Source organism: Strongylocentrotus purpuratus, unplaced genomic scaffold, assembly GCF_000002235.5.
Source record: "Strongylocentrotus purpuratus isolate Spur 01 unplaced genomic scaffold, Spur_5.0 spur5_scaffold_3, whole genome shotgun sequence".
Taxonomy (NCBI): Eukaryota; Metazoa; Echinodermata; class Echinoidea; order Camarodonta; family Strongylocentrotidae; genus Strongylocentrotus; species Strongylocentrotus purpuratus.
The window spans coordinates 33,798,843-33,864,439 of NW_022145609.1; the positions used below are offsets into that span (position 1 = coordinate 33,798,843).

At 36.6% G+C, this 65,597-nt stretch overlaps 3 protein-coding genes across 3 annotated transcripts; 2 read left to right on the forward strand and 1 right to left on the reverse strand.

Moving 5' to 3' along the window:
- Positions 1-10,742: 10,742 nt before the first annotated feature.
- On the forward strand, positions 10,743-17,446 carry LOC585796. The gene is made up of 4 exons (XM_030996488.1): positions 10,743-11,160; positions 13,509-13,628; positions 14,165-14,279; positions 15,761-17,446. The coding sequence occupies exons 1-4, from the start codon at positions 10,956-10,958 to the stop codon at positions 16,185-16,187; spliced, it is 867 nt and encodes a 288-aa protein (XP_030852348.1). The 5' UTR covers positions 10,743-10,955; the 3' UTR covers positions 16,188-17,446.
- A 1,117-nt stretch (positions 17,447-18,563) lies between these two features.
- On the reverse strand, positions 18,564-26,559 carry LOC100890619 (PHD finger protein 24). The gene is made up of 9 exons (XM_003731369.3): positions 26,226-26,559; positions 25,109-25,253; positions 24,180-24,365; positions 23,059-23,137; positions 22,504-22,577; positions 21,877-21,969; positions 21,107-21,246; positions 19,549-19,614; positions 18,564-18,974 (listed from the first exon to the last, which is right to left on the reverse strand). Exons 1-9 carry the CDS (start codon positions 26,456-26,458, stop codon positions 18,860-18,862), a joined length of 1,131 nt encoding a protein of 376 aa, XP_003731417.3. The 5' UTR covers positions 26,459-26,559; the 3' UTR covers positions 18,564-18,859.
- A 121-nt stretch (positions 26,560-26,680) lies between these two features.
- Positions 26,681-60,704, forward strand: LOC585028 (intraflagellar transport protein 74 homolog). The gene is made up of 20 exons (XM_030995947.1): positions 26,681-26,805; positions 33,389-33,503; positions 34,408-34,465; positions 35,303-35,380; positions 36,779-36,926; positions 37,400-37,460; positions 38,191-38,250; positions 39,169-39,230; positions 39,496-39,574; positions 50,056-50,178; positions 51,087-51,271; positions 52,107-52,186; positions 52,805-52,858; positions 53,495-53,535; positions 54,206-54,262; positions 54,856-54,976; positions 55,949-56,112; positions 56,787-56,841; positions 57,948-58,079; positions 59,464-60,704. Coding segments are annotated over exons 1-20 (1,794 nt in total). The 5' UTR covers positions 26,681-26,803; the 3' UTR covers positions 59,583-60,704.
- Positions 60,705-65,597: the final 4,893 nt, after the last annotated feature.

The window sequence follows — 65,597 nt, forward strand, 5'->3', positions numbered from 1 at the left end:
GTCCCCAACATAAAAAAATCTTCTGTGTGCCCATGCCTTGAGCCATAATGCATGACCGTCCAGAGGTTTTTTATGTTGGGGACCGGGGTAAAATGCAATAAATTATTGAAAATTTATTGCATTTCCTGTTTTTTTTTAAATTTATGGAAACTGCCCCCTACCCTAGCCCCCGCTGCGTACAGTCATGGTTCAGTGACAAAACAATGGCTTCAAACAAACAATACAAACGTACATATTTTTGTACATAAACTGAATATTAAAATGATTCACGAATAGTGATTCTAAATTTAGTTTAATCATCGCCGGTAATATAGATGTGACGACAGTACTTACAGAAGGAAGTGCTGTTCGATTCTTGCCGGCCTCTTTTCCTCTTGGCCTTATCTTGTGAGTATAAACTTTAAATCAGTTTTGATGTCTTTTATTTAGATGCTGTGATATTGTTATTTTCAAGGTTATATCTTAGGAGCTTGAGGAAAATAGTATATCAAGATTACATAATTGTTTGTATTGTTTTCACAAGATGTAGATGTCGATATATTCTAAATATATGTATTTCAACTGTATTTTTGTGGAAATATGTTCATGGGTGTCGATCCCGGGGGGATGGGGGGATATATCCCCCCCCCCCCAATATTTCAGGTGGGTGGGATGGCCTGTACAATCATCCCCCCCCCCCCAATAATTCACCCTAAAAAAAATAAAAATAAGAGAAAAAGTTAATGGTTATTACTCGCAAGATGACCATCAATATTCACATTTTGCTATCTCATTTTCATAATACATACATATATACGAAGTAAATGAGACAACCGTATATGAGACAAGAATAAATTGAATTCTCACTCATACGGCTTCATCAGGAATTAATGAATTTATTCAATTTGTTCAATCAACAGCATCATTGAAATGCACTGCGCCATTGCAAAGACGCAGCGTTAAAAAGCAACGAGATAAATGTTAAGCGCGAAGCGCAAAAGTAGCAATCTGCAATGCACATCAGATAATCCTGGACAGTGTAAACGTAGATGAACTCTGTGACGAATTCGTGATGAGATCGGAGACAAGGAGAAAGATTTTCGGACATTAGTGTGACTTATAAGATAGTTCACAAGTTGTAATGTCGTTTCCGTTCACCCTTTTTAAAATTCACGTCATTGTATCTTTATTTGTGTTTTTTTTCACTCATTTTATTTCCTGATATTTCCTAAAACATTTTTCATTTTTGGAGAAAGATTATATGTCACAACTTATTTTTGTTTCATTGAAAATCAGATGTAGGCCTACGTCACTGGCGTACTGGTGGGGAGGGGCTTGGGGCGCTAGCCCCCCCCCCCCCCATAAAATCCAACCATGACTTATTTTCAATTTCATACAAGTGATTTATAAAGAGTAATATACAATTCCTTTCCAGAAGCTATTGCGACGAGCAATGCCGGGAGATAACATGCTATCCACCACTCGGGCTGTGCATGCAAAGATTTGCGAACGAACGTTCCATACGTACATCATGTGGGGAAACTGAATTCAGACAAGGATGAATATAAAGAGCAGTAAAACGAATTGTCTTCTTTCTCTAATAATTTAGTGAAACGGCAAAGCTTAAGCGCGGGAGGGGGGGGGCAACCGAATTCAGACTAGGATTAAGAGTTATAATTAAATGAAACGTCAAAGTACACGATACAACGAATGCTCTTCTTTTCCTAATAATTTAATGAAACGTGAAAGCTTCCGCGCTACGCGCGGGATGAGCGAAAATTATTTCAGACGTGGATTAAGAATCAATCAAATGAAACGCCAAAGCTTCCGCGCTTCGCGCGGGAGGGGGGAAACTGAATTCAGACAAGGACACGATACAACGAATCGTCTTCCTTCTCTTATAATTTAATGAAACGGTAAAGCTTACGCGCTTAGCGCTGGATGGGCGAAAAGGAATACAAATAAGGACTAAGAGTAATAATTTATTGAAACGTCAAAGCTTCCGCGCTTCGCGCGGATGGGGGGAAACTGAATTTAGACAAGGATTAAGAGTCGAGAATGGTACATCGAATCGTCTTCTTTCTTTAATAATCTAATGAAGCGTCAGAGCTTCCGCGCTACGCGCGGAGGAGGGGGAACTTGATTCAAACTTTAAGGATTAAGAGTCGAGGATGGTACATCGAATCGTCTTCTTTCTTTAGTAATCTAATGGAACGTCAGAGCTTCCGCGCTACGCGCGGAGAAAGGGGAACTTGATTCAAACAAGGATTAAGAGTCGAGAACGGTCCAACGAATCGTCTTCTTTCTCTAATAATTTAATGAAACGTCAAAGCTTCCGCACTTCGCTGGGGAGGGGGGAAACTCTCCCCTCCCTGCACCCAACCCCTAGGCCTGTAAGTAGCTGTTAGTGATTCGCACGTTTTACGTGCTCATTACCGCCCCCTAAAATAAAATCCTGGCTACGCGCTTGGGGAGGGGGTGCAACCTGCCACACGCTTCTACCTCTTGGTTGCTTTGACCAATTGCCGACAATATTTTGGCACCTATCATCCCCCCCCCCAACCACGGATACAAATCGACACCCTTGAATATGTTGTATTTAGATATTGAATACTATACTAATGTATATTAATGTTTGCCAGGATTCCGTTAATTCTTCCCAGTTCCCTTCTTTCTTCGTTTTTAGGGAATGTCATTTTTCATGAATTCGTTGTTATATCAGTGCAACTGTAAATGTATCATAACATAGTTTATGAATAGAAATCCCTGTCATTTTGATGATATTCATACTGACATGGACGTTTACACAACTGATTTGGTATTACATGTCTATTTTGAGTAATATTCAAGACATGCTCTGTCACTTTTATATGGATGAGGTCTGTACTTGTAATAGACGTCCAACTACAAATCTGTTGATACATGTAGAAATGATTTTTTTTTTTTTTAAAGGGACTCGGTAACAATGTTCAGATGACAGAAAATGGTGGTAAAGTACAAGCTGCAATGCTATAGATGTACAATTAAAGATAATCTGAAAGTTTGAGTGAAAACAGATCATTATTAATGATAAACATTGGGAAAACCTGATCTGATCGATTTCTTAATTCTCCCAACTACTGATTACAATTTAATTGCATTTTAGGTGAATGTAAGTCCTCACAAAGCAATGCATTGGCTCTTTATACCATTCAATACATTCAGTGTTAAAAGATTATTAAAAGCCTGTCGTCTTATTTTCACTCAAAAAAGTTTGGGAAAATGTATTGTGCAATCACAGCGACGCCTTCAAAGAAAACCATAAATATCGTTGTGGTTTGAGATTTTTTCCCCCGGATTTGCCTGTTAGAGGGTTAGTACAGTAAAAGGAATATAATAAGTAACATTTCATACAAAAAAAAATCATCAATCTCTTTAAGTTAGTATGGACAAAATGATTGCGTCTACATTGGATCTTGGTATATCAAATGTGTAAATCATATCACGGATGACTATCACAGGTATATGACCACAATGTCACTGGTTATAGTGGATGATATACGGGTAATATAAACTACTTCCTATACATGTGTTATGTTGTTTCTTCTACGATTATTTCTTTCTAAACGTAGACTTAAGACCTATCTATTCAACACGAAGTAATTGTCCATCATCATACCGTATTTATAACCACATGTCCTATTTTCTTGTAATCTATTTATTGTCTAATGTACATAATTATTGCAGTTTCATTAATGACATTTAATTATTGTATTTACATTTTCATTTTTCATTATCATGTTATTGTTATACATTGTTAGTTAAGTAATTCGTCCAAATTAAGCGCATTGTTTATTTCACGTTTCTTGTTGATCCTAATCACATATTTAGTTTAACCGTACTTTTCATTTCACTTGTTTTGTAAAGCGCTTAGAAACTGTACTTGTATACCAGCGCTATATAAATCTTAAATATTATTTTATTATATTTTTAAAGCTTTCACGTAGCCGAAACAACCGATGACACAGTCCGAGGTATTGTCTTGGATGCAAAGCGCAATTAGAGTTCTGTCAGTTCTGAAATGCGCTATATAAAAATGTATTATTATTACTACTCATGGGACAAAATAGCTCGGATTTGCCCAATGTGTTCTTAATTTTCCAATCAAACCCCACTGTCCTACTTGTAGCTACTTGCTCCCTCTATATAGAAAACTTCCCCAATCGGTGCCTGTTGGTCCCCCATGATTCTCTATTTCTTATGTTATATGAGAGCTGAGTTGATGAGATAGCCACCTGTCAGTGACCTCGACGTGTGGTCTAATCCCTCCTAGCAACACTAGTACTGACGGTCTTTACACGATGTCATCCCGCATGCTGAGTCAAAGATCGCACCAGTCGTTGATACGTCAGGCAAATGCCATCTCGTTTGTAACGTGCATAAAAGCTAATATGACAACTTTCTTTTGAAACTAATAGATAAAGAGACCGATTAAGAATTGCCAAATAATAGCTATTCAATGTGGTTTTCTCATTTTGTTTGGTAAAATGAATTTTGTTTTGTAGATCGAAAATCGTCCCTTGCGGTTACTCCATACAGAAGAAAGAAAGAATTTCAAATGGTTCGGTGCATTTGGTTTTGTGGGTTCAAAGTCCAGCAGTTTTACCCCAAAAATAGGATTATTGCTTATTTGAAAAGAAGGTTAAACAAACAAGGAAGCAAATCAATCAACGTTGATCAGTATTTGTATTCGCTGTCACCGACAATTATCATTAGTATTATTTCATCCGTGAAACCAATAACAAAAGCCATTACTGTTTCAGAACGTATCAATTTCGGGAATAGAATCTGATTCACAGTCATCACGGTTGCTTTTATGTAAACTATAGTCATTATATTAGTTGGAAACTATAGTCATTATGTATAGTTGGAACCTATATTCATAATACATAGTTTGCAGAGTTTGCATTAACAGAGAAAAAAAAATTCATGGATTGTTCTAATCAGTAATCTTCTCCTTTGTGCTTCCCAGATATGTTAGCAGAGAGGAAAGATGTGGTTGACACTATTCATACTAGCTTTCGCAATTCCAGTATATTTTTCAATCTGCATCAATGGAGGTAATTTCTCTACTTATTTCAATATTCCCATTTACGTTCAAATCTGAATAGCATATCGATGTATTGTATTCCCTGAAAATTAAACGAAATCTCCCTCTTGGAACAAGTTTACTACAGGGTCATTGACCATTTTGACAGCTAGATGGAGGTTACTAGATAAAGTTACTAAGTTTGTGGAGAATGGTGAGGGAATTTGATTATTATCAATCAAGGGACATATCCCTGATTAATCTAAGTATTCTATTTTGTCTAGGCTTTTCCCACACTTAACTGATCACTAAACGAATGTTATCTTTCTTTTTTTTTTTATTCTTTCTTATTATTATTATCATCATCATTTCCATTATCAATATTATACATATTGTCGTTATTATTTATATTATTGGGCATCTTTTTTTTCTTCTTCTTTGTATTATTATCATTATTATTATTATTATTATTATTATTATTATTATTATTATTATTATCACTAGGCCTATCATCATTATGACCAATGTTCTCGTCATTATCATCATCAACATCTTCTTCGTCATCATTGTCACCAAGATCATCATCATCAGTATCACGAACAACATCATCTTCATTATCATCAAGGGAAGCAAAATAATAATGCATAAAGATGAATTGCATATCTATAATCTGAAAAATATCATAAGGAATGTCAAAGTTTAACACTAAGTTTAAGAAAACCGTCTGCATCGTATTTTGACTGCTCATTGTCCTACGACTTCCTTTTTTTTTTTTTAAGATTATAATAATTTTAAAAATTCCGCATTTCTTCAAATTTTCAGCTGAAATGTTCGTTGCTGATCCCGGGCGAGGTGCTATATATGTAGGTGCCTCTGATGACAGAGGATCCTTTGCTGGAGCAGGATTTAATGCCCTGCCTCTTCAAAACCTAATGCTGCCTTGGGCCGTCGCTTTTGATAACAGATCGAGGACAGTTTTCTGGACAGATGGTGACCTGGACGCCATTCTGAGAGCTAATATTGATGGTACAGAACAGAGAGTCATCGTTGATGGTTTGGGATGTAAGTGCATATAATTTGTATTTCTTTGATAGAGAGGGGGCACCCAGGATTGTCAGGTGAGGTTGTCTAAAGAAATCGATGCCCACTGGGTAGAGTGGTGTAGATAATAGTCCAGTAGACGGGAACATAGACCATGTACATGACCTGGAAAAGTTGGTAAGTACAAGGTTTTTTTGTTGATTCGTGTTCTAGATGGGTATTGACCTTTTGAAAGACTATACATTAATTCATTGGAAGATATTCCATGTAGATGTCGTATAATTTGCCCAATTAGCATATACACTGTATATGCAATATGTAATAATGTTGTTAATCTTAATCCAGGGAGACTGAAAACATGGATAATATGACTTTATGATTTAGTTGTGACACCATTTTTTAGTTTTAAGTAATGCAATTAGCTTAATATGTCATTATTGTACTAATAAGCTTAATTAGCATATATGTAAAATATTAATTATTTAGGACTCTATTTAGCTTCACAAATTGTATGTCCAACGTGGTGGTTATCTTGGTCGCAAGGCAATGTTGTCGAACCTCATAAAATGTCTAGGAAATAACGGGGTCATCATACGCATTGATGGTTGGGCTTCAGTCATTGTATTTAGAAAGACTGTCGAAAACACACTAAAGATGGTTAAAGCAGATGATAATGATGGAATCGATGATGTGGTGAGACATGTACGTACATAGGCCAGGGATGTTGAATACAGCAGTGCGAACTATGATCTGTCTATGTTTACCAAAGCCAGAACCATTGAGAGTACAAGCCCGACGTTGCTCAAGCTTGTGGCAGAATTCCTGGAAAAGTCATATTATCCATGTGTTCAGGCTTCCTGGATCAAGATTAGCAACATTATAACATATTGCACATATATGCTAATTAGGCTAATTATACTACATCTACATGAAATATCTTCTCATGAATAAATAATTAGTCTTTCAAAAGTGATTTACAATGTTGCATTGCACCATTTTTAGGCTTTATAGATAAACAATGACAATAAAGTCCATATATTATACACATGCTTATTAGCTTATTATGCTCATTGTGCTATTTAAGACAATTGCATTACTTGGATTAAAAAAACTGGTGTCATAAATGAATTCCTCGTCATAGAAAACCCCTGAAAAGTCATATTATCCATGTTTTCAGGCTTCCTGGATTAAGATTAGCAACATTATTACATATTGCACATATTATATGCTAATCAGATTATTAGGCTAATTAGGCTAATTATACTATATATACATGGAATATCTTCTCATGAATTAATGATTAATCTTTCAAAAGTGATTTACAATGTTGCATTGCACCATTTGTAGGCTTTATAGATAAACAATGACAACGAAGTCCATATATTGTACATACACTGTTGGTCATAATGGTGGAATAATTTTTGTTTACCCCGATTTATGGAAAGTTTTTAACAATGATTCATTCCTACTAGATCTAGATAATAGTATACATTCTCAGATTTTATTGAATAATAATGTGTGAGTGTTTGTTTTGCGTGACTGCTAAAGCATATGTATGCTATTATGCTAATCTACTAGGGGACCTACGTCCTTAAGTCATAACTGACAGTAATGAGAAATAATGCCTCATAAAAGGGCACTACTAAAGCATATCGACACGGTTTTTATCCTGGGGGCTCACAGTAAAGGGGCCATTAATTAGCCACTGAATCATGACTGTACGCAGCGGGGGCTAGGGTACGTCGCCGCCTCCACAAATACAACAAAACAAAGAAAATACAATAGATCTTCAATAATTCATCGCACTCATTCCCCCGGTCCCCAACATAAAAATTCCTCTGTAGGGCAATTCATTATGGGTTAAGGCATGCCCACATAGAAGATTTTTTTTTTATCTTAGGGGTCGGGGCAAAATGCAATGAATTATTGAAAAATTTAATGGATTTTCTTTGTTTTTTGTATTTGTGGGGGCGGTGACGTACCCTAGCCCCCGCTGCGTACAGTCATGATCCAGTGGCTAAGCAATGGCCTCGTTACGGTTTTCCAGGTCTGAAAAATTTCTACAGGACTATAAGGGGGAAATGATCATAGGGGGTCAATCATTCCTTAGCTTTCAATTAGTCCAAGAAAAAATGTTATAAAGAGGTACGTCATGTTTTCCTGAGGCCTAAAATTCAAGCTTTAAAAATATACTTGCTACAAAAGAAATAGATATAATATGATTCAAATGATTTTATTTCTCATGCAAAACACAATACAAGAATAATTATATGAACCGATAAATATAATGGGAAAAAACACGAGAAAAGAGGAACTAACTTGAAGCAGAGCTCGTTGAAGTGTTAGTTCCTTAGATGCTGTTTTACAATATAACATGAACAAAGTATGCTTCGAAATCAATAAATAGACAAATATGTAGCTAAGAAATTCTAAAAATTTTGGGGAATTTTTTTTTTTTAAAGAGGAAAAATGGAGGAAAAATAGTAAAAGGCAAAAAGAAAAGAAAGATACAAAAAAGGGGAAGGAATTATTGCAAAAGCTCTAGAAAAGGGAAATTAGATCAGTAGAATGAGGGAGAAAGAAATCGAGAAAGAAATTGATTCGAGAGTCAAACAAACCGAGATTCGATCATGCATATTTGTTTAAAAGTTTAATCTTTATATAACATCTTCATTGACAGCATGTGGGAGAGAGAGAGAGAGAGAGAGAGAGAGAGAGAGAGATAAAGAGGGGGGAGGGGAGGGGAGAGAGAGAAATTTAATAGAAACTTACTTTCTACATAATTTGTTAAAACCTAATATCAAATAATCGATGACTACTTTATCATACACAATACAATTTATGATTGTTTTCACATTGTCACATTACTTTTAGTAACTGATTATACACTCTCGCGTTGTTATGGTGATGAATCATACTAGAAATATCATAATGTATGTATGTTTCATGTTTCTCAGATCCAGCTGGTCTTGCAATTGACACAGCGAACAACAAGCTGTACTGGACAGACTATGAACTACATGAGATAGCATCATCAACCCTACAAGGCAAAGAACGAAAAGTCCTGGTTAAAACTGGGCTACAGAGACCTCGAGGTATTACGGTGTCCGCATGTTACTGGTGAGCAAGTCCCAAAGTAAGGGTGCATTGATTTTAAATAATGATTTAACTTGTATCATTGCAAAAGGGAAGGTTGGTTCGAACATTTTGATCTAAATTCCCCGCTAGAAAACATTCAAGAGAACAATTATTATCAATTATAACATATGAAGCCTATGATTGAAGTGAAGGCGTCATGGTATAGTTGTTCATTCACTTGAATCTTAATTGAAGGGTTGATGATTCGAATCCCAGCACGGTAGTAACAACCTTCTGCACGACATTCATCCACATTTGCTACTCTCCACTAAGATGTAAATGGCAATTGCTAATGAGGCTTCCGTGTGTAAACAAGTTATCATTATTTGTTCATTGACTTTTAATGCAAAGACATAAAAGTAAAATATAATTTTCATTTATAGCCTATAACACTAAGTTTATATTGCAGGAGGATTTGCAGTGCAAGGAAATGTAGTCAAATTTGCTTAAGTACAACTGTCTATAAAGGCCATAATTTCGTTTTCTCCATTAAATCCCTGCCCCCCCCCCCCCCCCCACCAAATGAGCAATAATGGGGCCTGTACATAAAGACCCCCGTCTGATAAAGACCGCTTTACTGCTCTCCCTCGTGTGGTATCTACAGGCACGTAGCCACGGGGGGGGGGGGGGGGCACGTGCCCCCAACAAATTTCCAAGATCGGTTGAACTTTTTTAGACCCCTTTTTTTTACCTCTATCGATTACGTGTAGGTGCCCCCCCCCCCCCCCCAACAACAAACTCTGACTACGTGCCTGGGTATCTAGGCCTATATTAGGCATGTTTACTGTCACCGGAGCTAGAGTCTCGTTTATAGGAGTATAACTATGCGGAAACAATTATAATTGATGTCATATTGTTTATTGTTTCCCCCACAGCCTCTTGTTCTGGGCTGACGAAAGTGCAAACACTATTGAACGTGTCAATACAGATGGAAGCAATCGTATGGTACTTGTATCGAGTGGGTTGGATTATCCAACTGCTGTAAGCCTCAATAACGAAGGTAATACATTTGTGTGTGCAGTAACCAGGAAGATCATTTTTTGAGCATGCAAATCCGGATACCAGACTGACTATCCCGATTACACATACGTGTAGTCTTCCCTTTTAATACTATTTATACCCTCATTATTAACAAAAAATAATTTCACTTTCGGATTTAGTTCTTTGCCGTGTTTAATGTAACGTGATATCAATAGCAACTGTCACAATTTGCTCACAAACAATTAAATGAAACGATTTCAGTAGTTAATAGAAACTGATTTGAATGTGAATTTCCCCTTTGGCCCCAATTTTGAATGTTGATAGCACTCGCCCATCTGCGATCCTCGATGTGTTTAATTTGTAAAGCAATGATGCACCAATCATGATGAAATGATGCCCTTCCAGCGACAATTATAATCGCAAAGTCTGTCGATAATTCCAATAACCTGTAGGATATCCTAGAAGTCGTGGTCGGATTACATAATACCGGATATACGTCCCTGTATTGTGCGCTCATGTCAGTACCTGAACAACAATGCTATTGGAATTGCTTCAAGTTGATGTTTTGGGAAGAAAACAAATGGCATTGCTATTGTGTCGACAGTACAGGTGTTGTTCAGATCCTACTCCTTGACAATGATTATATTGCACTTCCTATACAGAGAACCGTTTATATTGGGCGGATTTTGGACGAGGGCGTGTGGAATCGGTGGAAATAAACGGTGGCGATCGCAGAGCTCACGTTGAGATGGTCAGAGGTTTTACCTTCATCAAACCTTACGGACTCGCTCTTCTCGGGAAGGAAAATAAGATATTCTATTCGGATTACACTCAATCCGTCATCCTCGAAATTGACCAATCACAGGGCAGTGAGCGGGAACCGATAACGATTGAAGGCGCCACTGATCAATTCCAAGATCTGACACACATCTTTATTAGCGAATTTTCTGAAGGTCTGTCCGCCACATTACTTTATAATTTGTCTGTCTTCTTTTAGTTTGTTTGTTCTTTATTTTGTTTTGCTTTGTTTTGTTTTCTTGTATTTTTCATTTCTCACTTGCCCGATTCTAAGTGGGAAAATGTATAGGAAAGAATATAGCAACACACTGCGCTTTGGTTCAAATCATATTATTTAGGGGATCGACAACAAGTGACCCAATTCAAAGGAGCCAAGTCGCATCCATCAACCATCAAATTAGGCGTACCACCGTAGTTCAATTCTTGGTCCCCTTTTATTTTCAATATATTTTAATAGTCTACCTGAATGTACTCCTGAAGGTATCAAAGATATGTATGCTGACGATACGACACTTACCGTCAGTGCAAATGATGCAACTGTTGTGGAAGAAAAATTAACTGTTGCATTAAACAGAGTCATGGCATGAATTAAGGAAAATCGTCTTGTTCTTTACATTGAAAAAACTTGTGTCATGTTAATAGGCTCTTGTGCTAATCTCAAGAAAATTGAATCTTTCACCATTTCATTAAATGGCAATTTGATCAAAAGATTTCAATTCACCAAATGCTTAGGACTTTTGATAGATGAAGAGTTGTAATGGTCTAAACAAATCAAAAACGTAAGTAAACTTACCCAGAAAAACATTAGCATGATAAAGAGAGCAAAGAGTTTTTTGCCTCAAAAAAAATCCTTAAAGTTACTTTATAACAGTCTAGGTGTTCCCACGATTAGATTACTGCTCTGTTGTATGGTCGAACAGATTTCATTCTCATACAACTAAGCTGCACAAAATTCAAAAGAGGGCCGCAAGAATAATATTGAAGAAGACATAAATTATGACACACCGTCGGCTGATTTGTTCACAAGTCTGAAATGGATGACACTAGACAAGCGGTTTGAGTTAAGTCGCGTTATGATGATATATAAATGCGTTCATAACTTAGCACCTTCTTACCTTCAGGTAGGCTTAATCAATCCTAATGATGTACATGAGCATCATACAAGGCAAATAGACAGTGGATGTTTACGTGTGCCTAGATTTCACACTGATTGTTATAAATGTAGCCCAATTGTTTCTTCCATATTTGAATGGAATAAGCTAGATAATTCGTTGAGAACGACTTCCTCTGTCAAATCATTTAAGAGATTGTTTAAACAAAGTTGTAATTTGTGAATGGCTTAGCCGAACATACACTACGTGCATGTTCTGTAATATTAACATGACTTATTCACATAATTGCGACTTAATCAATATTTTCCTATTGACATTACTGTTTACTAGGTTTATGATATATGTTTATTTTGCAAACGAGTATTATGTTTGTAACTGTTCTGTATAAACGTTATAAACGATGTAAATATATGTTCATGTTTATTCAGGGCCCCATGGAAGACCACTACTTGTTGGTGAATGGGCTACCCTGTCAAAAGATTAGAAATAAATAAAATTTTAAAAATGCTACTTAATCACTTACATCGACTAAAAAAATAGTGTGGGCGATTCCGAATCCCGTACGAAATTTGTCGTGAAAAACTCGTTATACGACCATTTACTAATGGTTCATTCTGGTATTACTAACGTTATTAAATGTTCATATATACAGATTTCTCCAGACAAATGTCGTACGGAACGCATTGCACGAAATCGTCTATAGGTTATATTACAATTCAGTCTGAGAAGATAGGTGTAAAAATGCCTATGCTTCCCATGTAGCAACATTTTTCTTACATACATGTTAGACCTTTCCTATTTTACAAAATAATAGGCATAATTGCATTTGATTTCAAATACTTCCAGGTCTGCCAATTTATGTGTGTAGTACGTGCGTAAGTGTGTCTTAAAAATAACTTTGATTTCTGGTCATACAAGAACATAATTATGTGGAAGTGATTGGAAAAGTTTGATCATGTAGAAGAAAGTACTGGTGTATACCGTGAGGTTTTTTTTAATCATCAAAGTTAAGACTGCATAAGTTGGCCCAGTCTTGGTAAAAGCCACATGCACTGTCCATAGAATCTGCTTATATGGGACTATACGATCATGAGGCATGCTACTTAATTGTCACATTTTAAGTATGAAGGCATTTGAGACCATCCCTTTCAAGGGGGCTTAACTCGGCTTCTGCATGCGTCCAGCCATGTATGATCGAATCTCTCTGATCCCTTGGAGAGGACACCTTTTCTATGAAACACGTTCACACTATTAAACATGTAAATAATGAAAAGCATCACAAATTATTGTTTCACCTTTTCCTGAACTTAATCTTCCCCTAATGCTGCGTTTAATGTTGAATTAAGTTTAAAGAACTATCACTATCATCCTTCTTATACTCTCTACGATAGTAATTTGTGACCCTCTGCTCAAGCCTACACCTCAACAAGCACCATGTCCATCTACCACAACCATTTCCTCATCCACCTCTTCAACAGTAGCCGCAACTGCACCCGTCAACTCTACAACAGGTATGATCTACACACTTATTTACAGGCAGATGGCAAGCCTTTATTTGTAGATGTGTCGTAGTCGAGGGGTTAACGCACTTGACTGGAAATGCAAAGGTCGTGGGTTCGATGACCCTATTCCGGACACGGCACTAATGTCTCTTTGCAAGACGTTAATCTACAATTTTCACTTCATGCCCAGGGGTGAAATGGGAACCTGGGCAGCGTTTCTCGAAACCGTCATAAGTACAAGTTCACCGACATCCCATTGACACGCGTGTATTAAGTTTAACACGCGCTTCAATGGGATGTCGGGAAACTTGTAGTTATGACGGTTTCGAGAAACGCTGCCCTGGTAGGATGACGACAGTAGGGTTTAATCCATGCACCAACAAAAAAACTATTTCAAGAGGTAACGTACGAAGCTATTGGAATTGCCTTATTGGTTTTACGAAAGTAGTTGCGATCTATTATAAGCAAAAAAGAAGAATAAAGTGTCCTCCTAACAATGAGCAACTTAATATAATCCTTTTTAAAATTCTAAATTCCGTATACAGAAGGCCTTGCATCCCGTTTTCTGCCAACATCAACGCTGATTATCATTATTGCCGGATCTTCGGTCATTGGAATTCTTGCTATCATCCTGATGATAGCTCTAGGAATTAAAACAAGGTAAAAATATTATCCCCCCCCCCTTCCCTTCACTTCCATCGAGGGGTGAAGAAAAATGCTAGAAAAAGAGAAATAGGGTAGCCTAGTAAAATTGCAAAACAAAATTCTGAGTAAGACCAGTGCCTCCCCAATCGTCCCAGTGCCTATCAATGGGTAGACTCATGCTACACCATTTTTGTTTTTTTATTTTTTTCTACTGCATTCATGTATTAAAGTATACAGTTTTTCGATAACAATAATAATATAAAGTAAATTAAGTATTTTTCTGACAATGAATCATAAATAAGAAAATACATATATAAGCCTATATAAATTATTATTTTTTAAAAGCGAAATGATAAATTGTCATAAATACTAAATTTCATCAAACATTATAAAATTATTTACGGAATAAGGACTGCCATTGTAAGCTGATTGCTTGATAGTACGACAGCCCCAGACAAAACTCAAGAAATAAATTAAAACATTTATTAAGCATAAACGGATAGGTAATTGGAAATACAAATGTTGATGATGGTGATATTGACAATGCAGATGAGGATGATGATGATGATGGTGATGAAGATGGTGATGATGATGATGATGATGACAATGATTCGAATGAAAGAAGAGATGATATGATAAAGAAGGAAGAGTTGACACAGAAATTTTACCTTGAGTATTCTGATAATAACATCGTTTTAACTTTGGCCTTAAATGAGTAGAGGGGGCAACATGATTTAATATATTCTGGGAGAGAGTTCCCTAGGTCAGGACCATGGTGTATTATGGATCTATGGGCGATAAGTAATTTCGAGTTTACTAGATGAAAGTTTGAGGAATTACGGTTAGGGCTTTATTTATAGTGTAAAAGTTTAGAAATGAAAGAGGGAGCATATTATCTAAATACTTAAACATGATTAATAAAATTTGTAGTGAATTTATGTCGAATACTGTTAGGGTTTTCCGTTTGTAAAATATTTGACTTGTGTGAGATAAATAGGGTGAACCAGTACATATACGAAGGGCGGATCCAGGGGGCAGGGGGGAAGGGGGCCACCCCTGGCAAGAAAAGAAGTAAAAACACCTTTAAAACAATAATAAGACGGGGCCCCCCACCCCTGCCCCCCCCCCCCAAAAAAAAAAAAAAAAAAATGTTGAGTAAAACAAAAATTGTGCTCAACCCCCCATGCCTTTTCGGCGGCTGAATCGCCGCTAAATATTTTCTCACGAATTGCCCCCCCCCCCCCCTACCGTCGACTGGATCCGCTCCTGTGCTACGCCGCGGTCTGAATGTAATACCATTTAATGTGACTTAATCTAGTTAGTTCAGTTAATTTCAGTTTCAATAAACATGAAACTTGCAGGCCTTTACAGAGCCCCCCCCCCCCTCCCTCTCTCTCTCTCTCTCTCTCTCTCTTTCTCTTTTCTCCTTGTCGAACTTGTACCCATACGCCTACTGTTGGTTATGATTCTTTTTTCTTTTTCTTTTTCTTTTTCAGTCGAGCTAGAGCTTCATCAGTGGATAAAGGAACCACAGAGAGCAGCAATCACAATCAAGATTCTCTCCAGACTAATGATACCCCATCGCCACCATCCGATGTCGGTCTACCTGTACGTGTGCCTTCCTACCTGGAGCCAAATCAAGTACATCCGAACCGGTATTGCACTTTGGACACCAAAGATGCCCCTCATGAATATGAAGAGCCCGATGGCATCGACGCGGTTGGTGTTCCACACCGATTACAGCAGATCCTGCCTAACACGTTCGACGTACCCAGTGATGCTCCCCATGAATATGAAGAGCCCGATGGCATCGACATGAGTGAATATATGAATGTTGATCGCGACAAAGGAAGACCGGTGGTTGATGATGGCGAGTACGTGAAGATGCATGGGCTTGAATTACAGCACACTTACTCGAACTGAGGTGTTTAGGGTACCAGGGAGGGGGGAGGGGTCGGGATCGTCGATAACATTCAGGGCGATTATGCATTGATTTAAAAGAAAAGAAGAAGAAAAAACAAGGTCATAGGCGAATCAAAGAGGGGGAGCCAAACAAACGGCGTACATTTAAAGAAAGAAGACAAATATTAGCTACTGAAGTATAGGATTAAAACCATTATAATTGTGACCCCCCCCCCCCAACGAAGCCGCCATGATCCCTTCTAAGTTCTAAGGACCGTCAAGGTTGCTGAAATCCATGATTCGTTACTGTCAGAAAAATTCCTCCCCCCCCCCCCCCGGCCCCCCTCTTCTTCTGGTGATACAGAAGGATCCGTTAGAAAGAAAGGCATTTATTCATTTGTCACGGCGCTCAAAGTGGTGATATATATACATGTAGATCTTACCCGGTACTCACTGAAAGTAGACATTTTAAACTTATGTTATAACCTTTGTGTAAGTTTTATGCAATCAATGAAATCTTTGTGTATAATATACTGTATATGTATGTATATTTTTTTCCATGACCGATTTATACGGGACGGTGATTATAACCTGTGTGTATAAAACACATGTAGCATTGTAGCTTCAAAGAAATTTTTAATTTTGCGTGTATTTTCCAAAAAGAATTACTAAAATCTGTAACTTTTCGAATAATACAAATATTGTTAACGAAATGTGTTTATAAATCATTGCATGTTATATTTTCTTTCAAAACTGTTGATAAATGGGGTGGAAGAGGGAAGAACAAAATGAAAGTGTGAATTATTATATATTTCACTTCAATACAAAAATAACAAATATTTAAAAAAAAACACTGGCCTTATCATGGAGTAAATGACCGTTGATTAAATAAAGACTTGTGCTGAATAAAATACCATTTTATTGTTCTGAATTCATAAAAAATGGACGTGCATTTACTTGAAAACATGACTAAAACAAGGCATAGTGAAAATGAGTAAACGTCAACATGACTGTTTGTAACAGTTTATTTATACTATCTTGTCAAAACGTCAACCTAACACATCCAAACATACATCAGACACTCAGCGACCTTTGACAACGGATACATTTTGTTTTAATTTCGCAAATATAGTAGGAAAACTGTTGTACATTTCTTTTCTGTTTTGTTTTGTTCATATTATCTGCGTTTTAACCAAGAAGATGAACTTGCAACGATTTTATTACTTCATCAATTTGCTGTATTGATTACAATATAAAGTATGCAACAATGTTCGCTTCAATTAAACAGTGTTGAAGTCATTTTGTAATACCACAGTAGATGTGCATTCATATATGAACATGAATTTAAACGAATATTTTTTAAATATAGATCTGCAATCGTTAATTGATTTCATGTTTACAAACATATTCAACTACAATTTTGTGATGAGAACATTGTGTCCAATCATACATAAGTCAAAATAATTTCAGTAACTCCTTATATCTCTCATTGCCCCCCTAAAACTAAAAGTTTCTCCTTCTTGTCGGTAAAATTATTCTTCTTTTTCTGGTGGTACATTGCCATTTAGAATGATTTAAGATACAAGATAATCCATTTTGAGCACCTTCGGTATGAGGTATGATCCAAATTGATCACAAGTCTTCAAATCAATCACAAAATTACAAACTATTTTCTCTTTAGTGTACATTAGTAAATCATTCGAACTGTCTATACTAAAGACAAGGCCCTTGTTTGTGAATTTCGTTTTGGTACAGGTAAGATTCCAAAGTAGACACAAGTGACATATAATACAACATACTATTATAATTCAAGATTTCTTCATAACATTTTTTTTAGCGATGCATCAAATTTTATAACAGGCCATGTACAAATCCCAATCCCCTAAATACTTTCGGAGCATTTAAGTGCATGCATGATTTAAAATAAAAACAAAAATTAAAAAAAAGTTTTTTAGAGAATGAAATTGAGAGATGCAGTGGCCTACGAATCAAAAAAGATTTATTTAAAAATCCACAAGCCCACAATCTACAATGAATTTAGCATGGGCGGAGCAGGTTCCTACCATCTCCACTATTGAAGGTCCAGAAAAGAATCTGCCCGAGTTCATCATTATCTGGCTACTCCACTGTTAAAGATTCTTCAAAAAACACTTGACAAACTCAATGATATTTGTCTCCCTATTATGAAGAGCATGGAATTATTAATTTTTCAACTCTCTTTAAATCATACTGCCATACGGCAAGAAAAACAACAATCCGATGCCAGACCGATAACAGACAGAGAAAGAAAAAAAATACATTTAACCCTATGGCAAAGAATTGGTCAGTTTGGCAGTTTCACTGGGGCTTAAAATGTACATTATCAAATTTCTTGGGGCACTGGCAAGAACTTCTTCTGCATTACATATATATATATATATATATATATATAAATACTTTTTTTGACAACATGAACATAAAATACTAAAAGGTACTTTCTGACAATGAATTGTAAATAAGTAAGCAAATATAAAATACAAATATTTTTCATTTTTTATATAATTTTTTTCTTCAAAGTGTTACATTTGCATTAAACTTTTAAAAATTATTTATGGAAAAAGACTTCCATTGTAAGCGTTGTGTTAGAAAATATGACATGTGCAGATATGATCTATGCGGATTACATGCCAATGATCATTCCGTGGCAGCATGATCTATAACGCTGTAATGGGATGTCCTCTTATATATGGAGGGATGGTAGCGGTGTTGGGTCGTGCACTGAGGATGGCCAGGGCCCGCTGGCGGATAAACCTCTCCCAAGTTATCAACCTGATCATGGAGGAAAGAAAAACAGTGGGGGTGTTTAGTCATTGTTGTGAATGTATGCTTTAACTGTAAGAAATTTCTAAAAACTTGGATATGATGTTCATGCATTTCTTCCTTTTTTTGAGCCCCTTGCCATCTAGAAACATGGAAAAATTTCAACATGAAGTGCTTAGTAGATAACAAAAGTATATCAGATTTTATAAAGTTGTCAATGGGACAAATGGGTCCTACTTATCTACGCTTACTTTTCATCTTAACATAAGAGTAATTTCTTGAGACCTAATGCATTTAACTATTTCTTCTTAAACTGACATGTTTTGTTTGTTACCCCAGATCAATTTAGCATGTTATATGGCCATCAGTTGACTACTACTTATCACCAACGAATGGCAAATGAACTTCGTCGGTTGATCTAAAGCAGTCAATCCCTCAGTCTTCATTTTAATGTTAATATTTTCTTTTTTTTATTTTGTTCCTTTACGTGTTTTGATGTTTGCATTTTTTATGATCGTATATAAAACCAAACCAAACCGGACAAGCCTACAGAAATAACTACTAAATACTTGGAAAGACTTACTTTCGCTTGTTTGAGGGGTCATACATCTGTATCTGGACATCTCTTCCCTCCTGACTTGATTCTAACCTAGAATAAAAATGAATTCAGTATTTATCAGGGGAAGTTTTGACATTCACAAAACATGTTTCAAATTGGCTATTTCTAATCACATTGATCAAATAATGATTTCTTTAACATTACTTAAATGACTGAAAGTATGATACCTTAAGGAAGAATATGTTTGTTTCACCATACAACTTGAGAAAGCAAAATATGAGTAATCTGTACTGCATAAGAAATATTCCAGAGCCAATTCTAACTTGCGATTGATCCAAATCCATTGCATGTCCTCCTTTCAACTGCTTAACAGCATGTACGTAGCTGCTTTACGTTTTTCCCCTCTTGGTAGTTATTTATTATAGACAACTATTTCATATACCTTGGAAATATACCTTGGAAGTAGGCATTTAAAGTTAAAAACTTATTTGCCTCTCGTTGACATTCGGATGAAGAATCCATATTTTGGCACATGTTTAGTGGCGCTATACAGCAATTGACGAACATGGACAAGCGAAGGACTCCTCTGGATCAAATTGATCTTTTCTTGACGACCAAAATTTCAACAAATTGGATTTAAAGCTGTTTAGTGAATTGCTCTCCACAACTACAGAGGAGAGGTTGTTCCATTCATTGATACATCTCTGTGAAAATGATCCATGTCTAAGCTTCGAGTAGACTTTCTTCTTAACGATCTTGTATCGATGGCCACGGGTTCTATTATCAGTTGGATGGTCAAAGAAGTGTGCTAGATCCATTTCATCTAGGCCATGCATTATTTTGTATATCTGTATCATATCATGTCTGCTCTATGGCGTCTGTAGGCAAGAGATGGTAAGTTGAGATGTTTTAGTCTCTTCTCGTAAGTCAAGTGTCGTAGCATGTGTATTTGGCGAGTTGCTCTACGCTGTACCTTTTCTATTTTCGTGCTGTCTTTTTTCAATACAGGATGCCACACCGTTGAGCAGTACTCGAGTCTTGGTCTTATAATCGATTTGTATAGATGTATAAAGCCCGTTTTGTCCAAATTAGAAAATGTCCGCTTGATAATCCCTAGCTTGCGATTTGCAGCAGCACATACTCCATCCACATGATGTGAAAACTTGAATTGCTGGTCAAAGGTTACCCCAAGGTCTGTTTCTACTTCAACGGCAGGAATAGGTGTATCATCGTCTGACATGAAATAATCATAACAAGGATTTCTTCGACCATAGTGGATTACCTTGCACTTCTCTTGATTAATTGGTAGTTGCCACTGATGAGACCATTTTGTGAGCTTTGTTAGATCTGCTTGTAGATTTTTGCCATCCAATGAAGAGTGAATTGGTGAGAAGATTTTGGTGTCATCCGCAAATAGTTTGACTTCTGATTCAGTGTTACATATAATATCTGGAATGTCATTAACATACAACAAGAACAGTGTCGGCCCCAGCACGCTTCCTTGAGCTACGCCGCTGACAACTTTTGATGCACTCATCAATGATGAAATTTAAAAAGAAAAGCCAGTTCAAGGTTTACTAACCCATGAGCCGTGAGCCAGTTGTAGTAAGCCTCGGCTGATGCAGCTACGGATATGATTCCTGTGTTGTGGTCATCCTTCATCCGAAAACAATTCTTGATGCGCTCTATCTCCTTAGCAGTCAGGTACATCATCAATTTAACCTTTAGGCATATTGAAACGAAAAAAGAAGAAAATTCTTTGTAAAGGTTGTACATGTGTGTGAGTGTTCAAACAAACTAAAACACAATCATGTAGTCTTTGAGAAACTCAGTCTATGGCTATTAAAAATGCCTTGTCGACTTTTGAAATGTGTGAACAGTAAAACAGACATAATAATCTGAAAGTGCTTTCTCCAAGCGCTTGAATAGGGTACTGCACATGAATTTGCCTTGAATTGGACTATAAATAGAGTCCCTATGATTGTGTTTTTTAATGAATTACTGGATTCACCTTTTTTTTAACAGGCCAATTATGCTAATGATACCACACGTTAATATCAACATCATTTCGTACACTGCTCTTTCACATGCATGAATTTTGCCAGTGAACTAGACAATGAAAAGTCACACACTGTAAAAACCAACATCATTGACAATTCGCTAATTTTTCAGGTTGCAAAATTTCTGTTTTTACAGCATGCTAATGAATACAGAAAAAAGAGCAAGAAAAGAGTGTGTTGGGAGAGAAGGAGAATGAGACAGGGAAAGAAGGAATCAAATGCAGTAGAGTAGAAAGAGAGTATAGATATATTTTCTTTTTTTTTCAAATTGCAAACCATATTTTTAAATCACCTGTGGTTGTTTCTCCAGAATATCAATAGCTTCAACTAGAAGGTAATCCTGCCAGGAGACTATGCCGTCTCCATCAGTGTCGTACTGAAAGAACTGCAGTTGGAACAAAGGATTTTTAACCCAAAAATAAAATCATACAGAACATGAAAAAAGTCCTCAATGTGGGGTTTATAATGATGATGATAACGACTTTGATGACGACGATGATGATGATGGTGACATTGACAAGGAGTAGGAAGTTGAGGGGCTGATAACATTGACTTGATTTTAGTTTTATTTCATTGTTTTGGATATTAAATACAATCATGAGAAAGAATACAACATCACAAGGAAGATTTAATCAACTTAATGAAGTAAAATTCAATATTTGTTGGATATATTTACATACATGTATTTTTTAGAAGAACTTTCAGTTAATTGCGCCAATCACGCAATTGCATAATACAATACTAAAAATAAAGACAGTCAATTCATTTCATCACATCTTCATCTCTCAAACTACTTTGATATCCTGTCAGCAATATAACATCATTGTAAAATATGCATTATATCTACATCACGATGTTAATCAACAGAAAAAAAAAGAAAAAAAAAGGAGGCGGCAATTATAAAGTAAAAATGTTTTACCTTTTCTTTGGCATTACTTTCAGTAGCTGATGCCTTTTCAACAGCACGATAGTCTGCCCAGGATATCTTTGAATCTGCAATCGTGTGATAAACAAAGAGGGATAGTATAATTACATTCATTCGATGTATAACCTAAAATGTTGATATTGCCGTCAAAGTAACTGCAATTGTGTAAACATGAAGATAAACTAGCTAATACATGAAAGAAAGAAAAAAATGCATTTCTCCTCTTTTTGTCATCACACTTCTTTAATTTAAAATTAAAATTCAGTTATGTTTGTATTTGCTATTTATTTATTTGATACAGTCAAACCTGCTTTAGTGACCCCCTGTCTAGAAAGACCACATGTCTACAACAAGCACATTTTTTGTTTCCCTTGAAAATGGTTTCTCATTGAAACATGTACTAAAGGCACCTGTTTACAAAGACCACCCGTCTACAAAGACCACTTTTTGTGTTTTCCTTGGGTCGTCGCTATAGATAGGTTTGACTGTATTACTTATTACTGATTGATTTATTCTTCAATATCTTTCTTCAATATCTGTTAAACTGACCTTCATCTTTGTCATAGTTGTCAAACTTCTCCATAACATCATTCATCTGCTCCTGTGATAGGTGATTGCCAATGGCCTCCTTTGGAAAGAATAGAATATAAATCAAGCCAGAGCATAGATGTTTTTTATTGTTATCTTCTGCTTGAGCACCAGGTTGAAAAAGTATATGGGATGCAGTGCTCATAGTAAAGGTTTAAAAAAAGAAATATACAGGTAGACATTATGTGCAAAGGGAGGCAGAGCAGAACAGTATTTCTTTAAGATGTTGCATACTAAATTTTGAGCATGTTAACCTGAAATGTTATCATTAGTGTGCATCTAAAAATTGATCACTGTCATTTGCAGTTAACTTTGAGGATGCTTTTTATAGTACATGTAATAGTTTACATAAGAAGGACGAAAATTAGAGTAAGTCCTCAATTAGTATACAGTACATATAATGCCTAATCCAGAGATGGAATTGCCTTGGCAGGCAAAGAATAGGTTTCACAGCTACTTGAGATAGCCCTGTGTTAAATCAAACATTTTATGTAAGAGTTTTTACCCCCCCCCCCCCAAAAAAAAAAAAAAAAAAAAAAAAAAAAAAAGGTATTCCTATAAACTGCTTTCTTGGTGTTGTAAAACAAAATACTACTAAACTTTTTGTACACTTTTTTATGGGAAAATATAATAACTTGGCACTAAAATTTGGTTTTGACCCTGTATGAAGTAATATGAAGTAGTGACCTACATCAGAAGAAGACATAAATCATCAAACACTCTGTATTCCGTCATTGTGTACTTAGCAGTGGAAAAAGAATTTCCTGAATGGACAGTAAATGATATACTTATACTTATAGTAATATATCTGTCATCAAAATGCAGAACAATGATCATGAAACTATTCAATGAAGTATAGTTTAGTATTAAATTCATTCTTTCTCTTTGTGTATAAGTCAAATTGTGAACAAAAGGCTACAGGCTACAGGATTGTTCATTGTGCTAACACAGCAGACTTTTACTGGAAGCTCTGATGGAACCAATTAAGTGGTCCACTGCCGCTTAGAGTACCATTACAAATATTGATACAAAATGAATGAACTATAACTGCATGTAACATGAACTTGATAAAGTAAACTTACACATTCTGAGCAGCTCCATCCCACCTGCTCTTCCGAGTTCTTCAAGGCAGTGGCAAAGTTGAGGTCATTGCAGTAGCCACTATATTCAAGGCAGGTCTGATGAGAGCACCTCCCACAGATCCTGCACTCATGGATGACGTCATTCTTCACCATGTTGCACATCACACAGGTCACGTCAAATTCAGACTGTGAATCAAAGGGGCAATTAAGTCAACATTCCCAAATCAAGCTATGCTTTCCGGGTTTTCGCCTCCTATCTGAATTATTTACTGTATACTCTATGTTGAAATAATTGTTACATATATCATATATATATACATTGTGTTTCATATTGTACTGTTGAGAAGGAAATAAATGTTAATAATAAAAATAAAAAATGATAATAACAAAAACCAAACATGTAACTGAGCCTACTGAGGAGGATGATGTATTTGAAAAAAATCAAATGCACAAAAACACAAACAATCAAACAAACAAAAAATATTAACTTTCTTGATGCCTAAATAAATGGGATTGATCTTACATATTAAAATAAAAACCCAACCAACAAAAAAATAAACGGAAATCACAAATACTTTCAACGAGACACATTGTATTTTAAAAACATGATTTTGGTCATGGAAGTAAATTCAAGATTGTGTTAGGGGAAAGTCTAATAACTGGACTTTTAACAGAGCACTTGTACAGTTGTATATCAAGCACAATCAGCTGAAAGTACTGTAAGCCTACATGTAGATATATGTAGGCTTACATTAGCATGACGTCATGATATAGGATAGCTGCTGCTTTTGTTTTTTGTAAACTTCAAGTGTTAACAAATAAAAGACAAAATGCTTTTAGACCCTACTATGGGTAAAAAATAAAGGCTTAAAATTATAATTTGGCCTTCAATTTATTTGGAATTAATCTAATTCATTGTATAGTCTTACTTCTAGCATGGATTCATAGTTTAGGTTAGTTGGGGCGCTGCCGTATCTGGTCTCTTCCCGAGCCAGTTTCTGACGTTCGGCCTGTCTCACTGAACGCTCTTCGTTGAAAGATGAGGTTGGTGTCTCCTCCGCCTTATCAATATGCCTAGGATTTGGGGAGAAAAGTTATAGTTACACTTCACTTGTAACTGCATTATTTTATCTGACCCTCCCTCCCCAATATATACAGTAGTTAACATGTAATGATGTATATACAAAGAAGAATACATTTCTGACTAGGCAACTCTTCTATTGCCACCTGGTGTGGGGGGTTACATTGTTTGTTATTTCAAAACCCTTTCCCATTAAGGAGGTCAGCGAGTTGAGACAGGCATAGGTCTAGACTCTGAATGATATAGACTAGAGGTCTCAATCTAAAGTTTATGAAAAAACGAAAATACAAACTAAACATCAAATTTGTGTGACCGATTAAATAAACACATTTCAATCGAATGAATATAGACTATTGCCTTGGGATAACCTACCACCACAGGCACCAGATTTGTAACAATATGTGAAAAGTATTTTGCCCCCCTTTCATCCAATATCAAAGTTTGCTCTTGAAATGCCTTCAATGTGAGTATCTAATGTCTACTACTAGTACTAGACACTACTAATAGATTATTTCAATGGCCCTGAATACTAGGCTTTACCCAATTTGACAAAGGCTTTAGATCTAGATCTACCCTCAATTGACAAACGATCGTTTAAAATATTCAGTTCTGCCTTTAATTTTATTTGATCCAAGTTTTTGTTGATGGAGATTGCGTTTAGATTTAGTCGTACTGCCACATCAATCTTTGACTTTGAGAATAAATTGTCTGCCCGAATAGAGGGAGTTAAATGGTGAACACATTTAGATCATGCAAAGTTGAAAGTAACTAGACCTCTAGCCTAGGCCTAGGGCCTAGGCTACGTCTATTTCGTATGCATTTCCTGGACTGGTGAGATTACCAGCTAATTTTCGAAAAGATATGTTCTGACGGAAAAAACATAGCTCCGGTACAACAGAAACAACACAGATCAATGTTGACAGTCATCGATAGACTATTTACATACAGGGCAACCTTAACCTCACCTGTAACTCTTTTGAAAAGGTCTCATCCATGATGAACTCGTGGCATTACTTGTGTCAACTTGCCGAGTGCCAAGCTGAGGCTGTGGTCCCCCGCCTGTTGTCCCCGCTGTGATTGGTGCAGTTCCCTTTTTTCCGACAGATAAGAAAACATTTGCGATCCTACCGATCCTACCTGCCTGCTGTGCTCTCTTTTGCATTCTTTCCTTTCTATGTTTCATCACTACGTTTCCCATATTCGATTTATTTCCACAAGTCTTTTTTAAAATCAAATTTAAAATGTTTCATGAAAATTGTGGCAGGGTACCAGTCACCAGTAGTCAGTACGTTTACGGTACCGGTACATAGAGAAGTTGGTACGGTACATACTGGGTCGGGAAAAAACTTCTGACCAATGACTTCGCGGCTAGCTAGGCTGGCTAGATATCGCCGCCTGGATCGGCGTAGAGGGCGGACGAACGATAATTGTGTCTTCCCATCATTCAATGCGCACATATTTCTCGTCCTCGAAATCGCATAGCGACCGCCGACGCGACGCGGTTAAAAGTGACATTTGCAAGGTGTAAATTGTTTTCACATCTATGTAAGTATAATTTAAGAAATCGAAATAGTTATAACCAAGAATATTTAATGTTACGCGTCCATTCAATGGACAGAATAATGATCTATAACAATGATATAGTCTAGTGTCGAATAAATCAATCACAGTCCCACTCGTAGAAATTTGTGTTGGTATCATCACATCTCGTATTCGAACTCGAATATCATTATTTCTGGTGATGTTATCGAATCAATACCATGTAATTCCTATTGACAATAATCCATTTATTTAGATGTAGATGGCTAAATGGAGCTAGCTCTATATCAAGCAGGGGATCACATATAGATCTAATGTTAGGTCTACGATTACAATTTTGAATTTTGAAAATACCCTCGCCCTCGGTCACACATAGCATAGAGTAAAGGAGCCCGTTTTCGGCCACTTAAGACAAAATCCTATTTTTAGGACTCTTTACTTCCTATTTATTATCATTTCTTGTTCAAATCATGAAGCAAATATTATTATTATTTAAACAAAAAAAGAATCCCAGAAAAAAAATCACGAATTGCCATGACAATATTCATTTCAATTTTCACTGTTTTAAAGCCAGTTATCGGCCGAGCGTTTCAGTTTACGGCCGCATGTACAAAGTCAATAGGAAGCGCTCGCGCGCGCCGTGCGTTTCCGCGCTGATGTACAGCACAAGCGGGCGGAGCAGGTATCCCACGCCGGAGCTCCCTGGTGCTCGCCTGGCCGAAGACAGGCACAGCGGTGATCGGAAGTTGGAATCTGAATTAGACAGAGATATCGTGTGTGTGCGTCGCGATGTGCGGCTGCATTGATTTAATACATGCGATGAGATACTTTTGAGCTTGCGACCAGCACAAAATCGGGCTCTAAATCTGAAAAACACTTGAAATAAAGCTCATTTTATGGTACCCATATTTCTTACAGACACGCGTAAGATACTCGATTTTTCAGATTTGGGTAGCGGGACCAGCGATTACATCGCTAAAATGTGATATTTTAGGATGTATTTTCCATTGCAAATGTGGTTCTTCAGTAACACTGGCATGGTATGGTATGTGTGGGATATGTGTTATGCTATTATGCGATGTATTTTAGAGTGATTTTACCTTGCATCCAACCAATCGGCCGAAAACTGGAGCTGGCCGATTACCGGCTCCTTTACTCTAGACCCTAGACCGAATTTTCGGTCTCTTTCGTTCGTTAGCCTCTTATTGGGGTAGGGTCGGCCGGCTCTCTCTTTAGAGACGGAAACCGTCTATACACATTCCCTTGATAACGCCACGGCCATTTTAGGTCGTAGCGTTTTGCCCCCAAAATCCCCCAAAATGTCATTTTACCTCGTGTATATCCAAATGTAAATTAGGCCTAGATCTAGGCTATAATACATCGGTTCCACTTACTAACTTGATTGAAATAATCCGTTTAATGATCCCTTTTAAGGAAATTATGGGTCAAAATCGACATCCATATTGAAAATCTTGCAAGCCGTGTTAAACTCTCGCTGCCGGAGTCGTCTAAATCAATCTCATCCCTTCTAGTCTACGCCGAAGGCAAAATGATTATGAAGGAAAAACTGTGATAACGCCATTACGAACGTGTAGATGGCGCACAGTTTTTCCTTCATAATCATTTTGCCTTCGGCGTAGAGTAGAAGGGATGAGATTGATTTAGATGACTCCGGCAGCGAGAGTTAAACACGGCTTGCAAGATTTTCAACATTGATGTCGATTTTGACCCATAATTTCCTTAAAAGGGACCATTAAACGGATTATTTCAATCAAGTTAGTAAGTGGAACCGATGTATTATAGCCTAGGCCTAATTTACATTTGGATATACACGAGGTAAAATGACATTTTTGGGGATTTTGGGGGCAAAACGCTACGACCTGAAATGGCCGTGGCGTTATCAAGGGAATGTGTATAGACGGTTTCCATCTCTAAAGAGAGAGCCGGCCGACCCTACCCCAATAAGAGGCTAACGAACGAAAGAGACGGAAAATTCGGTCTACACATAGCATAGACCCTCTAGGAGCATCACTATCCTGGCTGTGTAGTAAAAGCTGTGCTTTTGATTCTCAACATTTCAAACACCACTGTACAAAACTCAACTGATTTCACTCAAAATTGGTACTTTAGTGACAATTGATGACACCTAAATAGCAGTAAAATACATTTTTTTCAACTTACTGATGTTAAAAAGAATAATTTAAAAATTCAAATTGTAAGTCTAGTGTCAAACTTTGCTTACAGCTGCATCGACATGATTGTGTACAGGCTATGCGTTATTGTGTGGTGTGTATATTTGTGTATAGACTTCTAGGTCCCTGCCTCACAGCATGTATGCAGTGCTAGAGGTCAATACGCATTTAGCATGGACTCTCTATGCTTTGCTGGAGTGCCCTCGGCCTTCCCCCCAATTTTTATGCCTCCGCCACCGAAGGTGGTGCCGGAGGCATCATGTTTTCGGGTTGTCCGTCCGTACGTCCGTACGTCCGTCTCGTTTGACCGTTATCACAATATCTCAAGAACCATTTAAGATTTAAACTTAAGACTCGGGAATAGTATTTATCACCATAGGAAGACGATCTGATTAGATTTTGGAGTACGTAGGTCAAAGGTCACAGGTCACAGAGGTCAACTTATGAAATTCCTTGTATTGAGTTTGTTAGCGCGATATCTCAAGAACCATTTGAGATTTAAACTTCAAACTTAAGGATAGTATGTATCACCATAGGAAGACGATCTGATTAGATTTTGGAGCACGTATGTCAAAGGTCAAGGGTCACAGAGGTCAACTTATGAAATTCCATACATTGAGATTGTTATCATGATATCTCAAGAACCACTGGAGATTTAAAGGGAGTGGATCGCCAGTTTCCATGTGCAGAAGGCCATAATTCGCTGACACCAGACTTGGTGGAAATACCATTAACGGGGGAACAATTTTGCACACAGCAAACCCATAGTCCAGTCAAGAATTACCCCCCAATCTCTGGGAGAGCTCGAGAGTCTTCGGCAAATCAAAGCATTACATAAGGTCCAATGGTCATAAAACTCAAGGCTAACCCTGGTGATTGACAACACCTGTTATTGGGTAAACACCCGAACGGTGTCGAATTCCCCATGAGAGCCGACTACTCAGTGACTTTAAACTTCAAACTTAGTGATAGTGTGTATCACTATAGAAAAACAATCTGATTACATTTTGGAGCATGTAGGTCAAAGGTCAAGGGTCATAGAGGTCAACTTATGAAATTCCATACATTGAGAAATTGTTATGATATCTCAAGAACCACTGGAGATGTAAAAACTTCAAACTTAAGGATAGTATGTATCACCATAGGAAGACGATCTGATAAGATTTTGGAGCACGTAGGTCAAAGGTCAAGGGTCACAGAGGTCAACTTATGAAATTCCATACATTGAGATTGTTATCATAATATCTCAAGAACCACTGGAGATTTAAACTTCAAACTTAATGATAGTGTGTATCACCATAGGAAGACAATCTGATTAGATTTTGGAGCACGTAGGTCAAAGGTCAAGGGTCACAGAGGTCAACTTATGAAATTCCATACATTGAGATCGTTATTGCGATATCTCAAGAACCACTGGAGAATTTTCACTTCAAACTTAATGATAGTATGTATCACCATATCATAATATCTCAAGAACCACTGGAGATTTAAACTTCAAACTTAATGATAGTGTGTATCACCATAGGAAGACAATCTGATTAGATTTTGGAGCACGTAGGTCAAAGGTCAAGGGTCACAGAGGTCAACTTATGAAATTCCATACATTGAGATTGTTATCATGATATCTCAAGAACCACTGGAGATTTAAACTCCAAACTTGTTTAAATTGCTCTATGGCGGAGGCATCATTTTCGAATGCGCGCAGTCAAAATTCCATCTAGTTTAATTGGCGAAGAAGTGGGGAGGCATGACTCTCACTCTGCTCAGTGCAAATGCATGGTGACAGCGTGTAGCTCACATGACGCTCAGCAGCGCAAACCTAACTTTGTGCATGCTATACGCGTTACTAAATGTAATCCTTTGTACACACTGCGCAGCGTTTATATGTGTGTGCAATGCCAATTGATCGCATATGTGTATGCATTTGGATCACATGTGTTTGTTTATCCATTCGGCAAGACCTGCATGTCTACGCACAATAAATGCCGCAATTTACCCATTTGGCAATCTACCCATCAAAAGAAAAGAAATTTATTCCTTTAACAGGATTTTATAGTCACTTAAAATATAGAATAATGATAAGCAAAATACTTCCGAAAGAAGATGGAGCATTTTTCTGCCCAGAATTCGGTCGCGCCGATTAGAATTCAGTCACGTGATTTGTGCGTGGTATCTCTGTTGCCAAGGAGCGAAGCGTATTTGCGCACTATTTTCACACAATTGCGCAATAAAGCACTGAATGTCAATGCATTGACCGAATACTGGCCGAGCGATACCGCATGGCAAGGGTATCGTATAAATACCTCTCCACACATCGGCAAATGCGTCATTTGCAAATTCACTGCGATGGAGTGAACACAGAAGTGATTCTCTTCACACACATACTAAATTCATTGCGATAGCACACGCAGTTGTTTTGCAATAGCTTCTACATATGGCTATGCATGTTAGCGCATGTGCTAAGAGAACGCGGAAGTGCAGAAAGTCTTGCGACACTGACCAATTTTGAGCTAAGTTAGAGATTTTTCCGGGGCCCTAAATCTGATTTAATTTTGAGAGTTAAGAAAAGTTGTTCAGCTGCCTGATTTGTGCAAGTTTCGCGGCTCATTGATTATTTTTTAAATTGTTACAGCTGTTGAAACGGCTGTCTGACCGAATACTGGGAATATGGACCGAATACTGGGCGCGCTACCCTATACGCTTTACATATTACGCGATGCAGATACATGTAGCTGTTTGGGCTGCACAGCTGTTGAGCAAAATTCATAACTCTGCGTTCACCGCTTTTTCGTTCATTCTGGACAAAAATTGGATGAATATTGCCTAGATTTTGGGGGGCTGTATCTTTTGATAGAAACATCAGTAAGTCTTGAAATTTGAAAAGCCTTCTGAGTATTTGATTTTTTTTCAATAATCCAACCATAATAAATGGTGAAAAACGAACCAAAGGAACACCCTACTTTTGAATGCGATGCTCCATAATCGGACTATTACCATCAATGACCATAATAAATAAATAATTTCCAGCTGATTCACAGCTCATGTAGAAAAACTATAGAAACTGCCACTGATTTTCCTCCGTCACTATCGTAAAGTTAATCGTCTAGTTTCAGCTAATGATCCATCAAAACAAAATTGACCTCCAAAAACTCTGTCCCTAGGTCCATTTCGCGCCCCAAAGAATTTACAGGATTTTACATACGACATAGTAAGGTATGGATCAAGTTAATTTACGACCAAGTATATATATAATTTTCCAAGAGATTCAGCGCATGAGCGTGAAGCCTAAAAAATGCACGCAATTAATAATACTAAGCGGCTAATCTGCAAGATTGACAGTAGACTTCCAATTTAAATTTTTAAGAATTATTTGTGGGTGCTTGTAAGATCTAGCTGTAATTTCAAGAAATTTTCAGTTTTAGATCAATATTGTTTTGTAAGTCGCAAGCTTACAACTGCCCAAACACATGCTGTAGTCACTAATAGTCCATGTTTGAGGCGCACACTGTGTGTATGAATTGTGATGACATTTTCTGAAACTGTGGAGGTGGAATCTGGCCGGATCACATGAAGGGAGCTCCGCCATATAAACATGAGGTCAAAAACCCACAGCCGAAACTCCTAACTGAAAATTGATATTGACTTAGCAAATCTTTATTTCTTCTCAGAAATATTTTATTTCCTTGAAACATTAACACAAAATTCTTCTATGATTTCTAAAAAAAAGACATGAAAATAAGTTTGGAACAAATAGTACAAAAATTAGATTTTGTCGTCAGTGGCCGAAAAAAAAACTCCAGTATTTTATCCTGCAGGTATTTTCAGTTATGCAGATTTCTGTTGACATTGAGTGACTTGATCATTCCATCATTTGCATTGAATTGCTCAAAATCAGTCACTTAAAAAGCATTATTTATGATACTTTCCCATTTCACAATTCGTCTCTGACTATACTACATGTATATACATGTAGGTAGAAGGTTTTTTCTTCTTCCAGTTTTAAATTTGTCTCATGCTCAAAAATGAGTCAAATGTAGTCACTAATACTCTGGGTTAGATGCAATACACACACGATAGCTTCATAACAATATGATTGTTTGATACCATGATAAACAATTTGTCAGTGTTTCACATGATTCAGAATAATTCTCAAATACAGATTTTTACATTTGATTTTGTTTAATATCAAATTTAGATTACTTGAACTGTGACTTCAGCATGTGTCAATAGACTGAAATTCAGGTGGATTAAAAAAATTGTCTTTCTTTTAATGTTAAGTATAACAGCAACAGAATGAAGGCATTTCCACCATGTACACTGTACATGTTGTATATCATCACATGTTTTGTATAATAAAGTATTGTTTATGTGTATTCTGCCATTGTTTTTACCATAAGGAATCGACCTCCCTCTGGCAGCGGGCGCAAGCCAACAGCAGCAGGAATGAGACCCCCTTCTGGATTGAGACAGCCCCCTCCTGGCACGGCTATGAGGATGCCACCTGGTACTGGGGTAAGGGTTTCAATCTTAAAGCCCCACTGCACTACTTATAGCTACTTGTGCCCATTATAGCAAACAATGCCTAATCGGTGACCTTTGGTCCCCCATGATCAATTTTTCTAATGTTAATTGAGAGCTGATTTGATGTGATTACCACCTACAATGTAATCCCCCCTGGCCAAACTAGTACAAACAGGCTTTAATACACTTTATAAATGTATGCATACAAGCAATTCCCATCAATGGGAAATGATAGTGAATAGGGACAGATTTTCTAAAATAAAGATAAGTTGTAATACTTAGGCAACACCACCAACTGATCCCAAGCAGTTTTAGAGCGACCAATTTCTTGCCATTTTTGCCATTCTTGCCATTTTTGTAAGTTGTTGTAATTTTTGTGTTCAATGTGTTATGTCCAAATGACTGGAATATAAAAAAAAAGGGTTAGATAGGATGCCTTTCATATGGTGTCGATCATTATTATCATTATTGAATCTATTGTCCCCAATATCCAATATAGATATCATTACATTTTCCACATTTGAAATTAACTACCATACATTGCATCCTTATTTTCTTTGAGCACTCAGCAATATACAATATACTGTAGTGTACTGGAACGGCAATAACATAGATATTTTTTCTTCTTATCTTTCTCTTTCTTTTTATTTCCAGTTTGAAATGTTTCAATATATTTATTGTGATATGTTTATCTAATATGAACAAATACTATCAGATTTATCAAAATTATTGACACAGCATAAAATGTAAGTAGTCACAAATAGATTCCCTCATTCGTTCGTCTTTACCTCAATACACATGTCAAAGTAAAATTCAATAAAAATGTATGTAAGTTTACACAGGTAAATGCTCTTTGTAGAAATTTAAATGTGTATTTAAATTTATGCCATTACAGGCTCCCGGTACAGCTAGGCCTGGGACAAGGGGAGGAGCAGGACCTTCCACTGGCGCAGGTATTCATAACTGTTTTATTTTCATGTAGATCCTGTCGTAGTCGAGTGGTTTAAACACTTGACTAGAAAAGTGAAAAGTGTCCTTTGTCAAGACATTCATATAAATTTGCCACTTTCAAACCAGGTGTTATATGGTTAAAAGTAGGACATTTTTGCTTGAAAGTTGTGAGCACTGAAATCTGTATCGTGAGCACCTTGTGTGGTGGAAGTGTGCAATCTCAAAATATCCAATTTGTTTTTTTTTCTTCAGTTTTTTTTCATTTCAGCTATAATTATTGAATGTTTACATTACATTGTTAATCCACTAATGTGAGAAATGCTGGAATTTGTATATTGGTTATGTTACAACTATTTGCAGAGCAATCAAATTGCATGTATATTGAGCAAAATGAAGGTGGCCAATTTGTAGAAATTTATTTAAACAATATGTATTTTCATGATTTTGTACAAAATTTATCTGTTGTTTAGCTGAGAAGTGCTGTTCAAAGACTTTGCTCATGATGTTTTTATTAAAACTATGAACACAATTCAATTCATACAATTTAAGTTTTTATATAAACTAGATTATAACCTGGATCATTTGAAACAAATGTATGAGATGCTAGACATGTAAGAGATGAAATAAGATCATACATCTTTATTTTATTATTGGTACATGTATTTTCAGTAATAGAACACTCATGAATAATCATAATAATCTAATTCAGCAATGACATGTTGGACATGTTGCTGATAACAAAAAGAAGGAAAAAAATCCTTAGCAATATGTACAAGACAATGCAATTGTGATTAAATTCAACTTAGAATACAATTCTTTTCATTTTTATTTTATTTCAGTACTCAATGCCAACATCAATGTTACAGACAGGCCAACCACACAACAGGGTCTTGGGGGACTCAAGACTGGTAAAAAAGGTGAGTTTAAAAGTTTCTTTGAGATATTGTGAGACAAACCCAGATGTAGTTGTATATTTAAAACTCTAGTTAAAAGCTACAAAGGGTGGCATACATACCACTTTTAAACAAATATTAATCACCTACGAGGGTAATGGTGCAAACTGTCATCGCCGAGGTGATTTCGGGGCTACTATCTTCCCGAGCCGCAAGGCGAGGGAAGATGGTAGCCCCGAGATCACCGAGGCGATGATAGTTTGTATCCATTGCCCGAGTAAAGGAGGTTAATATTTGTTTTATATCCCACATCGGCATTATAGGTCTATTTAAAGTGAATTTTACATAATAATAAGAACTGATTCTGCAGACAGTTTAGCTTCAGCTAGATTTTACAAAGCGCAACATGCATACATGTAATACAGTCGATGCGCGCTCATTTGACATTGACATTGACTTTGACATTTCGTGTAACCTACTTTGCTATGCGTATTCAATGGGCAAGGGTGGGCAAGTGGGGTAGCAGCAAAAAATTACTTTACAATAAGTACTATCTCAGGTAGATAGTACTTATCTATACCTTTTTCGTGCTCTGTACAATCGCAATGCAAACAACTATACATGAGGGATATAATCATTAATATGTAATGTGAGGATCCTTTTTATAAAGAAAAGCAGAATATAGGCAAAGTGTGTTACTAAACAATATAGGTCAAAGATTTGAAACAAACAAAAAAGTGATGATCTACCTTTTTCATAAATTATATTTACCAAGATTATTGTCTGATTTCAGGCTTTCTTTGCTTAATATTGTGCTATCCAAAGTTCAACACGTCTGACACATTTAGTCCGACCAACTGATAATTCCTATGATCATCAGATTAATTTTTTTTTTTTTTGGGGGGGGGGGTGCATTGGGGCAGGGGCAAGTCCAAAATAAAGTTAAATCCAATCATATAAGAATTTAGAATTGCTTTTTAAAAGCCAGTTTGTCTTGAATTGTAATTCCTTGATGTATTGGACTGGGGATTGGATTTTAAAGACGCATAGTAGTTGATTCTCATGGGGAATTTAACACCGTTCAGGTGTTTACCATATAACGGGTGTTGACAATCACCAGGTTTAGCTTTCAGTTTTATGACCAAAATGCCTTATGTAATGCTTTGTATTTCCTCATCCATTCCTCCACGTGGTAAAGTCATTATCTCACTTTTCCCTCACCCGAAGACTCTCCGAGAGACGAAAGGGTATTTCTTGATGGACCTACAGGTTCGCTGTGTGCAGACTTTTAAACACATTAATTGTATTTCCACCAAGTCTGGTGTCAGCCAATTATGGCCTTCTGCCCATGGAAACTGATGACCTACTCCCTTTAAAAAAAAGATGTGACCTTTGACCTTTTGTATACATTATCACTTACAGGTCCTTCAAGAGTTGTTATGGACAAGTCTTATTTCCTTGGCCTCCTGAGAACCAAGATGAATGAACTGACAACTGAAAATAACAAACTTCAGAGAGAGATTGACAGGATAAATGAGGAAAATAACAGCTTTCTTTCTTACGAGAAGAAGTAAGTTATCATATTGCTGTGGTGGCATGGCATTTATAACACACAGCTTGATATGAGTGTGAAATATCCATGTTAATTCTGATAAAGACGGGTACACAATAAAGTATGTCTTAAGCTCCAAAACGTTATGTTATGATTCAGGGCCTTTTGGTATAGTAGTACAATGATTTTGTTAGTTTATGGTATAAATGAGACTAAAAAGCAATATTTGTTGCTGTTATTCAAAATCTGTAAACAGATCTTTTCTTTTCAGAATCCATTCATTTATTTTGCATCACAGAATTTAAGCAGATAACAGTATCATATTTTTTCTCAGATATTCATTGCATAGCATGATGATAATGTAATTTGTTTCTATTTTCACTCTTACAAGAGCTTCACATGACCTGTCAAACATAGAGGGGGGAAATAAAACATCTTATTATTACTCTGCCTTCTTCTACCCTAAATTGTTGGTTGTCTTGCTTTTAAAGGGCTGAGAGTGTCGCAGGTGAAATCAAAGAACTTCAGGGACAACTGGGTGACTACAATACAGTAAGTTTTTGTTGGAATATATATATTTTGAATATTGATTTTTGTGTCTTTTGATCAATTTTAAAAAAATAAAACATCCCAACTTGTGGGAATAGGATTGTGGACTGCTACATTGTTTGGAGTAGGCTAATGTTATATGTACACTGTGTATGTGCCAAAAGTCTACCGTGGCAAACCTATGCTCGTTCCATTTGTCAACCTAAGCAAGTGAATTAATATGAAACAGGTTAAATCGTTGGTTGGCCTTTTTTTATTCACAAAAGCATATTTAGGGCAATTCCACGGTAACAGAAGGACACTCAGACAAGATTTTTGAACTTCAGGTTCATACTAAAAGAAATGTTTTATTAGTATGTATTAAACTATGGGGAACAAAATGTGTTTCAGTCAAGTGGAAAGCTTCATCAACTTCACAAAGTTTGGATAAACACTAATTAACTGGAAAAACCATGTCCATTTTTATGTCCTTCCATTACCGAGATAATTAATATGCACATTCTTAAACTACTTAACTATAATGACAATTTTTGGGGGGAGAATTAAAGGCACTTATATAGGTATTATATCTGTACTGTTTCACATCTTATACTAATAAAACAGTTCTTTTAGTATGAACCTGAAGTTCAAAAATCTTGTCTGAGTGTCCTTCCGTTACCGTGGAATTGCCCTTTAGCTGAGATTTTGTAATATTCATTTTTTCTTTAAATTTTAAATGCATTTTGTCTTGCAGCTTGTAGATAAACTCAACACAGACACTGAGATGGATGAAGTACAAGAAGATTATAATCAGGTATGTGTCATATCCCCCCTTCCTCCTCCCATTTCAATTTCCACCTCTCGTCTTCTCCTCTCTCTCTCTCTCTCTCTCTCTATCTCTCTCTATCTCTCTTCCCCCCCCCCCTCTATCTCCCTCTCCCCCTCTATCTCTCTATCTCTCTCACCTCTCCTCTATCTATCCTCTGTCTCTCTCCCTCTGTCTTTGTCTGTCTCTCTCTTATCTCTTTCACCTTCATTCGCTCTGTTTTTCCTGTATCTCTGTCTTTCTTTTCCTCTCTATGAATGTATTTGATAGTCAATACAATTTGTGAAATGACCACGGTATGATTACAAACATTCTTCAAATTCTTGAATTAAAAGAGAGCCAGAGTTTATAGAATAAAATCATTTTGTTAGCAATTTTAGAGGAAACAGTATGTACACTAATCCAATCAAAGAATTGTGTATGAGTTTTACTCGACTTTGGCTTCGGCTTCATACTGTAATCAATCTCCAATTCTAGATATCATTGTTGTAGTTACAATTTGTATGCAAGCAGGGGATTGATTATTGGTCCCGTGAGAGTATGGATATTTAAGGTGCGGATTTTAATTGGCATTTGAATGATCTCAACACTTGGCATGTTCAAAAAATTATAGTCATAATTATGTTACAATTAACAACTGGATCATTTATAAGTCCTTGAAATTTGTTGTTGTTGCATACTTAGGAAATTACAAAACTTGGTAAGGATATGGTTTTGAATTTTTAACTGTGTATGTAGCAAGCCTTACACTATTTGCAAATAAACATCAGCTCCACTTGAATAATGCAGCATTGTGTTTTTTTTTGTGGTCTTTAATTTCCTTGTGTAGATGTAATAGGTACATGTACATGTGTTGTAGACCTTATTTTTCCTGTATGACTTAATTTTGTAAATTTTTATTCACAGCTGAAAGTTGAAAATGACCTGGAAAGCAAGAATATAGATACCATCTTCACAACAAGACAAGAGTAAGCCTTTCCTTTGCATTTATTGCTTTTAATTAAAAAAATGTCCATGAATTTTGACTTACAGTCAGGGTTGCTAGTTTGGGGGCAAAAGCCTGGATTCAGGGCCTAGCAATTTATTTGTTGTTATTACAAATTAGGTAATAAAGATTTTCAGGTCCACACATTAATCCTTACTGGTAATCTCAATATGGAAATTGAATCCTGAGCAAGAACAAAACTGAGAACTAACATTTTTTGTTTTCTTATTATTCCTTTGTATCATCAGGACTGAATCCCAGATAACTCAAGTAGATGTAGAAATCCAGCAATGCAGACGGATGGCTGACACTCTAGTAGATGACATGGTATGTACATGTGCCTAAATGGAGTTATTTCCTCAAATTTATGTCACAATGATGTAGCTTATCCATACTTTCTACAGGTGTACAGTATTTAAGTGTGAATAACATATTGTTGACATGTTTTCAAGCATAGCTAGCTTCATGTATGTCTCCAGTAAGAGGTAAGTGAGAGGTAAGATATCTCTCTCTATCTCTCATCACATTAATCACTTAGTTTCTCTCATATGTTTTTTGTATATTATCTTAGCATTCCAGATAACAATAAAGTGATTATTAAATTCAATTCAATTCAATTTTGGTTTTATTGTATAAAAAAAAAATTAAAAAAATATGACAAAAGTCCATTGACTGAAATTGTCATATTTACACAAAAAAGCAAGAAAATATAGAGATGGAATATAGTACCATACAGTGACTGTTAATAATCATATTAGACACAAATTGATGATGTAGATTATGGAATAAATTACCACCAGAAATAAGGAAAGCCCCATCACTAGATCATTTTAAATAAAAACTGAAAATTCACTTGTTCATATAGTATGTATAGCACAGCATTTACGAGCTCTTGCAGCGCAGTAGAATATATCTACATAGTTATTGCGCTTTACAAATGAATATATTATTATTATTATTATTATAAAAATTGCCAATGAATGTTATAACAGAAAATATTAAGGTATTCACACATTATTCCATTATTCATCAAAATAACAAGCGTTCTGTTAAATTGTCAGTTTTTTCCCTGCTGTAATAAAATACTTTTAAGAAAAGAAGACATTGTACAAATCTGAAATTTCATTCAGTTAATGATATTCTGATTTGCTGAAGATAAGTTTATGTGGAGACTATAATATGAAGTTTCAGTAGTCACACAGAAAAGAAAGAATGGCATGATTTGTGTAAAAGCAATATAACAGTATGAGAATCCGTATAAATCAGTATTCTTGGAACACGTTTTTTCTGAATGAAAATTATTGGTAATTTACTTTACAGATGCTCTGAGAAAGAAATCCTGCGATTTAAATAGATCAATAGCATATATTAGAGAATTGCATCAAAATGAAACTACATTATCTATAAAATATATGGTTAATTATTACTAAAAAGTCAATATTTCATATTTCAGTGGACACAAAGAATGTTGAATGGATGGTTTCAACTCAGCCAATATTTGTGAAATAGAAGAGCTTAGAAAATAACCTTTTTTTCTAGGTTAATTCTCATAAAATTATCTGAAGTGTGCAGGAAATTACTTACTTTACAACTTAATACACACTCTTATCTCAAAAATGCAAATATGTTTTAATTGACCTGTGGAATATGATCATATTTGTAGAGGATATCTTTTTTCTAACCTACTTTGGCTCGATTCCAATTTAAACCTGTTAAATTTCAGGGAAATTTCATGTCATTCATAAAACTGAAAAAGGCAATTATATTTATTAACCAACTGACTTTTGGAATAGAGTTGTAAATATCAAAAGGCAAATATTTGAAATTTGGTAAGTTTAAACTCCCTTATCTCTAGAGGTATAGCAATAACGGATGTTCATAATTACTCATTACTTTGAAATACACCGGAAATTTGAGACGTACAAGTCATATCAGTTTTCATTTTGAAAGAGCTGATTAATATTTGATATCAAACAAGAGCTGATTTGTCATGTTATTTGTAAAGGGTGACAGTGAGCCCATATATGTGCAGCTTTTATCAAGTACTTTCAAGGTGATCTTTTAGTCACAGTAAGTGTATCTTTGACTTGGAAGATATACTACATGTATAGTGTAGGCAAAAACAGGAAAATGCATAATCACAGATACAGTAAGTGTGAAAGAGTAGTTACCTGTTCTTATTCTATACATTTTGATTGAAGTATTGCATTGATGCATGTGATGTGCAGCATAACAGTTTCTACAAAGTGTACATATAAGCTTATTATAGAATAACAGATAGTCGAGAAACAGGGCAGCACCAAGAGGAATCCAAGAAAAATGGACTCCCAAGTATTAACAGTTATTGTGTAAACATAGTAATGATGATAATAGGTCCATTTATATTGGGTGGAGAGGGGCAAATGTAGATTAATGTCTTGCCAAAGGACATTAGTGTTGCTGTGGGAATCTAACCACGAACCATGTTATCCACAGTCCGATGAGGTATCCACGTAGACCACCACACCTCTACAAGAGAACCTTGTGTATCTTTAGAACCCCTTGTATCTTTTCAATGGTCCACATAATGACAGATAATAATGATAATAAAAGGCATTTCTATATAACGCCGTCTATCTAGAAACTCTATTCCGAGGCACATTTATTATTACCCTGGCTTTAGCCTAGCTGCCATTACAGCGCTCCAGCATTTCAAGGAATTAATTCCTGCCATGTACCCATTTACATCACCTGGGTTGAGTGTGGCAAATGTAGATCAATGTCTTGCCAAAGGACATTAGTGCCGTGGCGGGACTCGAACCGTGGACCTTGTGATCGACAGTCTGGCGACGTATCCACTCGACCACGACACCTCTAGAAGGAAAACTTAACTGAAAGGATAATGAAAGCGATGTTGACTCTCTTTCTGAATAATATTCTGTACTTTTAAGCCTAGTCCTGCCTTACCCATGATGATAACTACATGTATAACCATATTAATGATTTCAATTAAGCCTTTCAATTTTAGAACAAAAGGTGGTGGAGATAATCTGATCTGTAGTACACCTGTTTCTAACTCGTCACGTGATTGGTTGAAGGATGTTATTTGCATTGAAATGCATGTAACTTCAAAAAATTGTGCTTCTTTCATAAAAACCTCAATTTAGCCATACATTTCATTTCTTTAGTCAAAATATTTAAGACAGAAATTTCTATCATGTTTAAAAAGTGGTATGAAGCAATCAAAACTCATGAGGGAGTTACCAGAAAAATAGCAGTGAGTGGAAAGTATTCAAAATCTCTCAGAATTTTTTTTTTAGAGAAACAAGTAAATTTTAATTTGTAAGCATGATATCCTAAATCATACTACATATTGTAACATTTAATCAACTGTATAGTTATCGGTATCAGGACAAGTAGGACTAGGCCACTAATTAGCTATACTCGATGGTCTTGCTCTTGATTTGACTCTTTACTGTTTAATATATAGGTTTAATTCATTAAGTGTATCACTCTTGCAGTTTTTTACTTCTTTAAGAATTATTGAGAGCTTCTTGGCTTGTCTCACCTTGCAAATGTACAGAACGAGTAGTATTAAAAAAATCACAAACAAGATCACAACAGCTACATAATATACTGGAAAGACCGGACAATTGGTTTTTGGAACAGGATTTGGTATTGATAGATTAGTAAGAAGGCTAGAATTGTCTCCATCTAATAACCCTGTGTCTTGAGATGACATCAGATGTTGTGTTGTTGAAGCCACAGGACAAGGGTCTGTGGTATTGGTGAAGGCACTTTTTTCAATAGGATCCAATTTACAGTCTTTGCAATCACACATGTCTGTGGTCTCTTCCAAGCTACAAGAACAACAGTACACAGAATCTGTGGCTAGTCGTGCTAGTATAGTTTGTGTCAAAGTCCTGCGCCCTTGTGCAGGATTAGTCAATGAAGGTAGCTTCATTCCATTTTGGTAACATACAATCTGTCCTGCTAGAGTACCTACTGGAGCCGTACATTGCAGTGAGACCCATTCCCTATCGGTGTATTGCCTGCTTGTTTCACAAGATGCCTCTCCGGGAGGATATTTAACACGTATCCCAATTCTAGGGTAATCCGGTAGCATTTGACCGTTCTTGTATGCAGTCAAGATATACGTACCTTCATTGTCTCTTAGGACAGGATCAATTGTTAAGTAGAGCCAACAGTTGCCAGCGTTAGTGTCATTCATAAGCACATGATTCGGGGGTAAGGATAGGAAATGCGGATTCACAGAACTATAAAAAGGGTATCTATAGCTATATCGTAACGTGACTCTTGTACTGTCACATGGATATGTAAAATTAAGTTGTGCAACTTCCCCCTCGGATACATTTAGGGTGATAGATTCGTAGCATCTTGCCAATATGATCAAAGTAACGAAAGTGATGAAAGCATGTAATTTGCATTTTGATAGAACCTCTTGTGACTTCACCATCTCGTAGTTTGGGTTAATCTGTGAGAAGAAAGAGAATATGGTAACTACATTTACTACAGCAAAAGAATTGAGAATATACTGATATTGAGTTTATTATTGTATTAAGTTTGATGATTGTGAATGAAAACATATGGTCTTGATTCAACATAAGGGAGTGTCTGCGCTTCTAAAAAGAGCTACTTTATAGAAAAACAGCATAAGAATTTGCCTTGATGATGGCAATTTGGCAAATTGAATGTTGCTAAGCCCCATTGCCTTGCTGTGGTATCTTTCTACAAATATAATGGTGGTTCTGTCAAAAGAAAAGCAAAATCCTGTAAATAAGATTTGATAGTTATTTCAACATGAACATGTATGTGCAGATATATGAATAATCTAATGATTGCTTCTGAAAACTGCAAGAGAAACCATATACTCTTTCTATAGTCCATTAACAATGCTTGCATGATTACATTAACAAGCCATAATCAAGTTTTCATGTGGGTTTCTAGTTCTTGAAGAATTATAAAGAATTGACCAATATCTACCCTAAATGAAAGATCTATTGACAAAAAAAAAAGTGAAAAGCTACAGTTTTCTATCCAAGCATGTAGGGAGCAATATCAGTTTGGTCATCAATTACTTGTCAAATAACTAGAGTGTGTGTTAGGCTTGAAGAATGATTCAATTTTAATCCTGTTATGTTTGAGGTCTAACTTCAGTGCTCTCTACCTTTTGTACATGTATCTCCTTGACAAATAGCTAAAATATATTTACACTTAATTGTATACATTTCAAGTAGGTCTCCATAAACCCAATAAATCACATTGCACAATATCTAAATGCAGTGTTACACGATGGTTGGAAATCAAATGATACGAGGTGTAACGATCTGCACAAATATGATTATATTCTCCTTTAATTCCAGGTACTTTGCAGATTATACCAGAGCAGCTCCACTTTTGTTATCTTATAGCTCTGTGCAAATAAGAATAAGAATGTGACTATTACAACTATACCTATTCATCTGTTTGTTTTGTAGTGAGAAATAATAAGGAATGTATATGTTATCTTACCAATGAATCCTCGTGAAGTTGTACTTCCACTCTTTTCTCAAATTGTTTGTGGACAGAAAACAAACCTGATAAGCGAGATGACCTTGAGATTCCCTCCACTCTCTCTTCGTGCTATTTGCAAAATGCCACCTAGCTAGCATGCCATTTTGTAATTGCGCACTTATTTACTATTAATAGGCTACGTACATATCCAAAGAGTCAATATTATAATCGCAACTTATTTCCGCTTTGGAGGCTTAATAGCAAATATTGAAATAAGAGTATAAAGGAAACTGCAAACTTGCATGGTCTGTGTTTAGTTAGTGGTATGTGATATCACAAAATCATTTGTGTGTTTGTACACTGTACAGTCAATTAAATCGTTAGGTAAAGTGAAGTCTAGTATTTTAAATAGAAAATATCCTCTTTTTGGAGGGGAAAAGCTTAATTAGACAGTCATTTTATTTTGAAAAAAGGTTTGAACAAGAGATATATGCATTCATGTAATGTATTTATATTACTGTATGGAAAAAAAAACATGGTAGAGAGAAAGGAAAGTAACAAACTCACTTTATGTATATGTGTACATGCATGTCTTCAAACATTTGTAATGTGATTAAGATATGTAAGAAGATGGTGCCATGCGCCATCACTAACTTTTGATAGGGATTTTTAAATTTGCACGTAATCTAGACGATGCTGACAGAGACATTAGAGACCTGTCTGCTTAATATAATGCATTCGTATTTTTGACATATTTCTAGATTTAAAGTCTTGACAACCTTAGTGTGTGACATAGGCTCATCCAACATAGCAATGAATAATTTCTGCAAGGTACAACTGATTAATTTCAACAGTTTGTCAATATTTATTACCAACAGGAATTAGGCGATTCCAGTATTAAGCTGAGGGGAATGAGAGGACTCGGTAGTCAACGTAAAATAAGAATTTTCGCAATGTGCTCTTCAAGTCAAGCAAATTACTTAGATACCTTTTCTTGCTTTGTCTAAGTAATGATTAAAGAATATGATTATTTTCAGTACATGCCTTAAAACTTAATTCTGTACTTAGATGACAAAGTACTCTTTAGCCACCTGACAAGTTGAGCCTACTGTAGCAGTGTATCACTCAATAGATGGTATTAAAGGCTTATGGCCAGCATTAACTAATTATTACAATAGATCCAGCCAAACTAGTTGTATTCCTGATCTTTACTGCCCTTCAACTTCATGCTCAGCAAGGCCTATGTGTAGATACACATATTAATCAGGCAAGCTATGGAAGTAGAAATACGGGAATGCAAAAAAGGATAGTTGTATTAAAATATGCAGGACATAGTACCCTTTACTACGCCAACACTACAGCAACTTTTAGATCGAGTATTCTCAAATGCGGAGACATCGATCCAAACCCTGGTCCTTTGGAGCAACACCACCATCGGTACTCTAGTAACGATCTTTATGAGCTAAGAGATAAATGCACTAATCAGAAGGTGTCCCCTCACACAAGGAGGGTGATTAAAAATCTTCGAATCAACCCTAGGCCCATATGCCGTCGAGGTAAACGAGGTGGGGCTACATGTAGGAGACCTACCCATCCAGTGGAATCTCCGGCTTCTCACAATATCTAGGTGATTGTCCGCCCAAGACCAGATGTGAATAGGTTGCAAAGACAGGAACCAAGTTATATGAACAAAATTCAGCTGGTCCAGACTGAACCCAAAGAGAAACCTAATGCAAGGTCGTTACCTGTCCTACCGTCAGTTTTATTGTGCGATGCTCGTTCTCTCATCAATAAACTGGACGAATTATCTGTTATTGTTCAGTAACAGAGACATGGTTTAATCATGACCAACCGGAGTCATCATACAGCGTTGATGGTTACCAAGTCTCAGTGTTCTCGCAGGGGTGGTGGTGTCGCTATTTACGCGAAACATAGCATTGACCCCAAACAGGTGACTATTATTCCAGTTCCAGATGAGCACGAAGTTGTATGGGCCCATTTTCGACCTCATCGATTACCGCGTCGTGTCAGCAGTATCTACTTCAGTGCAGTTTATTCACCCCCAGGAAACGCCTATGCCGGTGTTGTAATCCTCAGTGATTTGAATCGCATGGACATTTCCCAAATCCTCAGTGGATGTCACATGAAACAAGTTGTCCGGACCCCGACAAGAGGTAACGCGATCTTAGACCAAATCATAAGCAATCTCGATCTCTTTTACCAAGAACCATCTTTGTTATCCCCCATTGGCCTTGCCGACCACAACATTGTAATCTGGCTACCCAAAGAAGTCAATAATAGACCATGCAATAAGGCTAAAAAACGGATTGTCCGACCAATGAAAGACTCGGACATAAGAGCTTTTGGTGAGTGGATAATTCACAACGACTGGCGAGATGTTCTTGCCGAGTCTCAGCCGCAAGCCATGTGCGATCACTTCTACCAAACGCTGCAATCAAAGGTGGATGTGCACTTCCGAACAAAGTCAATTAAACTCCATCCGACTGACAAGCCTTGGATAACGCCCCGTACGAAAGAGCTTATTAACCAAAGACAAATAGCATTCAGCAACTACTCTCAAGGAGCTTGGAAATCTCTACGCAATCAAGTCCTTCGCGAAATCTCTAGAGCAAAACGCTTTTTCTATCGTGATCGTATCCAAAATCTTAAGAGCGATAACCCCTCATCTTGGTACAAGAACATTAAAGTCATGTCTGGTCATTCAAATTCGCAAGCAGACATAATCCGAGTTCCAACTGTTGAAGACAATGACCCAGTGAAAATAGCTACCGCCATTAATGAATTCTTTGCAAATGTTAACGCTGATATCCCCGAACTACATTTGAGAGACCTACCATCGTACCTGCCAGCCCAAACACCGCCCCCACATGTTCAACCGTGGGAAGTCATGAGTGAATTGAAGAAGATCAAGCCTGGCAAGTCAAGCGGCCCTGACGGCATTCCTGGACGCCTCGTTCGGGAATTTGCTTGCGAACTCTTAGGGATACTAAATGGGATACTAAATCCCCTGTCAGGGATACTAAATGCATCCTATCAACATAACAAGGTCCCAACCCAGTGGAAACAGGCAATAATTGTCCCCATCCCTAAAGGTCCTACATCTGCAACTTTGGATAAACTGAGGCCTATATATCCGTCACCGACCACTTTTCCAAAATTGCTGAGTTGTTTATAACCAAGCTTCTGTTACGCGACATTAACCCTCATTTGGACAAACACCAATATGGAAGCAGACCGGGCCTCTCAACTACCATTTGCATCGTCGACCTAATCAACTACCTTGCTAAATCAGCTGAGGCACCAAGAACTGCCACTACCGTAGTATGCACCGACTTCAGCAAGGCATTCGATCGGGTCAACCACACTATCGCGATTAAGAAGCTTATTGATCTTGGTGCCAGCCATTCGATTCTTCCTTGGATCTGCGATTTTCTGACCGACCGCCAAACCTGTGTTCGTTACCATGGTTCACCTTCGCCCTGGAAGAAGATTCATGCTGGCGTCCCACAAGGTACACGCCTAGGTCCTGTTGTATTCTTGGCCCTTATTGATGATGTAATGCGTGATTCTTTATCAGCGAGTCACTGGAAGTACGTCAACGACATGTCCATTGCCGCCTTGCACGATACACGCAACCAGCCACGTGATATCTCCCGTTCCCTATCCACTCTAGAAGATTGGTGCCAGAACAATTACGTGAAACTCAACACCAAGAAGTGTTCAATCACTTACCTTCAGTAAAGTCCAACTACCCCCACTAGGAGTACTTATTGATAATGTCCCCCTGAACGAGGTTAGCAGTGTGAAAATCCTTGGAGTAACCATTGAAGACACCTTGAAGTGGAATGTACAGGTTTCGGATACGGTTTCTCGTGCTAACCGCCGCATTTTCATGTTAAGATCCCTGAAAGCCTTCTATCCCCCCACCAACGACCTCGTTACAGTTTACATAGGATTTGTAAGACCACTCCTCGAATATGCCTGCCCTGTCTGGAACGGAGCATTGACTATCGCCCAGTCCAACAAGATCGAAAATGTTCAAAAACGGGCATTAAGAATTATACTAGGTAGATATTACATATCCTATTCAAATGCGCTATCAATGACCAAGCTTCAAACTCTCCATGCTCGCCAAGAAGAGCTATGTCTCAAGTTTGCCCTGAAAGCACTAAAATCCGACCAATCAGACTGGTTTAAACTAAACGCCAGCACCAGAAACACACGGAAATCACGTATCTGTATAGAACCTAAGTCCAAAACAGAACGTTACAGGAAAAGCCCAGTCCCATATCTCACCAGGTTACTCAACAACGCATAAATTCCCCTGATTCCTGCCCGATTCCACACCTCTTATTCAAATCGTATGCCTTTTGTTGCTTTTAATACTGCTCAACTTTATACCCATCAACTCATAAAGATTAGTGCATGTAATCCACATAGTAATGAATGGATACACTTGTGTTTTTAACTGTCAAACTGATTAATTAGTGAATATATCTCTTATAGTTACGCACGTTCCCATGTACATTCTATGTCTTTACATATTTAAAGTTTTTACGCATATATTCTGTTATTGTCTTTGTAATGCATGATTGGTAATTGTACTGTTTTTCTCTGTAAGGGAAACTTTGTAATTTACTTTGTAATTTCTTTCTAATCACCTTTTCCTTGTCGTCTTACTTTCATCATCATTCCGCTTCTCCATGTCTTCACAGTTCCAACTGTTCCATTCTTCTCATTCCACTCCCTCCCTATCTCCCTCTCCCTCTCCCATCTTCCGCATGTCTTCCTGTTTTTCTTTCTAACTTAACTCTCTCTCTCTACATCGTTCTCTCCCTAACCTTTTCTCTCCCTTTCGGTAATTGTTTAATCATGTTTCTATGATAAATCCTTATATATTGTGTAGCTTTATAGACATTCAATGTGCATTACGGTTCGAAGTTAAACAAATCTTCAGTACTTACTTGTTATAACTCCATTAATCAGCCTTCAATTTATATTTAAAATATGAATATTCCTCACTTAACAATGATTACAGAAAAAAAAATAACGCTGAATCTATTTTATTTGTTTCATCAATTTGTTTGTAAGTAGGGAATATGTAATTAGTTATGATATACCCGACTGTGTATTATGTGTACTTGTCCATATTATCTAAGTTTGTTGAAATGATTTTTAATACATGTAAAACTTGCAATGTAATTTAGCTTTCGGGCTACCATTTTGAAGTTGTCTAATAAAAAAACCATTCTACTACTTATATACTGTATGGCTTTCAAACTCTTCCTATTCAGAAACCACAAATGCGGAGCAAGTACCAGAATCTCAAGGTGAAAAATGAGACACTCCTTAGACAACTTGAAGAGAGGCAGCAAGAGATAGATTCACTCAGCACAAAGAAGGATTCATTGGAAGATGTAAGTAGTTAGTTTAACTTATCCATCTCCCCTTTCTGTCTCCTTGTCTGTCTCTCTGTCTCCCTTTCATTACCTTAATATTTGTTTTGTCCCAAATACATGGAATCCATGCCCCCCCCCCCTCTCTCTCTCTCTCTCTCTCTTAACTCTCTTAAAATTTACATGAAGTTGTTACTTTTTATTTGTGAAATAGAAACATTGACCTTTCTGTAAACAGACACATGAAAATATTCATTTACATTTTCTTAAATTATAAAAGTGATGAACATTAATCCTTAGAAGAGCAAAATATAAAATAAATAGAAGCTTGAGAATAGTAACAAGAAATGAAGACTTCTGTTTTCTTAACCTCATCTCTACGTGCAGGAGTTGCAACATTTTTAAGTGAAGCAGGAAGTTGTTTGTCTATCTTAAATGCTACATGAAGTTAACAAAATTAAACAAAGATATCTTTAGTTGTGCAAATAGATACATATACCATCTAGATCAGAAACATAGTGCAATAATTGTTAAAGCCATGTAGTGATTATTTATTTCTGTAAACAACATATATCAGAGGTATTTTGGTCTAGTGGATAAGTCTTCGGATTGTGGGTCACAGGGTCTGCAGTTTGAGTCCCGCTGCGGCACTAATGTCCTTTTGCAAGACATTAATCTACATTTGCCACTCTCCACCCAGGTGTTAAATGGGTACCCAGTAGGATTACGCCTGGCTGGAATGCTCCCCAGGGAGTGGAGAATGTGCTAAATTGTGTGCGGGTAAGCATGAATCAGATGACCGGGGTAATGATATATATCTGTAAAGCGCTTTGAGAGGGCCTGCGGTCCTGAAAGGCAATATAAGAACGAACTCTTATTATTATTATCATTATTATTTATTTATGTAAACAACATTTCAACACCTGCAGGAGCTTCAACATTCCCAAGTAAAGCAAGAGGCAGTGCGTCTCTATGAGCAGCTGCATGAGCTGGAGGATAAGAAGAGCCAGCTGATCGCTGAGGAGCAGTCCAGGGGTACTCCTGCAGAGGAGAGGGAGAAACTCCTCAAGCAAGTCAAGGAAGACAACCAGGAGATAGGAAGCATGGAGAGACAGTGAGTTCTGGGGGTGTTTCACAAAACTTGTTATCAGAGACAAATGACAATTGTTGTCATAAGCTACTTAAATCCTTATCAGCAGATTTGTCACTGATATTTGTCACTTGTCATCGATAAAAGGCTTTGTGAAACGGGCCCCTGGAGGGTGTTTCACAAAGCTAAGCTATGCATGACTTTACAAATGACTTGAATATGAAGAGCTAAATGGGATTCTCAACTCCTTTAATTGCATAAGCTAAAGTTGAAATATGCAGATGTAGACTAACCTTATCACTATTAAGGAAAGATATTAATGCAAAGTGTATTTTTGGCTACAATTTAATTGAGATTATGGGAATTACAGTCACACTTTGTTAAAATGTCAGGAAAAAAATTTGGGTATCCCATTTGTATATCATTTGTAAAGTCATCCGTAACTTTACGCACAGCTTTATAACCCCCCCCCCCCCCCTGGTTTGATTTGACTTTATATAAAAAAATAAATAAAATATATACAAATGACTATATATACAAATATACAATTTGTTAAAAAAGGGAAGACTGGATAGCTCTATTCAGAGCCATTGATAGCAAAAAAATTCCATGTAACGAAGATCAAATGGCAATATTTTTGGGTAAAAATACATTGATATGCACAGAACTTGCATCTATGCATACTCTTGATCTGTCTTTAGTTATAATGAAGTGAAAACCCTCTACACTTATCTTTTTTATCTGCGGATTTTATAAATATTTTTAAAGCAATTCTTTGTTTACTTCCTTGTGTCTGGACAAGGTTTTATAAAGGAGTTTTATAAAGTTATTAAATCATGCTTATCCATTTCCTTTCTAGAATCAAAGAGATTAAAGAGAAGCTGGAAGAAACCATGGAAGAAATAAGTCAACTAGACGTAGACCTGGAAGAACATCAAGGTAATCATATAAGAAAACTTGTATTCATAATTGATATGATTTCTCTTTGTAAATGGACTTAACATTAAAAGAACAATTTTCTTGGCTGAATTCAAGTTTGACTGAATAAATATAATCAACTATTGAAAGTATGTATTCAATTTGACATTAGTTTGTGTTATCAAGTGGTTTAATAACCTGACTAGGGATGCAGATATTGTAGGTTCAAACCCTGGCATGGCACTTATGTCCTTGAGCAAGGCATTTGTATCCACATTACTTTTCTCCACCCAAGTGTGACATGGGAACCCGATAGGATATCAAACGTTATTGTGTTTTGATTTAGCATTTGTAGGCTGGTAAAAGGCAACGGGCTGGACTAGGAGTCCCCTATTGAATGGAGAATAGGCACCATAACTGCGAATTTGTAAATAAATTCAGTATCAAAGGAATGATATACTGTTAAGTGCTTCGATGACCTCAATCTGCCCATAATCATAACGACGCTGAATTAAAGACACATGTTACATCATGTTTATGAATCAGATTCTAAACCTTCCCTTTCAGTTAAATCGGATAAGATTGTTTATAGAGGCATTTTCTCATATTTTCTGTCATATGTTTTAATTTATTTTTTAGGAGAGAAAAATTTGAAGTACAAAGAGCTGAAGAAGAGAGAAGAGAGTATGAATGGTAAGTTTTCTTTTCACTGCAGAATGGTATATACTTTTTTCTTCTTTTTTTTCTTAATTTCTTTGTCAAATTTCAGTTTAGGTTTATCTTGTACCGGTATTCATGAAAATAATCAGTTTAGGTCTAAAAGTCAATCAACAGTTTTTTTCCTGAATTAAACGATCAAAGAGTAATTCAAAACTCATAATTGTACTCTTGAAAATTAATCATTGAGAATTGTTTGTACTCTTGAGAGCAAAGAGGGAGTTGACCTTGACTGTGCTTCACTCCATTTTCGTCATTGGTAATAACAGGTTTAGGTCTATTTGTAAATCAACGGTTTTACTAAGTTACTAAAAAAGTAAAAGTAAAGAGTTGTATGCTAAACACATTTTGTATGTCGATTTCAGAGATATAAAGATTTGTTTTTGGAGGGGGTGGGGCAAAGGTAGAGATAACAGGTTTGACAAACGTGAGAGAAACATTAAAAACAAGGTAAAAGTGAGTTGTAAAATATGTATATACTTTTTCCCCTCTATTCATACTTGTATAGCTTCTTATAAAATGCAACGGTGTCCTTTGTTTTTGTACATGTACATATAACCATATGATTACTCATTTCAATTCTAATTTTGCTTCTTCTTCTTTTTTAAACAGAATTTCTTAATACTTTTGAAAGTGCAAAGAAAGAAGAAGTGGTAAGTTCCTTGGGACATTTATTTGATGCAAAACAATATGGCATAACATCTATTGAGAGCCTGTGTAAAAGCATTAATGTTAAACTCCTTTCTGGCTCACAACCTGATAAATTTCTTTATCTCTATGTTCTTTTTGTATCTTTTTTTTCCCTTCTGAATAGAGATTCTGAATAGAGATCTATGACTGCCATGTTTCACTATCTATCACACATGTGCCTAATTGAGTTATTTATGTAAGAATTATACAGTATAGATATACTTTATGAGCCTTTATAGTTATCTGAATTTTGAGAATTGTTACAAGATCATGCATTTAACAACACATGCTAATAAGCTGGCAATGTATGTGCGAGCAAGTACTGTATAGTATTAAAGCAGCCTGTGCTTTTTATCACCAAAATGTCTTTGTCCCTCTGTAAACTGCAAAAATATTGGCTTCTATATGAGCTAAGTCTCTTTAATTGGTAAAAGATTCTTCCAGGGAAACATGATATCGTCAGGAGACAGAACGGCTTTAACTCCTATACTTTAACACAGAGTTAATGCCCTTCTGGCTCTGAACTGATCATATGGTCATTTGTCAAGAAACAGTCCTGTAATGTGAGTTGGAATGCATGTGCAATGAAGGTCTCAAATCTCACTGTTGTGTTCTTCTTATTTTGTTTTCCAGGAAAGGAGAGGCACCAGTGAAGAGACCGTTGTGACACTCTTGTCCCACATGAGTAGGGTAAGTTCTTTGTCCTAATGTTATGAACCAGAGCACTATAACACTGAGTTCCCATAGGACATCTATTAATTCAGATGGTCATATCTCATCCAATACTTAATGAATTCAATTAGTTTTCTACATTCAGACATTATTTTTGATGCTCTTTCGGAAAATGAAGAAAAAAGGAAAAAGTTATGAATTTTGAAAGCTGTAGAGTGGTGAAGCGTGACGTCATCAAAAATCTATTTTCCGAATTTATCAATTTTTTTTTTTTCATTTTCCAAAAGAGCATCAAAAATAATGTCCGAATATCGAAAACCAGTTGAATATATTTAGTATTCGCTGAGATATGACCATCTGAATAAATATATGTCCTATGGGAACTCAGTGTTATAGTGCTCTGGTTCCCTAATGTTATGAACCAGAGCACTATAACACTGAGTGCTTGAAGACGTGTCTATTCTGAAGCCCTATGCATCCATTGAACCATCACAATCACAATGCATGATAACTTTGATACCTTTTCACTCCATTGGGTACTATAGCCTGTAATTCTTGTAATTCTATGAACATCACTTCACACTACAACGTTGTGTTTTTGTTTCCCACAGAACCTTGGACGTCAGAAGCACATGCCAACCCCTAAGGAGCTGGCTAGGATGCAGGATGACTTAAGCTTCAAACAGACAGAGATGCATAAATCAGAAGCAACGGCTTCAGGACTTACTGGAGGTACATGTTTGATCTATTTATATATATTATGTTTCTCTCCCCTCTCATTCTCTCGCATGCACACTCTCTCTCTCTCTCTCTCTCTCTCTCTCTCTGTCTGTGTCTCTCTCGTTGTCTCATCTCAGTCTGGGTCTTTATCTCTTTTGTAGTCTCTTTCTATATCTGTCTCTCTCTGTTTGATATATGTATCTGTCTCTGTCTTTGTCTCTCCTTATCTCTCTCTCTCTCTCTGTCTTTCTGTTGCTCTTTCTGTCTCTCTTTCTGTCTGTCTGTCTCTCTCTCTCTTTTTCTCTCTCTATCGCTCTATCTCTCTCTCTCTCTCTCTCTCTCTCTCTCTATTTCTCTTTCTCCATATCCCTTCATCTTTGTGGAGGTATACCAACACTAGACTAAAACTTCCATTCACAATGTTTTCATTTAGTAGCCTTCTATTTTTGTGGGTTATGGATGTGAACTGGTCTTCAAAGTTACTAAGGACATGTGTCATTGTTTGTTGCTCTTCATTCTTGTTAATACGGTATCTTCGTTCGTGTTAATACCGTATAATGAATTCAATATTTTGTATTGGCTTTACATGTCATCAGTCTTTTCCTTAATAAATAGCAACAATTGGCAATTTTACAGTGTTCAGTTATGAAGAAAAAAAGTTACATTACATTATTAAAGAGATTTGATTTGATTTGTGTTGTAACTGCCTTCTTCTTATCTTCTCTCTCTTCTTATCTTCCTGTAACTGTCTTTACCTTATCTCTATCTTTCCTCTGTCCTCTGTTGTTGTGAATGTATGTACAATGTTTTTTATATAAAATAAGTTTGTATCTTGTTTATGCTAAGTATTTATTTCAGATCATTCTCATCAAGCCAATTTTGGTTTTCATGATTCCCCACTTTCTTTTATCTTATGTTGATAATGAACGAACATGTAAATAAATGAAATGAAATTTATAATTCTGTGTTCTCCTCCTCTTTCAGAGTCTGGTCGGCTCCAGATGGATCTTCAGAAGGTGGAGCAGCTGGAGGGTAAGATCACGGCGGAGCTGGAGAACCTTAAGGTCCGCATCAAGGAGATGGAGGAAGAGCTCAAGACCTTTTCCAACCTGGACACACTTCAGCAGACTGCTGATCAAAAGAAGAAGGTCTGTATTTATGATCACCATTTTAGACATGTCTACCAGCACCCAGTTTTTGCGTTCATATTCACTATGGCAATTGTACTACATATTTTGCCACTATGACAGCTGTATAACCTTAGGCACCTATGTAATACATGGACATGAAGCCACCATTACTATAGTAGCAGTATCATTAGTAGAATAGTAGTAGTAGTAGTAGTAGTAGTAGTAGTAGTAGTAGTAGTAGTAGTAGTAGAATTAGTAGTAGAACAGTAGAAGTAGTGGTAATAGTAGTAGTAGTAGTAGTAGTAGTTGAATAGTAGTAGTAGAAGTATCAATAGTAGAAGCAGTAACAGAAGTAGTAGTAGAAGTTATAATAGTAGTAGTTATAGTAGTTTTAGTAGTAGTAGCAATAGTAGTATAGTATCATTATTATAATCCTTATGAAGTATTTACTGTATATAGATGCATGAAGATGTATATCATCAGGAAACATTTGACAGTCATCCACATGTATGTCCAGAAAAAAAAGTTATTTTACATTCCTTGTAGTAATTCACATACCTGTATTCAATCAAGTTATTCAAAGAATAGAATTTGGCATCCTAAACTTAAATTGTCAAAAAAAAATCAACATTTATCAGTATAATCATTTTCTGTAGATTGAATGGATTGTATGTTTTTGGTTTTCTTTCCAGAAACTACAAGAGGACAAGATTACTTTGGCGAGGAGGAGAGACGTCTTCAAAAAGAGTAAGCATAATGATGATCAATGTATTGAATATATGCATATGCTGTATACGATCAGTTTGCAAGAAACACATAGCTGCCAAGTAGTACTCAACATCTTCTCCTGGCATTAGAGAATAAAAATAGTAATATTCCATTCTTGTACAACTTATATAACGTTATGATATAGCGTCTCTATGCGCTTCCAAGGGCTTTGGACATTATTACCCAGATTTTAGGTCCGGCAATCATAGTACTCGATGTAATCAAGAATAAATCCTACCAGGTACCAACTTACCCATTTACTTCTCCTGGGTCGGTTGTTGCAGATGTAGACTGATGTCTTGCCAAAAGGACATCAGTGCTAAGGCAAGAAATTGTGCCTTGTGATCTACAGTCCATTGACTTTTCCACTAATATAGCAGGTGTCCTAGACGGATACATTTTGATGGAAGTTGATAGGTGTTTCCCAATAATTAAATCAAAATCAGTCAAGTTTTTAAAAAAAACCTGTATGGTATGATTATCACACTTGGTAAAGTATTATGCCATTTTACATTGAATCATGTTAATGTCAAGTATGATAGATAAATAGCTTGAGTTAACATGATAAGTTGTTGATGCTTACACTAAAGTGTATTATGTCTCACTTTATCATGACCAGGTTTTCACTTTTCATAATAACAATAATAATACTACTAATAATGAATGTTACTTGTATAGCACATATCACTAACACAAAGAAAGTCCCTATGCGCTTACGAAAGAAGAAAATAGAGATATGGCAGAATAGAAATTAACATTTATGCCTGATACATGAAAATAATGAATTACAAACAACAATAATGATACGCAACTCCTATATAGCTAAGATGTAATAGGTAATACAAATTGAAAATTGAATAATTGTAGTTTGCTTCAGTGTTTACTGAATACATTTTTGTTGCATCTAATGTGTTTTTGTCTTCAGGTACATGTATCTCACTTCTCCCAAGCCAATACAAAGCCTTAAAGACACAGCTCAACGATAACGAGATCCATTCGTATGTGGGTAACCTTGCAGGCTTGTAGTACATAAAATAACACCTTTGTGTTTATTTATTGTTTACTTGTTTGTTGTCTTTGATCAGGCGTCCAACTTCTCTCCAGCCAGTACGAAGCCTTGAAGACACAGCTCAACGATAACGAGACCCATTCGCAGCTGGGCAACCTGGAGCGCAAGTGGCAGCACTACGAGCAGAACAACTTTGTCATGAAAGAATGTATCCTTTTATTATTACTCACTGATCCAGTCTGGTTTATAATGGCTTATGCTCTCTCTCTCTGTGTACCCATCCATTGTTTATTGTAGTATTGCTGTTCACACATGCTTACCCCATCCGTGCAGTGAGTGGCGAATGTGGCCAAATTGGTTTTGACTTTAATAGGATGGCTATAGTTTTAACCTCCAGAAAAAGAAACAAACATATGCATTTTGAAATTTGCACAGTGGATATTTGTTTTCTTCCCCAATTGAATAATGTAACAGTCAATTAAAGGTAATACAAAGTTTTGGGAATTTTCTAAAATTGGCTGGATGAAGATTCTTTACAATTTTGAAATATTTGGATGCCCTTGTGGGTGTTTTATAAGCACTAGAAAATTTAGCCCCTAAAATACTTCTGTTTTCGAGAAAAATGGAATATTAAAATTTACCAGTAAATTTTGATAATCTTCAAATAGCGACTACGGCCATACAATGGTAGCTGCGACCATGAAAATCTCAGAATATGTAGTTGTGATATAGAATTTCCAAACGAGAATAGCCAATTGGTCGATTTTACTCAAAAAGCATTGTTTTATAGCTAAATCAATAGCTTGACCTTGAGAGGGAGCTAGCTATATACAGCGAAAAGAGTTCATGTACAATTTCATCACATCAGACTCGATTTCAAACGCGACAACGATCACTGAATATTGTAGGATCGCATATGATTCCAATATGTTCATTTGAACCAAATTCATGACCCCATACCAAAACTTTGTAATACCTTTAACATTCAAAATTTCACTGTTGAAAGTAAATTGATGATAATTGTTCTGAAATTTGTTGGCAGAGAAAGAGTCCACCTTGACCATGTAATAGGTGGCAAATTGTGTTTGGACTAAGCATGACTAGTTTTAATTTCTAAAAATAGAATAGAAAAAAATGGCAATTGCATTGTGAAATCTACCCCATGGAAGAGTTTTTTCTCCAAAATTAAACAAAGAAACAGTAAATAAAAACAGAACTTTACTCTTCAAAATGAACCAATAATTGTTTGTATGCTTAATGGCAAAGAAAGAGTCAACCTCGGCCATGTTACACTCCTTCTTTGTCATAAGAGGAAAAATATGTTTGAACTAAGCATGACTAGTTTTACTGTTCAAACATGGCAACAGGCAATATGCATTGTGAATTTTATACATCCTTGGTATTTTATGTCCAATTTAACAATGAAGCGATCTATTGAAACTCAGAATTTGGCTCTCGAAACCTGATCATTGATTGTTGTGTGTACATTTTATGAAACAAATGAGTTAAGCTTAAAGGGTTCTCCTATGGACAAAGAATCGGGTAACTATCACTCAAATTTTGCCTTTCCTTGACATTTTCTTGTTCATCAGTTATTGCAGCCAAAGGTATGGAGAGTGATTACCGCCCTCTTGTGTCAAAAGTGAGAGACCAGGTTGGAGACTACAATCGCATGCTACAAGATATACTGATAAAAGGCGTACAGCGCTGAGATCACAGAAACCTCAAGTGTTCTAGCTCCAGATTCCTGTAAAACCAGGAACATTCCTGACATTAAGCTTTCTTGAACCTGAATCACTTGTGAAATTTGAAAACATTTCATATGTATGAAATTTTCTTGTTATACAGTACATTATCTCATAGATCTATTTTACTTGTGCCCTTGTGTGTATGTTGTATTCAGACCAGCCTTTGCTTGTGTATAAAGACAGATATTTATGTTTCCCATATTCACTATTTCTGTATGCCACTCTATAGTTAGTAGTACTTTTATGAAAATGAAACAAAGATGTATTCTATCACCAAAAAGGAAACTGGGAAAGGAGCTTGAGAAAGAATGCTTGTGAATCACTGTTTTTTATAGCTGTATTCAAAACTACAGGAGAATCTCATACAGTATTTTGGGGTCTTATTTCATTACTTCATGTTGAACTTGATATTTGTATTACTTGGCTTTTGAGCATAGATGTGTCATGGTCTTGTGGATAATTCACCGGACTGTGAATCCCATGGTTCGCGGTTAGAGTCACACTGCACCACTAATATCCTTTGGCAAAACATTTATCTACATTTGCCACACTCTACCCAGATAAGGTAAATGTATACCTGGTAGGAATTAATTCCTTGAAATGCTAGAGCGCCATAATGGCAGCCATGCTAAAGCCGGGTAATAGTTGTGGAGCGCCAGGAGTGTCAAGTTTGACAGACATAAGCGCTATACAGGAACCCACTGTTAATATTATTATTATTATTATAATCAGTACGGCACCTTGTTTAAATCCTATCTCGGGGGGGGGGGGGGGGGGGGGGGGGGCTTGGTCTGTGAGGAATTAATGCATACACATAATGGCAACACTTCACCATAGGGGTTTTGAACCTAGAATCCTCTCCCAGGTGTAAGACTACTACATTGTGCTCTGGACCATTGCACCCCAGGCTAGATGTGAATTCACTTTTGCAAGTACATTATGTCAATATGTCACTATCATTCCATTACTCTTCTATCATTCCAACATTCATATACTGCATGTTTCAAGGATACCATAACACATTGGTAATCCTCATTTCTGTTGTGTCCGATCTTTTGATTTATTTACTTTATTAATTGCTCATTTGTTGTAAAAATGCACCTTTCCTTGAATTCTCAAAAGTGAATTTGTGACTGTAATAAACTATGGTCAGTGTTATTTTGATGGAATTCTTTAGTTAGAGTTGAGATGATTTAAAAGGCATCGGTCGTGAACATATTATAATGCCTAGAATATCAAGTTTAAAGATGAATGCATGCAGTGGCAGATTGTTTAAAGCTACCTTTATAGTTCTTATTAAGGGATCATCAGATAGCATTTGAATATTTTCAAACTTAGGTACACTGCCCCTTTAATTGCAAATTAAATTTTTAGATGGGGATACGCTTGGTAGCTATGACCTATCTTGTCATTTTGCAGTGCTTGCAGGATGAATTGTATTTAGAATTGCATCTCATCAATAGTATGTGATCCAATTTAAACATGGCAGCTGGTTATTACATTATCATGCATTTCATGGAGATTAGGCATACTGGACTCTCTCTCTCTCTCTCTCCCTCTCTTTTTCTCTCTCTCCACCTCCCTCCCTCCCTCCCCCTCACTATTTGTCTCTCTCTCTCTCACACTCTCTCTCTCTCTCTGTCTGTCACTCTCCCCTTCCTTTTCCCTCTCTTTCCCCCTCTTTCCCTTGACTAGCTATCCCTCTCACTGTCCCTCTCTACTTTCCTGCTCCCTCTCTGTCTCCCTCTACCATGTACCTCATTTCCTCCTCCCATCTTCCCCATCTCTACTCTTCCTTTCTCATTTCCCTCTCTGATCCTCTCTTCTCCCACCCTCCCTCTCTCTCCCCTACCCCCCTTGTGCTATTAATATACTATATTCCTCCCTCTTCACTCACCCTCTCACACACTCTACTTTGTCTATCCCTCTCACCTCTTTTTGTCTCTCCTCCATTTCAATTCCCCTCTCTATCTCTCACTCTCTCTCTCTCTCTTCCTGTCTCTCCCTATCTCTCTTTTTACGGAACATTTTGCCTCCTGTTAATCAATCTTTGTAACTTTGTATGTGCCATATGACATTCACGCTTACTGTGGAGGTCAACATTTGATGGGAGATAAATCTAATTGTTTTAATTTTTAATGGATGTTTTTGTTTTGATCACAGTTGCGTATCAAAGTGAATAGATACTGGTAGGTTATTATTGTCTGTATCGTTTTATTACAAACACAACTATCAAGGTTAGATGTTTCACTTCTTATTATTTACAAAGATGCCTTCACTGCTTAGTTTGAACATGGAGCTATAAGAGCTCCATGGTTTGAAGTTGTAAATTGTGAAGGATAATTTGATTTAGAAGCAAGAGAAAGCGTTAGTTCAACCTTGAAATGTACAATTGGGTTGCAGAAAATTCCGCATATGATGAGGAGGTATATGTAGCTATCATTGTACATAATGTTTGGTTTAGGGAGAGAAACACTGAACAGTTCCCCCCCCCCCCCCCCCCCACCTGCAAAATATTGATCCTTTTTCAGTATTGCTTCCCCCTACATTTAACAAAATGATATGTCTACCCCTGAACATATGAGAATGTAAAGAAAGGAATAACATTTTTACTTAAAAGATCATAAAGGACACGCATAGAAAGGAATAACGTTTTTACTTATAAGATCATAAAGGACACGCATGCTTTTTCAGATCATCAAATCATATCATACATCGTCTGTTTGGAGGCAGAAGGGGGTTAACTCATGAAATTAAACACACAGTTAATGTCTCTCTGGCCCTGAACAGACGGTATTATTGTATGTCCCCATGTTCATAATTATACATTCTTGTCATTAGCCCATTGATGGCGGCATCTTAAACATTTGGTTACAAACTGGAGAGGAAAATGGTGACATTATGACTTATCATTTTACATTGTATAGGAGGAATAAAAAAGCCATCAAAGAATTGATGAGCCATGTAAAGGTCAAACCTCTGAACTAGTGGACCGATGTGCATGGCCTGAATACTAGGAATAGTGTGGGAGGTTTAATTTACTGTGGTCACTGTCCCAAGACATTGACCATGAGACAAAAATGGTAGGCCCTTAATCAACAAAGCTCTGTTGTGGTGCTTATAATGATAATAATGATAATAAATGATAATAATATAGATAGATATTTTATAACACACTTTCTTACTAAATAAGTCGCTCAAGACGCTGCATGTAAGGAAATTATGTGTTGTGAATGAACTTACAATTTGATATTTACAAACCTTGTGTGAGACATTTATCTTTTTGCAGCACAAAAATTTGAATAAACAACCCACAGAATGTAAACTTTTGTTTGAGAGTTAAAGTTTGATCTCAATATGAAATATTAAATCTTCACCTCCAAAACGGTCAAACTATTGACTTGTGTACATGAGATATCTAGTCGATCCATCTACGATATGGGATGACCCAATAATAAGAAGCATATTCTCACAAGATTTTGAAATTATTGGGTAGGCAAATGTCTGTCTACCCCACCCCCGAACAACCCCCAGAATGTAAAATATTTGTACATATGTGTGTATGTAAGTTTATATCCTTAGATAGTCCGGTTACATGTCTATCCATGCGAGTGTGTGGATAGTGGATCTGTTAATATGTGTATAGATTGTAGATGAATTAAAGATGTCTGAACGTTTATTGCAAATCTAAATTGACGTTTAACTGTACCGTTTTCTATTTTATGGTTTATTCTTGTGAGTGACGAGTGTGTGGATAGTGGATCTGTTAATATGTGTATAGATTGTAGATGAATTAAAGATGTCTGAACGTTTATTGCAAATCTAAATTGACGTTTAACTGTACCGTTTTCTATTTTATGGTTTATTCTTGTGAGTGACTGATAGAGTGAATGAATGAATTAATGAATAAATAGAAAATTGAAGAGATAAAGAAATACAGAAATACATATGTTATTCGGTTTGTGAAAAAAAATATTGATTCTCCAGGTGTTGTTTCAGAGTGCTTTAAAAGAAAAAACTCTCCACCTCCTGCTATGTCTGTGTCCCTTCCCATCCATTTTCTCTATCCCCAATCTCCTGCTTGCACAAACACTCGCACACATGCACATCTATATGGATTCTCTTATCCCTCTCTGACACACGCACACGCCCAAACACACTCTTTCTCCCCTCTCTTTCTCTCTCCCGGCCCCAACACACACACACACACTCTCTCTCTCTCTCTCTCTCTCTCTCTCTCTCTCTCTCTCTCTCTTTCTTATTTTCAGTCCATAATGTCTATCTCTTGATCAAAAGAATGTTACTGTCTTCAAAATCAACTTACACTTTTCCATCAGTGTTTCCTCTTTGTCAATGACACTTCCATTTTTTCTTATTTTTCTATAAATATAATCAACCTTTCCACCACAGCTAAAGCAGACAATGATTCCCCCCCCCCCCCCACCACCACCCTATACCCAACACTTTCCATGTTAATCTTCGCCATGGCCTTCTCAGTGTTTCATCTCCTTCTACCAGCAGGGGTGTCGAATTTCAAATTCTTTGACTGCACCATTCCTTCATGATGTTCGGCTCACCTTCTCAACGTTTAATCACAATCACACGTGTTCTCACCAACCTTATTTTTCATCACGTGATCGCCCGCGAAGAACGAATCAAGTCGCAGTTCGTCACACCCCGTGATCGGATACATTACTGCGCTTCAAATTAATATCATTCGCCTGGTCGGTCCCATTCATCCTCCCTCATACGTCTTGCTTGCTACCTGCAGTGCACCAGGTCATGTGAGGGAATTGAGTCTTGTGAATGAATTTTATATCAACTTATAATTTACTACTGTACATTAGTTGGCATGTTGAAAACGGCAGATGACTCGTCATGATCCTCGATCCAGCTTCAACTGTCTCAATTTCTCTCAGTATGACTCTGAATCAGTCTCCCTTCCCCCCCCCCCCTACTTACCCCTCTCTCTCTCTCTCTCTCTCTCTCTCTCTTTCTCTCTCTCTCTCTCTCTCTCTCTTTCTCTCTCTCTCTCTTTCTCTCTCTCTCTCTTTCTCTCTCTCTCTCTCCCTTTCTCTCTCTCTCTCACCATCTCTCATATTCTCCCTCTCTCTCTCACTGTCTCATATTCTCTCTCTCTCTATCTTACAATATTTCATATTATCTCTCTCTCTCTCTCTCTCTCTCTCTCTTCACTTCTCTTCTCTTCTCATCAACGTGAATTTGTTTTCATCCATCATACCTGTATTGCGAAAAGAAAGCTAATTTGTAACAGATCTGAGAATGCTCCTGTCCATCCCAATTCGAAATGTCCATATTTCATGTAGGTATTGATCTCAAAATGCATACGTTCATAAGTTCTATTGTTCATACGATTATTTTTTTTCTTCAAACTTTAACAATCCGTTTTTCAGATTTATGTGCATTTCTTTAACTTGCTACTTTTTGTTCCTGCTTTATACGAGTCAACAAATGAGGCATTCTCTGACAACAGTTTTTTATACTTTTTTTGGTAAGGGGAGAAAAATAATCTTTATTTATCCAAATATCAACGAAAAACAACGGTTGGGGAGAAAACAAACAGAAAACATAACGTTAAACCAGAGATGGTAGAATCTGTGGTTGAGTGGGTGAGTGAATGAAATGAAGAAGAACACGATGCAAGAAACAACACCAAGGAGCGAGACGATATGGAAGATGAAAACAATCGAGACGCTTCTTGATATATCTTGTGCTGATGGCGTTTAGACGGCAGCACCTGTGTGGAAGCAATAAAGAAGACAAAAAACATGATGGAGATAGTGAGTTGCCTGCAAAAAGAATGGGGAAAATCATTGCAGCAAAATATTTCAAAAGTACACGATCGGAATGTCAAGCGTAGGATTGAACCGATCCATCACCCCCCCCCCCCTTTTTTTTTCCAGTCTGGAGAACGATACTCAAAACAGATTAGTATCGTTTAGGTGAGTATATATATT

Coding starts and splice junctions, on each gene's coding strand:
- LOC585796 (XM_030996488.1), top strand. CDS start 10,956: ATGGTCAGAGGTTTTACCTTCATCAAACCTTACGGACTCGCTCTTCTC. Junction 11,161..13,508: donor TATTAGCGAATTTTCTGAAG/GTCTGTCCGCCA, acceptor TCTCTACGATAG/TAATTTGTGACCCTCTGCTC. Junction 13,629..14,164: donor ACCCGTCAACTCTACAACAG/GTATGATCTACA, acceptor TTCCGTATACAG/AAGGCCTTGCATCCCGTTTT.
- LOC100890619 (XM_003731369.3), bottom strand. CDS start 26,458: ATGGGAAACGTAGTGATGAAACATAGAAAGGAAAGAATGCAAAAGAGA. Junction 21,970..22,503: donor AAAGTAATGCCAAAGAAAAG/GTAAAACATTTT, acceptor TTCCAACTGCAG/TTCTTTCAGTACGACACTGA. Junction 18,975..19,548: donor GACCCCTCAAACAAGCGAAA/GTAAGTCTTTCC, acceptor CTCCATGATCAG/GTTGATAACTTGGGAGAGGT.
- LOC585028 (XM_030995947.1), top strand. Junction 39,575..50,055: donor ACACTCTAGTAGATGACATG/GTATGTACATGT, acceptor CTTCCTATTCAG/AAACCACAAATGCGGAGCAA. Junction 53,536..54,205: donor GTGCAAAGAAAGAAGAAGTG/GTAAGTTCCTTG, acceptor TTTGTTTTCCAG/GAAAGGAGAGGCACCAGTGA.